The sequence below is a fragment of the Silene latifolia genome, chromosome 10, assembly GCF_048544455.1.
Source record: "Silene latifolia isolate original U9 population chromosome 10, ASM4854445v1, whole genome shotgun sequence".
Classification (NCBI taxonomy): domain Eukaryota; kingdom Viridiplantae; phylum Streptophyta; class Magnoliopsida; order Caryophyllales; family Caryophyllaceae; genus Silene; species Silene latifolia.
The window spans coordinates 76,669,947-76,742,035 of record NC_133535.1 but is presented as its reverse complement, the minus strand read 5'-3'; the positions used below and the strand labels follow the sequence as shown (position 1 = coordinate 76,742,035).

General features: G+C 41.3%; 2 non-coding genes across 2 annotated transcripts; one reads left to right on the top strand and one right to left on the bottom strand.

Annotated features, from left to right (window-relative positions):
- Positions 1-26,871: 26,871 nt before the first annotated feature.
- LOC141610240 (small nucleolar RNA R71) lies at positions 26,872-26,978 on the bottom strand. The gene has a single exon (XR_012528139.1). It is a non-coding gene; the product is annotated as a small nucleolar RNA R71 (small nucleolar RNA).
- A 22,421-nt stretch (positions 26,979-49,399) lies between these two features.
- LOC141609966 (small nucleolar RNA R71) lies at positions 49,400-49,506 on the top strand. The gene has a single exon (XR_012527864.1). It is a non-coding gene; the product is annotated as a small nucleolar RNA R71 (small nucleolar RNA).
- The last annotated feature ends 22,583 nt before the right edge of the window (positions 49,507-72,089 follow it).

Sequence of the window (72,089 nt, the reverse complement as noted above, 5' to 3'; positions counted from 1 at the left end):
TAAACCTTCAAAATAGCTTCACTAGTAGACAAATTTCACAAGAATGTAAGACGAATTTCAGTTTGGCGGCACTTTTAGGACGAAGTTTTAAGGCAAAATTTTGAGTAATAACCATCAAAATCCACTTTAAATATGATACCTATAACAAAAATCACTTAATTTTCCCCCTTTTACATAAAAAAGACAATCAAAAACCAAATTAAATTCTCAAATCCTAGAAATTTCGAGACATACAAACCCCCAATTTGATTCGATTTTTGCATAACTAACATCAATACCCAACAAATTAAAGCAAATAGATCATATTACAATAATGACAAGCAAGATTTTATGCATATAAACCGAATTTCTAGCAAATACCAACTATTATACATGCTTTTAATCAATTATAACATAAAAAGAGATGAATACTATTACCTTGAAAGATTGGTAAGCAAAGAGAACGAATTAAGCAAGGAAAATACAAGATTCAAGCACAAAATCACAAGGTTGAGAGCAACTTGAGAGAGATTAAGAGATTTAGGGTTTTGGTTGAATGAAGGAATAAGAAAAAAATAGAGAAGAGGGGTTATGAATCCCGCAATTCTCCGGGTACTGTTCACTTACTCGATCGAGTAAGTAGGTTACTCGATCGAGTGGCCTCTACTCGATCGAGTTGGTGCTACTCGATCGAGTTTCCGCTGGCAGATCCAACTTTCTCGATGTTATAACTTCCTAAATAGATCGAATGAGATCTACTCGATAGGGTACATACTCTTACTCGGTCGGGCAAGAATAAGAAGGGGGTCAAAAGTTACGGATTTGAGTAATGGTTCCTGCAAAACAACAACTCATGTCGATTCCAAAATAAATTTGGAAATCGTCACAGATTATTATATTCATTCACGACGTATTACCACTACACAAATGCAACGTATCGATCTAAGAAACATATCACTTCATTCAACACATTTTAGTTCATTGTATGACAAACATTACGAAACCAATTGACTACACTATTAGCTTTCTCATGCATACATTCAACACATTGTGTACTTCTAATCATACATCTTACACTTTTACTATCGTAGTCATTCATCTAACATTAAGCCATCGTTTATCCACTAAGTTTGATAATAATCTAATCATATCACCACAAATTATCAACTACATTACTCAACTTAACTACGCCATATCACGGAAGCATTCAACCATTCATCCATCACACTTACCAAATACTACTTTGACAAACGTTACAACTAATTCAAAATTTACTACTTACCATCATCACCACATACAAGACTCACAATACCTTTATAAACCAACACACATAATAGATGTAGAAAACACTATTATCATCACATCACACAACACTGTTACGTACTATAAACATTCCACCACTGCCACTACTTTCATACACATTTCTACTCAGCCAGTAACTTCTACAGTTCTCATCATAGCTAGATATACTAACTTTACTAGAGACTCCATCACAGATATTCCTAACATAACAGTTATACACACTAGGCTTGTAATACTACGGTTTTATGAGTCTCTGGGTACTCTATCGAGTGGGCCTACTCTGTCGAGTAAGGGTGTTTTGCGATTTAAAATAGTTTCTGACCTGTTGGGTACTCGATCGAGTAGCCTTGGTCCTCGATCGAGTAGGCGGCACTCGATCGAGTACGTTAGTTACTCGATCGAGTTGGCCGGTTTACGGGTAATGTTTTGTCGGGTTTTGTTAATAATGCGAATTAATATATAAACACTTCCGTCACTTTCGTCACTTTCATAATACGCTTTTACAAACCTAATTACTTTCAAAAGAGATTTCAACCTACGTACTTCGCATTCATCGCATTATTGTCAAATCCCGGAGCTTGGAAGGTCAGAATTCATCTTTCTTTACATCTTTGTGATCCTTGCGTCGAGGGTAAGATCTACTACCGAATTCGTTATATTTAATTATGTCTTGTTATACCCTAATTTTGGGAATTGGGGGATTTGTGTTAGTTTTGTGTGGTTTGTGATATATGTGATGTTATGTTAGGAGGAGGATTCGTAGAGGAGGCTTTTTGATAACAGTTGTTAAGATCGTCTGACTGTGTTGCTTTCCAGGTAGGGTTTCCCGACTCAGTATTAGTCACATGATGTGTTGGTGGTGTTTTGTGATTGTTGAATATTGTCATACGAGTATTGTGACGGTTGTTGGTTTTTATTGTTGATAGTAGTTGTGGTTGATTGTATCTGTCTGTGTTCTTTGGGGAGCGTCCCTGGCTGAGTGGAGTCACTTGCGGGAGTGGCTTCACGCCCATTATTTGCCTTCTGTGGAACCCGCCACAGAAGGGATGTGCACATTAATGGATTTGGGTTATTTGCTCAACGGAGATGAGCGGGGCTTAGGTGGGAACGGCTGCGGTCCCCCACTGGCGGGGAGGAGTAACCTGTTGCGATGGGTACTCTGGCAGGGCTACACACTTTAGTGTGTAGTCAGTATTGTGGAGTTGGTGATAGAGTTCGGAGTACATTTGTGCTGATTGAGCTGTGTTGTTTGCTGTGTTGTTGGATTATATAAATTGTGTGACCCCGTTTATTGTTTTAAAAACTGTGGTGATCCATTCGGGGATAATGAGCAGTTGTTGAGCAGGTATGAGTCGAGATACATGGGCTAGCTGGGATGTGTCACCTTCAGATAATAGAGTCTTCCGCTGTAGCATGAGTAGTTTGTCAGACATTTGATTTAGTTGATGAGATAGGTGTTTTGAGAACTTGTAATTCATATTTTGGGTATTTGGTTTGGATTGTATTTTATTCACTAAACTATTACTATTTAAATGTCGTTTCGTTATTGTCTTATGATTATCATTGCCTCGGGGAACCGAGATGGTAACATATTTATACCTGAGTGGTCCTGTTAAGGCACTTGGAGTATGGGGGTGTTACAAAATGGTATCAGAGCGACGATCCTGAAACCTATAACTAATGAATATAATGAACGTAGGGAGTCAATTAAAATGAACCCGGGGTAAAGGTTGTAGGAGCTAATGCAAAGGCTTGGGAGACATCCTAAAGTCGCGAACTCGCCCTACAATTTTGAACCGGTCACATGGGGGGGGGTATGTGTCAAGGTCGTATGTGGTGTTTGTCAGCTTATGTGAACGTAACGATGCATGTTGTGAATTGTTGAATGTTGGGAGTAGAAGATTGAAATTGTGATTGAAAATTTGGTGGAGTGTGTACACATGTTGGTTTGAATAAAGAAGCATGATGGTTGTTTATTATGTGGCATTTGATAACATAAAAAAGCTTGTTTTGTTGATTGTATGAGGAATTGTGTAGAATTACATGTTTAGTAGTATTACAATATTGAGTTTATAAAGTTTATTAGTACGTTGGTTTATGAGAGATAACATGCGGGTAGTATATACGAGTTAGCATGACTCGATCGAGTATGGGGTACTCGATCGAGTAGGTGAGGTACTCGATCGAGTAGGTCTGACTCGATCGAGTGGGTATTTTGACGTTTTTATAACCAGAATCGTGTTTTTGGGTACTCGATCGAGTACATAGAGCACTCGATCGAGTAGGGGGTCACTCGATCGAGTAGATGTGCTACTCGGTCGAGTATGTTAGAGATCAGAAGGTCTGTTTTGGGTCTGAAGTCGGGGCACTCGATCGAGTGGGTTCTGAGCAGGGTGTTTTCGTGTTTTGGGTTATAGTACGTATGTTTATATCTACCTTTTCTTATATAGTTTCAAGATGCCACCAAAGAAAACCGCTTTGTATGCGAGAGCTGAGAGCATGAACATCGACGATGTAGTTAAGATGTTGGAGCACCAAGATGCTCTTACGGAGGCGCTAAAGAGAGTGGGGTAAGATAAGGAGGTTGATCACTCTAAGATTAGTCTTTATATAGAGAGGTTTAATCCAAAGGAGTATAAGGGGACCGGAGAGCCAAATATTCTTGACAATTGGCATCGTGAGATGGAGAACATTCTGGATCTGGTACATTGTCCTGATGAGATGAAAGTAGAACAAGCTGCGTTCTACTTGAGGGAAGCGGCTGGTGAATGGTGGGATAAGGTGAAGGTGAGTGCTAGGGAGATGTACACGAAGCAGGGTCTACCAGCTATACCTTGGGAAGAGTTCCGGAGAGCTATGAGGAAAGAGTTTGTACCTGAGCATGTGAGGAGTAAGCTGAGGGAGGAGTTCGATGGGTTTAAGATGACATCTGACATGTCTGTAGCTGAGTACTATAGGCAGTTTAATGAGAAGTCTAGATATGCTGAGGACATGGGTTTGAGTGAGGAGAACCTAGCGCTGATATTTGAGAGGGGGTTGACACCCAGGATTATGGACAAGTTACTCGTGGGAGTCCTTACTAATGTTAAGGAAGCTCATGAGAGGTCTGGGAGAGCGGAGAGGTTGGTGGAGATGGCCAGAGAGAGAGGTAGTGAGAAAAGAAAGGCTGAGAGTGAAGAAGGTGGCCAATCTAATTACAAGAAAGGCAACCACAGTCAAGCTATAACGTTTTCTTCTGGTTCGGGGTTCAGTGCTGGGGCTTCCTTTGGGCGTGGCCGTGGGAGCGATAGTGGTAGTTGGGGGATGACTTGATTTGGCTGTGGCGGTGTAGGCCACAAGAGACATGAGTGCACGAGTTTACCGGGGGCTTTTCAGAGACCGGCTCAGGGGAGCTATTCTCAGGGACCGGCACAGAGTTATGCGAGCAACAGACCGGCTGGGTCATGGTCTAACCGGGGAGGCCAGAGCAACCAGGGTGGAGGTAACCGCAATGGCGGTAATTCTTATCAGAAACCAACTACGAACAACAACAATTAGGGGTCGGGTGCTAAGCCGACCACATCAGCCAGTACTGTCCAAGGAGGTGGACAGAAGTCCAGTGGAAGCTGTTTATGATGGACAAGAAAGCAGCTGAGGACGACGCACATGTTATCACTGGTACTTTTCTTGTTAACGGTATTCATACCTTTGTTTTGTTTGATTCGGGGGCGTCTCAGTCGTTTGTATCTTCGAGTCATGTTAAACGGTTGGGTTTGAGGGTATATGAGTCTGTAAGTGAGAAAGTTTTTATACCTTCGGGTGAGTCTGTATCATGTGGGAGGTTGTATAGGGATGTATCTATGATAGTTGGGCAAGTTGACCTACCTGTAGACTTGCTAAAGTTTTCTTTAGACGGTTTTGAGATGATAGTCGGGATGGATTGGTTGGGAAAGTACAAAGCTAAGATAGACTGTCATCAAAAGAAAGTGTCTTTGAGAGGTCCTAAGGGTGTTAGTGTGTCTTATCATGGGTTTGTGGTCAAACCCAAAGTTAAGTTGATTGCAGCTGTGACCTTGAAGTCCTATCTGAGGAAGGGATGCCCTTTGATCTTGTGCCATGTGAGAGATGACCGGATAGAGCGCCCGACAGTTGATCAGATACCAGTGGTGGGTGAGTTTTCAGATGTCTTTCTGGAGGAGATTCCGGGGTTGCCACCGAAGAGGGAGATAGATTTCACGGTTGAGTTGAAACCGGGGACGGGGCCAATCTCTAAGGCACTGTACCGGATGGGTCCTAAAGAGATGGAGGAGCTCAGGAAACAGTTAGATGAACTGATAGAGAAGGGATACATTAGACCTAGTGTATCACCGTTGTGAAGAAGAAAGATGGGAGCTTGAGGTTGTGCATAGACTACAGGGAGCTGGACCGGGTGACAGTAAAGAACAAGTATCCTTTGCCTAGGATAGATGACCTGTTTGATCAGTTGAGTGGTGCATCAGTCTTTTCCAAGATTGATTTGAGGTCAGGGTACCATCAGGTGAAGATTAGAGAGGTGGACATACCAAAGACAGCTTTCACGTCGAGGTATGGCTATTTTGAGTATTTGGTGATGCCTTTTGGGTTATCTAATGCACCAGCTGTGTTTATAGATTTGATGAACAGAATCTTCAGACAGTTTTTGGACAAGTTTGTGGTACTGTTTATCAATGACATCTTAGTCTATTCCAAGACTAAGGAGGAACATGAGGAGCATATGAGGATTGTGTTGCAGACCTTGAGGGAGCATGAGTTATATGCTAAGCTGTCCAAGTGTGAGTTCTGGTTAGAGAGAGTTGCTTTTTTGGGGCATGTAATCTCTAAGGATGGGGTAGCTGTGGATCCGGCAAAGATTGAGGTAGTGACAAAGTGGGAAGCACCAAAGAATGTTGCTGAGATCAAGAGTTTCTTGGGTTTAGCTAGATATTACAGACGGTTCGTGAAGGATTTCTCCAAGATTGCTAGACCTATGACAGCTTTGATGAGGAAAGAGAACAGGTTTCGTTGGGATGAGAGTTGTGAGACGGCGTTCCAAACATTAAAGGAGCTCTGACCACAGCTCCTATCTTAGCATTGCCTGAAGGGATTGAGAACTTTGAGGTGTATACAAATGCCTCAAAGAATGGGTTGGGATGTGTTGATGCAGAACGGTAAAGTGATTGCCTATGCTTCTAGGCAATTGAAGCCTTACGAGGAGAATTATCCTACACACGATCTAGAGTTGGGTGCAGTGGTGTTTGCTCTCAAGATTTGGAGACATTACCTTTATGGGGCGACCTTTAAGTTATTTTCTGATCACAAGAGTCTTAAGTATATCTTCACTCAATAGGAGTTGAATATGAGACAGGGGAGGTGGGTGGAGCTGATTGGCGATTATGACATGGATATTATCTACCATGAAGGGAAAGCCAATGTTGTTGCAGATGCTTTGAGTAGGAAGAGTGTACATTCTTTGTGTACAGCTGTATCTTTGATGAGGTTGAGAGATGAGGTGGGGAGGTTTGGGATACTTGTGATGCAGAGAGGGGATGTCATGGGAGATTTGACGGTGCAGCCTGATCTTTATGATGATATTCGAGGTAAACAGGTGTTCGATCCTAAGATGGTAGAGTGGAGAGCTGGAGTAGAGAAAGGGACAGTGTCCAGATTCTCTATTCATACAGATGGTAGTCTGAGGTTTGATGGGAGGTGGTGTGTCCCTAATGATGAGGAGCTGAAAAAGACAATCATGACAGAGGCACATTGTACACCATATTCAGTACATCCAGGTGGTGACAAGCTATATAAGGATTTAAAGAACACGTTCTGGTGGCCTGAGATGAAGAAAGAAACAGCTGAGTTTGTGGCCCGTTGTTTGACATGCCAGAGAGTCAAAGGGTAATAGCGACGACCACAAGGTAAGATTCAGTCTTTGGAGGTGCCTGAGTAGAAGTGGGAATCCATTTCTATGGATTTTATCATGGGTTTGCCGAAGAGTCAACAGGGTAACAACATGATATGGGTAATAGTGGATCGACTGACCAAGTCAGCTCATTTAGTGCCAATGAAAGATACATGGACTAAGGCAGAATTAGCTATGGCTTATCGGAAAAATGTGCTAAAGTTGCATGGAGTCCCTAAGGACATAGTATCTGACAGAGATGCGATATTTATCTCATGGTTTTGGAAAGAGTTGCAGGAATCTTTGGGCACAACATTGAAGATGAGTACAGTATTTCATCCTGCAACAGACGGTCAGACTGAGAGAACAATCAAGACTCTTGAGGATATGTTACGAGCTTGTGTGATGGACTTTGATGGTAGCTGGGAAAAGAGGCTGGATTTGATTGAGTTTTCTTACAACAACAGCTATCACTCTAGTATTGGCATGGCACTATTTGAGGCCTTATATGGGAGGAGATGTAGGAGTCCGATTTGTTGGGACGACAGTGCTGAGGTAGTGGTTCTAGGACCAGAGATGGTTGAGCAGATTAAGATGATCAGGGAAAGGATGAGAGCGGCTCAGGATAAGCAAAAGAGTTATGCAGATTTACATCGCCGGGATATAGAGTTTCAGGTTGGGGACAAGGTTCTTCTGAAAGTGTCTCCTATGCGTGGGGTTATGAGATTTGGGAAGAAAGGCAAGCTAAGTCAGAAGTTCATCGGGCCTTATGAGATCTTACAACGGGTTGGAGAGGTTACTTATCGTTTGGCTTTACCAGTTGTGTTGGAGAGGGTGCATAATGTGTTTCATGTATCTCAGCTGCGCAAGTATGTGAGTGATCCGTCACATGTGTTAGATGCAGAGAGCATAGAGCTAGATGAGTCCTTGTCCTATCATGAGGTACCTAAGCAGATTCTTGACTGGAAGGTTAGGAAGACTAGGAGTGGTGAGACAGTTTTGCTCAAAATCCATTGGTCTAATCACGAGACTGAGGAAGCTACATGGGAGGCAGAGGAGGCCATGAGAGAGCGTTACCCTTTCCTTTTTGATCAGGTATGTATGGTTACGGGGACGTAACCTTGTTTCTTTTAGGGGGGGTAGGAGATGATCGCAAAGAGTTTTTAAGAGTTTTTATACCCTTTTTCGTGTTGTGTCGGTATGTTGTTGTGGTTGAGTCGGGTTGGGTTTGGTTAATCACATGTTTTTATGTTGAGTTTTGTTTTGGTTGTTGTGTCGGGAGTGTAGTAGTGTGTCTTTATTTTGTTGTGGTTTGAACTTCGGGGACGAATTTCTTTTTAAGGAGGGAAGACTGTAATACTACGGTTTTATGAGTCTCTTGGTACTCTATCGAGTGGGCCTTACTCTGTCGAGTAAGGGTGTTTTGCGATTTAAAATAGTTTCTGACCTGTTGGGTACTCGATCGAGTAGCCTTGGTACTCGATCGAGTAGGTGCACTCGATCGAGTACGTCAGTTACTCGATCGAGTAGGCCGGTTTGCGGGTAATGTTTTGTCGGGTTTTGTTAATAATGCGAATTAATATATAAACACTTCCCTCACTTTCATAATACGCTTTTACAACTAATTACTTTCAAAAGAGATTTCAACATACGTACTTCGCATTCATCGCATTATTGACAAATCCCGGAGCTTGGAAGGTCGGAATTCATCTTTCTTTACATCTTTGCGATCCTTGCGTCGAGGGTAAGATCTACGTACCGAATTCGTTATATTTAATTAAGTTTTGTTAAATCCTAATTTTGGGAATTGGGGGATTTGTGTTAGTATTGTGTGGTTTGTGATATATGTGATGTTATGTTAGGAGGAGGATTCGTAGAGGAGGCTTTTTGATAACAACTGTTGAGATCGTCTGACTGTGTTGCTTTCCAGGTAGGGTTTCCCGACTTAGTATTAGTCACATGATGTGTTGGTGGTGTTTTATGATTGTTGAATATTGTCATACGAGTATTGTGACGGTTGTTGGTTTTGATTGTTGATAGTAGTTGTGGTTGATTGTATCTGTCTGTGTTCTTCGGGGAGCATCCCTGGCTGAGTGGAGTCACTTGCGGGAGTGACTTCACGCCCATTATTCACCTTCTGTGGAACCCACCACAGAAGGGATGTGCACATTAATGGACTTGGGTTATTCGCTCAACGGAGATGAGCGGGGCTTAGGTGGGAACGGCTGCGGTCCCCCACTGGCGGCGAGGAGTAACCTGTTGCGATGGGTACTCTGGCAGGGCTACACACTTTAGTGTGTAGTCAATATTGTGTAGTTGGTGATGGAGTTCGGATTACATCTGTGCTGATTGAGCTGTGTTGTTTGCTGTGTTGTTGGATTATATAAATTGTGTGATTAGTACTGACCCCATTTATTGTTTTAAAAACTGTGGTGATCCATTCGAGGATGGTGAGCAGTTGTTGAGCAGGTATGAGTCTCACCTTCAGATGATAGAGTCTTCCGCTGTAGCATGGGTAGTTTGTCAGACATTTGATTTAGTTGATGAGATAGTTGTTTTGAGAACTTGTAACCCGTATTTTGGGTATTTGGTTTGGATTGCATTTTATTCACTAAACTATTACTATTTAAATGTCGTTTCGTTATTGTCTTATGATTATCATTGCCTCGGGGAACCGAGATGGTAACATCTTTATACCTGAGTGGTCCTGGTAAGGCACTGATGGGTGATGTCGTCGGGTCACATCCAATCAAACACATTTATAATACTCAACAAATAACTAGTTAGCGTTAAGTTGAGGTCGATCCATGAGACGGCTTGCTTTGGGTTCTAAGTCTATCTATCTCAATTTATGCTAGTGTCTCAATTTGTTTGGGTTTGTAGTTGTGTCCTAGACTAATGCAAGCAATAAAGTGAAGCAAACAATGAACTAAGAAATGTAAACAAGTGACTAAAAGCACTAAAATGTCATGGGGTCAAAGGATACTAGCATGACACGTTCTAGGGTGTTTTACAAGTATTCTAACAAGCAAAGTCTTAAGAAGAAAAAGCATCTACTAGGGCCTATATACACTTGTCAAGCTTCCCAAGTAGACGGTTTCGCAAAATTTTTCTAACATGCAACTACATGCCATGATGCAACTAACATATAAATATCCTAATGCAAATGATTCTACCAACTAATATGCCATATAAACTAAATGCAAGTCCTAAGTTCACATTGTTTATACCGCATCAATCAAAATAAAGCCACATTGTCATTAACATAAAGAGGAAAAAGGAAATTGGAAAGATCATACCATGCGGTCTTCAATATCCTCATGTCTCGGATGTGGCATAGTCGATAAATGTGAAAAAGGATGAACAAACACAATATATACAAAACAATATATACAAGACTATACTACAAAGGAAATGAACATATTTTTGGATCTTTCAATTTTCAAAATTTTTATGGGTTTTGTTTTTATGAAATTAAAAGACATGTTTTTGTATTTTTCAAAATTTTTCAATTTTTATGTGTTTTTGGAATATAAATTCTCATTCCCCACTTTATTTTGGACATTGTCTTCAATGTACATGTAGAAGTGAGAATAAAAAGGAAATACATGTTTTTTGGATTTTTGATTTTTTGAAATAAAGTACAAATGCAATGATATGATATGAATGAATGCATGCTCTAACTAAATGCAATTCTATATGACATATATAACAAATGAATGCAATCTAAACTATACTATATGATGCATGATTTAAACTATGGTCACTTATGGTCAAACCTCCCCAAACCGATTTAAACACTATTTCTAGTGTAGAAAGAAATAGGTTTGGTCATGAGTGACTGTGCATGAATTCTAGTCTATATGCAACTAACTATATGAATTATGTGAGATATATTATAATGCACCTATACTATATAAACTAACTAATATAAATGCAATATTAAATATAATACAAATGCAAGCTAAATGTATATGTAACTAAATGCAAGTGTAAATGTAATGCAAAGTCAAAGAAAAGGGTATCTTACAAATGGTGGTTTGAGGGAGGACTCCACCAAACTCATTACTTGTTGCCATGATTATTGATGTTGTCCATGTTGCTTAATGTTCTCAATAATCGTTCAAAGGCTTGAGCACAATCCTCAAATAAGCATGAATACGGTTTGTTCCAATTCAATATGAAGTTTGGCCAAGGGAGCTTGTCATCCCTTCTCTTCTTCACCTTACCCTTAGCAATTGAGCCTTTGCAATGCTTTAAACCGATAAGCCCGTGATTCTTGTCAACACTAGGTATGAAGTATGGCATATTTTCATCCGGAGACTTCCACTTGCCACCTTCTCTTCTAAGTTCGTTGATGATGATATCACTTTGATTTGTCAATCCTTCCAAAGTAGAAGGAGAATTCTCATAACATTGATGACCGGATACCTTAGGAATTGATGTTGTGGGTGCCAAATTTCCACAAGCAAGTTCATTTGCAAGTTTGTTCTTGAGCTTCTCCACCAAGTACCCTTTATATGATGTGTTGACTTTTTGGAGAAGGTCCACCATATCATCTCCAACAATCATAGGTTCCATGGTGGGTGCGAAAAAGTCTTCATGGTCAATAGGAAAGAGACATTCATCTTCCTCATGGAAGCATACCTCAAACTTCTCAAGAATGGGGTCCTCAAGTGAGGCAATCTCACAACTCCATTCCTCTTCTTCAATGCAAGACACATATTCCGCATAAGCTTCTTCCATAGGCTTGTCATCATCGCTATCTCCATAAGAATCATAAATGGGGGCTTCATTCTTCTTCATTAATTCTTCCTCCACCATCTCAACATTCACATCAAAGGACACACCCTCATACTCACCAAGGTTAAGAGTATTTGGCTTACTCAACCTCATATCTTCTTCATCAAATATCACACTTTCATACTCACAAGAGCTCAAGGAGATTGGCTCTTCCTATTATTCATTTTCCATGTCAAAAGTTACTACTTCAAATTCACATTCATGATCAATGTCCAAAGAACGGTGGGGAGTGATTTCTTGGGATTCTTTCATTTGGGCAATTTGAATCTCCAATTCCTCACCTTGGGCAACAATGCCTTGAAGAACATTGTCCCTCTTTTGGCTTTCCTGTAGCATTTGTTTGAAGAAGTTTTGTTGATCTCCCATCATTTGAAGTATCATATTTTGAATGGGTTCATTTTCTTGTTGTGGGTAAGTGTGAAAGTGGTTGAATTGTGGCAATTGAAAGTCATTATGAAGTGGGTATTAAGTGGGTGGTTGTTGTGGATATTGGATGTGGTGATTTTGGTAGGAAAAATTGGGGTAGTGGTTAGGATTTTCATTGTACAAATAGTAAGGTAGGTTTGTGTTGACTTGCTTCTCAAACTCCCCATACCCATAGTCATACTCAAAAGATCCACCACATACTCCATATGTCAAGTCTTGAGCCATCATAGCTAAGACAAGGAAACAACTACAAGAATGGAAACTACACAAAAACGGTAAGAACAATCCTTGTGGAACAAGTCCCTCAAGATGAAAGCAAAATCAAAATAGACAAACAAGTAAGAACTTAATCACATAGCACCATCCCCGGCAACGGCGCCATTTTGATGGGTGATGTCGTCGGGTTACATCCAATCAAACACATTTATAATACTCAACAAACAACTAGTTAGCGGTAAGTCGAGGTCGATCCATGGGACGCTGTGCTTTGGGTTCTAAGTCTATCTATCTCAATTTATGCTAGTGTCACAATTTGTTTGGGTTTGTAGTTGTGTCCTAGACTAATGCAAGCAATAAAGTGAAGCAAACAATGAACTAAGAAATGTAAACAAGTGACTAAAAGCACTAGAATGTCATGGGGTCATAGGGGATTCATGGTGTTGATCATACAAACATGTTTACAAAGTTGCAAGCAATTAATGTTGTAAAGGAACCGAGTTGGTTTATGTCTTACGGTTCATAGGAAGAGCTGGGTCCCGGAGCCGAATCGATTAGATTGTACAACACCTACAAGTCGACTTAATTTCCTCCTATTCAACTTCTATGCATAGTCTAACAAGACTCGAGTTGGTTTATATCTTACAAGTCTTGTTGAGTAGATAAGAGATGGGTAAAAAAGCAAGTATTCATAGGCTTAGCATTTCATCAAACATAACATGTGCATAGGTTGACATAACAACAAGCAAGCAATTTAATTATGGAAACATATTAGAGTAAGCATGATTATTCCCATGTTGGTTTCCCCTAATTACCCATTAATCCTAGTTAAGAGACTACTCACTTATTATCATGGTGAACATTTCATTAATGGTGTCAATCATCATAACAAGTGTAAACATGATAAGAGAATGAGGAAATAAACTATAAAGAGTAAAGGGTAAAAGAATTATACCAAGCTTGAGATGATTCCAAATAATAAAGCAAAGAATTAAAGAAGAGAACTTGATTCATTGATGAAGAGTTGTCAATTCTCCAATAATAACCCAATAATCTTCAATTACCCAATAATAAACTTGAACAATAATTAAGGAAAGATTAATGTGTAATTTGTGGAAAGATTAAAGAGTCATCTATTCTAATCTACTCCTAATCTAATCTAAGAGGAATTTCTAATATGGGAATTTGATCTAATCTAAAACTTGATGCTTTGATTATTACAAATGGGGTATTTATAGTAGGGATTCATTAGGTTAAGCAAGGGTAAAATAGTAATTAACAATGCTAATTATTGAGTAGGGAAATGCTCCTCTCAAAGAAAGATGCTAGTCTCCTTTTTGCTAGCCTTTCAAAAATATGCGCATCTTTCATGGAGAAAGAAGAAAACGAAAGTTGCTGTAAGGGAATCCGAGCGGCCAAGGGGTCGGGACGCTCGGATTGTTGGAGCAGAGGACGAGCGGATTCAAGAACGGGATGCTCGGATAAAAAGAAGGGAAGACGAGCGGATTTGGAGGGTGGACGAGCGGATTCCTGTAGCAGACGAGTGGATTGGGTCTCGGGACGAGCGGATTGACGGACAGCTTCTTTGTTTGACCTCAGATTGTAAAACGGTCGTCATTTTCTCATCCGGACTCCTATTGGAGTGATTCAAAAGCCTAGATTACTTGTTTTTTCGACGCCGTTCCATCTAGAATATTTTCAGAGCCAAAGTAGCAACTCTTGGTTTGGGTTTCGAGCAATTTCTTCTTGTAATGCCTTCCGTCTCGTCATTCTTACTTTTAACCCTATGATCCTTCTATATACTCTTTATTCCTACATCCTTGGTCATCATTCTTGCCTCCTCTTCACACTAGTCCATCTAATATCGTCAAAAAGCTTTTAAATATGCATGAGAGATGGGAATTTCCGCCTAATTGTCTTCTTTCCTACAAAACATACGAAATGCCTAGAAAAGCAAAATAGAAAGCATTTGACAGATAAAATGGCTATGGAATGTTATAATAGTATTCAAAATGGGTTCAATTAAGGGACTAAATGTGCGCAAATAATTTTCACATCAAATATACCCAAACCGAACCTTTACTCGTCCCAAGTAAAGAGGTGACAAAAACTAGGACCCTTATTCAAACTAACATACTAATATAGCCGATTTGAGACAATTAGCGGGTCTCACTCCGCCCCTTTAACTCACAACAAGACAACCATCAGGTAGGATGTCTTCTTGCAAGGCAAGGTGGATCTTGCCAAAATGGCGACACATCCAAACATTAAAGCACACAAAATCAAGTAATGGATGCATCTACAAAAGAATAGCCACTTTCCTCATCTAAGTGACGGAAATTATCTACAAGGGAAGCAATATAAGGGTACACACTCCATTATAGATACAATTTCTTCAAACTACTAAGCCTAGAAGGATACCAATAAATCACCTCCAAGTTGTGTCAAGTTAGGGTACCTTTGTCCTCAATCGTTAAATGCTTTTGTCAAGAGTAGACTCCCTATATATGGTGTTAGAAACACTGGAGGATCGCGGAATTCCTCCTCTTGCCTAGACAAGAAGAAGGGTCGTCCCCTCTCTACCATGCACAAAAATGGATACGATGGATAAAGAGATCAGTAGTATTTGAGTTTCATTTGGGAGTTTGCTTTTGTTGTTGTTCTTCCCCCCATATTCTTGTGGCAATTGACATTTGAGAACACTTTCTTTTGCCATTTCTTTTGATTTTTGGCAATTCAATACTTGACAACTTTTCAACTTTTTGCATTTTCTTTTGAACATTTTCAAAGTCACCCCAATTAGTAACGAGGGTGCCTTATATTTGAATAGGAGTTTTCATTTTTGTTACTCCTCTTTTCTTTTGATGCATTCTGCAAACTTTCTTTCACTTTTCATTTCATTTCTTGAACTCAAATTTGAACAATTTTTGTGCCCATTCCCTTTGATGACAAAAATGTATGGTAGAACATGGATGAATGATGGTTGCATGGTTTCAAGGGTCACCTTGGAATAAATGGTGGCCAAGGAGTTATCACACCACAAGGTACTCTTGACTAGGCCTTAATCCATGGGTCAAAGGATACTAGCATGACACATCCTAGGGTGTTTTACAAGTATTCTAACAAGCAAAGTCTTAAGAAGAAAAAGCATCTACTAGGGCCTATATACACTTGTCAAGCTTCCCAAATAGACGGTTTCACAAAAATTTTCTAACATGCAAACTACATGCCATGATGGAACTAACATATATACATCCTAATGCAATCCTAAATTCACATTGTTTATACCGCATCAATCAAAATAAAGCAACATTGTCATTAACATAAAGAGGAAAAAGGAAATTGGAAAGATCATACCATGCGGTCTTCAATATCCTCATGTCTCGGATTATCATTTATTACAGGTTCCAAAATCGTCGCTCTGATACCACTTTGTAACACCCCCATATACCAAGGAGCCTTAATAAGACCTTCCCTAGCATATAAGGGCGTTACCAACTCGGTTGCCCGAGGACAATAATAATCAAACGTCGATAAAAGAGCAATTAAGTTATATTACATGTGATTAACAAAACTACTGATACAAAAGATACAACTCGAAACCACTATCAGCTAGATGAACTACTTCTGCCATGACTTGTGATAGACTCATCCTGCCAAGCACCCAGCTATCCTCCAGATCACAACCTGCTAAGACCGATTGCTCACCATAAGGGATCACGACAGACACAGTAGAAACAAACAACAAGATAAAACCACACAAGGTCAGTAACTGAGGAAATACACCAACAACCACACACACAACGCAAGTACACAAAACATACACACACCACATCTCCAATCAATCACCGTCACCGACTGTCCACTGGACCAGCCCTGCCAGTGGGGGACCGCAGCCGTTCCCACCTAAGTCCCGCTCATCAAAATAAGCGACAAACCCTTGTCCCTTAATAAGCACATCCCCTCCTGTGACGGGTTCCACGGAGGGCGAACTACGGGCGTGAAGCCACTCCCGCAAGTGACTCCACTCAGCCGAGGACACACCTCGAGAACCATAAACAAACAATCACAATCAACTGCACCACAACAACGTTAATCAAAGCAACACAACACCAACCAATTACCATAATCAATCAATCATACCGATACTACATCAGCCAAACCACATCAAGACACTCTAGACAAACAACAGTACTGAGTAGGCGAACCTACCTTTAGCGCACCGCAGCGATTCCACGTCCGATCACATGATACCAATCAACCAAGCAATACATCTAAACAACAGTACAACCATCTATCACTGTCACTACAACCCTAACTGAAATAACAATGACGATGATGATGACGATAACATACCTATGCATAGCAATCTGGTGTCAAGACCGCTACCCGACTCAAGCAACCCATTCTTACGGTGTAAGCATCGTCAAAAACCTCAAAGGAATGAACTATGGTGTAGTGAAGAAGAAGAGACGACATCTAGGTTTAGGGAAGAGAAGCGGAAATGATTTGAGGTTTCACGAAACACGATTTATAATTCCCCGCTGCAAACCCGTTACTCGATCGAGTAACTAACTTACTCGATCGAGTGACCCCTACTCGATCGAGCTCCCAAGCTACTCGATCGAGTAGCTTCGACTAGATCGAGTACCATACACTCAGAGCTTATCATGTCACAAGACACCCCTCTTGGGGTTTCCCAAGGTCAAGATCGGTATCTAAGGTCGGTCAACGGGTCCCTAAAAGGACGGGTATTACACAGAGAGCCTAATTAGGCGCAAGTCAGATGACGACCTAAAGGGGCGTCTCCTGGTTTTAAAATGCTTATGAAATTTTTTGTGAAATTATTTGTACAAGTGGGTGTCAAAATCCGTTTTGTCGAAAAGGTCGTTACGACCGCTTTTGTGCTGATATGAAGAACGGGACTCAGAATAATTATCATTATGTTGACAATATTCGACGCCAGGTTCAGTTTTACAAGCTTGACATGGATAGTTTTGTGAAAAAGGATGAAAATGTTTGTTATGAACTAGTTATGTTAAGTTCATTGCTTTGTAAATAAACTGTAAAAAAGCGCTTGATATGAACTAACGATATTAAGTTCATTGCTTTGTAAGTAGACTAAGTTTATCATCGTACTCGGGTTAAACCGACATGGTATGTAGAACCAAAGAATATTATTTGTATATGACTAATATTGTTTTTGTAAATGTAAACAAATGAATAAAAGGCTTTAAAATATCCTTTAAAATGTAATTAACCAAACATTATCACCGAGTCATGGTTAAACCATCATGGCATGAAGAGCCAAGGGAGAGTACAATATATGGTTAAAAATGCATGTTGTATAAAGGATTTGAAATATTTGAAATGGAAAAAACCGATTACAAATAATGAATGAAAATGAAGGAATGATGAACTCAAACTCATTTGAGTTCTGACCTGGGGTGTCATAAGAGACGCGAGCCACCTAGTTGTGACTAGGGGATTTTGGTTCAGATTAAAACTCAGTTTTGGCTCGATCAATCCGTATTTTGGACTATGTTATGCATGCTTTAGCATGTTAAGGTCATAAAAAGGATAAAAAGTTCATGAGAGAAGAGGATTAATTACACCCTCATACTTACATGCTAGGTTGCTTGACGAGAAATCGACAAACTGTGAAAACTTGTGAGTCGGAAAACTCGATTTAACACCGTTTTGTAAATCATGGAGTGTTGCTTTGCTGTAGTAATGGTGTAGTTGGTCGAAGTGGTAAGTCAAGTGATTTAATGCACTATGACGGTACCAAACAATGTGTATGACTCGTATTTTCAATCGGTAGGTCGAAAATAAGTGTCGTTTGTTGACTCGGGAAGTGGAGGTCTAGAATTTAAAGGGAGAAAAGAGGGGGCGGATGCTCGCGCGCCTTCAAAATGGTGGCATTTGAGGAGTGTTTATAGAGGATTGTGTGGTTGTAACACCCCCATACACCAAGATGCCTTACCAAGACCACCTAGCGCATGAGAAGGGTACCATCTCGGTTACCTGAGGCATAGTAATCAAAGTAGACCATCCAGAAACTAACTTTAAGTAATTAAGTTTAAAGTGATTACATCAAAACCAAAACTGAGAAGTAAGATACAACTATTCCAAATGAAAAACAAACTAAGTAACAATTGTTATGATACAACAGCAGAAGTCCACGACTCTGACACGTGGTGACTCCATCCCCAGCTAATCCCGCGTGCATCCAAGATATACCTGCTAGACAACTGCTTACCATCCCCGAATGGATCACCACAGTTTTCAAAATATTTAAACGAGGTCAGTTACAACATAAACAATAGTCATTCCTATTCTCTATGTGGATGTGGGCCCACCTGCGTATGCCCGGCTCAATCTGTGGACAATGGCAGCGGTCTTTTGAAAGCCACGCTTGGTGGCGTAAAAATGCTTTCGACCGGATCGTTTTAGATCGGTCGGTTTCATCTCGGTAAAGGTCTCGAAACGATTAGAGATGTTCGGAGTCGCCACTAAGCATTTGTGGGATGCTTGGACCCATTCAAATCCACTTTATACCTCGGTCAAATGAAGCACAAAGCAGGGTTTGACATAGGTACTAAAGATAAGGAATCGTCCCTCTTTAGCATCCTATCTCTAGAATGACTCTCGTACGCCGTGGATAAGGTCGTCCACTATCCAAAGTTTCTGAGTAAGAGGTGAAGATACGTATTGGGAAGCCCTTTAATCAGACACCCAATCCCGCCCGGGGTAGCGGCCTCTACTGATCGATCTTGGTTGGTTGAATGCAAAAGTTGATAAAACGGCTTAAATGCTTGAATGCGCATCCAATTATTTAAACCTAACATGTGAGAGCTTTCTAAGTCGGTTGATTTAATCCAAGTATCAAGTATAAGATGTCGAGTTGGATTAATGGTTGATTTGCATGCAAGACGGAAATTAAACATCCATTTACCGAATTAGGTGCATAACGTGATCCATTTAATAAGGCATTTTGCAAATATGATTTTGAACGAGTAAATAGTCATCTGATCCTCCTTTATCCGGGCTAATCTGAGTCGGGATCGTCCTAGACTAATACTGGAAGGGAACAAGCCCTGTACCAGACGGCTATATGAGGCGCGAGCCAGCCGGCGGTGTAAAGGGGCCTCCCCTGGTTCTGAAAATGAGAAAGAAGGGCCTGTTTAGGCGCGAGTCAACCAACGGTTGTATGCCGTGTTCTGACTATTCGAAAAACGTTATAAAACGTATAAAAAATGGGTATTTGAACCCGGTTTGATTTGAAAGGGTCGTTTAGACCGCATTTGTTGATTTGAAGAACTAGACTCGAATAATCATCATGATTTTGATAATATTCGGTGTCGGGTTCGATTTGACAAACTTGACATGAATAGTTTTGAAAATAATTATGAACTAATTGTTTTAAGTTCATTTGAATGTAATTAGTCGATACTCATCATCGTACCCGGGTTGAAATCCGGCATGGTGTGTAGAACCAAGGATGACTTTGTGTTGGTGACTAATATGTCTATTTTGAAAATGTAAAGAAATAAAATAAAAGGCTTTAAAATACCTTTTAAATGTCACTAACCAAATATTATCACCGCAACACGGATTTAACCGTTATGGTATGAGGAACCAAGGGTGAAAAATGTTTTATGGTTAAAACAAATAAAATGAAACAAAAAGGGTTCGAAAATATTTGAAATGGTAAAAACCGATTACAAATATGAAAATGAATTAAAGGGAAATGACGATAACAAACACGGTTGATCTCTGACCTGGACACCCCATTTAGGCGCGGGTAAGCCTGCAACCTAAGGGGCTTCTGTCTCATGCCAAAAGTCAGTTTCGTTTATTTCATGTTTTGGTTCATGTTATGCACGTTTTAGCATGTTATAGTCATGAAACAAATGAAAACATAATAAAAGAGGATTTTTACACCCTCATACTTACATGTTTGGTTATGGCGAGTGACCGACGTAAGTGTAACAACTCGTTTGGTCGGAAAAGACTCGGTTTAAAACCGTTTTGGTAAGTAAAAAGAGTATTTAAGATTAGTGACGGTGTAGTGCTCGAAGTGGTCGGTCAAGTGATTTAATGCACGATGACGGTACCAAACAATGTGTAAGGCTTGTATTTACGATCGGTAGGTTGTAAACACGCGTCGGATTGTGACTTGAGAAGTCGAGTCGAGAATTTTACGGGAGAAAAGAGGGGGCGGACACTCGCGTAAGTCTCAAATGGGGGGCATTTGAGGGGTATTTATAGGAGAATGAGTGGTTGTGTGAGTTTTGAGCGACGTGGCCACCTGGGCTGCTCAAAGAGGCGCGAGCCACGTCGCGGGTCTTTGAGGTGAGTTGTCGCTTTCACACAAACGCAATCATATTTTGTTCTATCCTTGGTTTTGTAGTCATATGTTTGGTACTTGACTAAACATAAATCCGGGAAAACCTAAGGTAGAAGGTTTGAAATGTTTTGTTTTTGGTGGTTGACTCGGTTTGACTCGTTATTGGAGTCGGGATTTGATTTTCTGAGTCGGTTTTTGGTCCGGTGTTGGTTTTGACTCTAGTTAGTGTCATTGCGACCCCGTCGTCGTGCATTAAACACTCCAGGTATTTTTGAAATGTTTTGAAATATTTTATTTTCGAAATCGTTTTAAGTTTTTCGACGTAAAGTTGTACACAAACTGTCGATCAAACGCCGCGATTCCAAAACATGTTATAGTCCGATAATCATCGGGTGTTTGTTGGAATCTCAGCAGATACTGGGTATCAACAGAGCCCTCACTTTGACTGAGGCTTGGACAGGGCGAAAGTCAAAGTAGAGCCCCCATGTCAATCGAAGATTACAACCTGGAGACCCAAGCGATGTCGAGGCGGCTCGAAAGGATTCGGGCCGAGGACCTGCCGTCTGGAAGGGCGACGCCAAGGCAACTCGAGGGTACGAGCCAAGGACCTGTCGTCGGGAACAGTTTAGAGTTTGTCGACTATCCGTGCGGGTCGTTTAAAGTCCGTTAGACTACGTACAAAAGCTCGCCAGCCATAAGAAGGAGTATACCTGAGGCATCTTCGGATATGTCCTTGCATGTTTGCGGACAAAGGCTCGCCAGTTGCGATACGGAAATGTACCCGAGGCATCTTCGGGATGTGTCCTTGAGTGTTTGCGGACAAAGGCTCGCCAGCCATGATAAGGAAATGTACCCGAGGCATCTTCGGGATGCGTCCTTGAGTGTTTGCGAACAAAGGCTCGCCGGCCATGATAAGGAAATTTACTCGAGGCGTCTTGGGGATGTGTCCGAGGCATCTTCGGGATGTGTCCTTGAGTGTGTAGACACCTTATTTCTGCACCTCCCGCAAACCACCCGATGATGATTAGGCCGCATGTTTGGTACGTGGAACGATTTGTGACAGATCGTAAGTTTATCGTCAAGTGATTGCTCAAACACTAATGTCTACCTCTTACTTGTCATCTACGCGCCGATACGGTCGTTTTGACAGTAATTAGAGTACATTTGGAGTCCGGGCCTAAAACCGTCTTCATTTTCTGACAGCCGCTAAATCCCGAGTCAGAATGTTTTGGAATGTTCCAGATATTTCTATTCCATATTTTATAAATATTTCATAATCTTTTATTCTTTGGTAAACAATTTCCTGTAATATTCATACAAAATATTAAGGAAAACCAAATTATTCCGTCCTTCCATAACTTAAAGACAGAAATCTTTCTTCCGCATGAGGAAACCACTTGGGAACAGACGCAGCAGGTGCTGCGCCTCTTCCAAGAGACGCAGTGACTGCTGCGCCTCTTCCCAGGTCCTTTTCCGCGTTTTTCTCGTATCTTTTTCATATCTTTCCGAGATTCACTTCCACAGTCTCTCCGAAAACCCTATTCCTTCACGTGATTAGTATAAATAGGAGCCTTTGCTCCTCATATTTCTCACGCGAGTGTCCGCCCTTCTCTTCTCCCTTTGCATTCTAGACATTTGTTATTACTTTTTGGCGTCTACGTGCTTGAACATTCGACCACGTAAGCTCGGATCCTTCTGAGTACCAGCCTCGTTTGCATGACCGACCAATTTGACCAACTCCACAATAATCAACTTAATTAATCTAATCGTTTTCCTCTTACGAGGGCACTTTCGTCTACATTCGAGTCGAGCATCACTAATCGATAGCTTAGTTCTTCTCCTTTCGTCAAACATGTAAGTCTGAGGGTGTAAATCTCTCTTTTATTTATTGTTATTTACTTTTAGTATCATCATTAATGTAAGGTTTATGTCGAAAACACCTTGTTAAAACCGATTTCTAAAACCGTGCTTTGAAACCCTTTTTACAGATTTCCAGAAGACAAACCGTCGAGAAAGGACGCAACAAGCTGCGCCTCCTCTTGAAGGAGCGCGAGTTCCGCCGCGCCTCTTCGTGAGGCTGCCGCAGTTCCTGCTTCCTTTCTTCTTCCTTCGTCCTCTGTAATTCGTCAGTCTTTGTTTGTTTTCGTTTGATTCTTTGGTACAATCATAATAACTTCACCTGTATATTATTGTTCATTCATTAACACGTTTAATTCATCATTAAATCCGACTTAAATCCCTTATACTCTCATATTTGCGGGTTTTCGTCATTAAACTCAATCCGGGTTGTAGGAATTCGATTTGTTCAAATCGGATTTCTGGAATTCGATCTTTTATATATCTTCATCTGTCTTTTGTCGTTTTCGTCATCAATTTGTCATTAATTCGTTATGTTTAACCTATTTTGATCACCTATGTCACTAATCAATCGTTCATTCATGTAATTAATTCGTTTAACACCGTCTCATCCATGTTTTATTGCTTTTATGACCATTAATCACATGTAAATAATGTATTAATCACTTCCATCCGAGTCAAATATCATAATCCAACCATTAAAATCACTGATTTACATTAACGATTTGCATTTCCGGCTTCACAGCCAGAACTCACCCTTGGAATAGACGCAGCATCTGCTGCGCCTCTTCCAAAGGGCGCAGTCCTGCTGCGCCTGTTCCAGGATGATTTCTGTCTCTGAACCTCCGTTGTTGCTTGACCTAGTTTAATTAGTTTACGTATAATTGACTATTATCCGTATTATCACCTACTGATCTGTTCGTTAATTCTTTCTTTTATTCTTTTTTCTTAAACTATCCGTTTTAAAGGTGTTTTCGACATAGATCAATGAACCCGATGTAATCATTGTAATTTTTCTTTATTGTAATTTTCTTTATCGTATTCATCATCGTATTTTGTATCAATTGTATGTTTTCACATGTAATTGAGCATTAAATCCTACTTTGACCCAATTGTATGTTAAATTAATTGTTAGCCGACTTAGTCTAATCTTCATATGCTAGGATTAAAACTTGGATGTTGCATTGCATGCATATAATCGACGATATATCGAGTATAGATGATGTCCCTAATCATTAGTAGAGGCCGCTATCGAGGCGGGCGGGATTAGGTGTTCGATCAAAAGAGCTTCCTAATACGTACCCTCACCCCTTACTCTAGATCTCTGTGAATATCCGTGTTCATTGGCATCCACGAGAGTCATTCTAGACATAGAATGCTAAGGGTAACGATTGCTTAGTGTTCATGTCTCTACTTTGTGTCTTGACATGACACGAGGTATTCGAACGGTTCCAATTTCCCATAAAACTTGGTGGCGACTCCACAAAATGCAAACGCTTGTTCTCTCTCCCAAGCGCCCCCGTGGGTGCCATTGTCCACAGTTTGGTGAATCCGCTGGAGATAATACACTTACGTGTAGCCAAGGGTGAAACTTGAACAAGGTTAGGGAATAGTTTGTACAAGACAATTGTCGGTTTTCATAACTCGGTGATGTGACCATAATTAGAGCATATTTAGTCCCCGAATTAGCCTTGTTCCCATGCTTTTTAGTGCATATTTGGGTCATTTATTGTCTTTAGTCCTTTGTTTTGCATTTTCTTTGAGGATTTGTGTCCTTGGTAGGAAAGGAGTGCAAACCTTGCATTTTCATGGCAAAACGAGACTAAATTGTTTGAATTCAATGACCAAGAGTCAAGGAGAGACAAGATTAGAAGGCCTTTGTACATACTATAGTAGATGGGCAATGATGAGAAGAGATCCTTGCATCCCCGAGGAAATCCCCAAGGATTTTATGAAGAAAAGGGAAGAAAAGAAGAAGAAAGCACGCTGCATGACAATCTGTGCGTCTTCCCAAGAAGACGCCCGTCCACCAAGCCACAATCCATGCGTCTTCCTTACAAGACGCCCGGGCAGCAACCCCAGAAGACGCCCGTCTTCTCCCAAAGACGCCCGAGCAGCAACTCACGAATCCGGCCGTCCCATGCCTAAGACGCACGGATTCCAAACAGCACAACTTCGTTTCTTCAAGCTTCAAGAAAGATGCCCATCCTTCCGAAAATACTGCCGTTTTCCTAACTAGGGACTTAATCGTCATTTAAGCCCTTAGTTAACCCTAATTCCTACACCTAATCCCCACTATAAATACCCTATTAGTCTAATTAGAAGAGCATGTTCTTCTTAGCAATCTCTGGTATAGTTAATATCAATAAAATCTCTCTTTAATATTGTATCCAACAATTAATCAAGTTTTAATACAAGTTTTATTTCCTTAATCTCTCTTTTGTTCATCCTTTATTTTGGGTAATTAAAGATTATTTGGGCTATTATTGGGAGATTGACAACCTCTCAATCAAGCATCAAGTACTTCTTTTATTCTTTGCTTTGTTAATGGAATCATTAGTAGGTATAATTCTCTTAATCCCTTTTTAATTATTGCTAATTACTTTCATTTGTTCATCATGTTTCACTTTGTTGGTATGATTGACAACCTTGCTAGCATGTTCAACATGATAATGAGTGAGTAGTTCCATAGCTAGGGTTAATGGGTAATTAGGGGAAACCAACATGGGGGATGATTCATGCTTAAATTAATATGCTTTCATGGTTTATTTGCTTGCTTGTTATGATCTCAACTCATGCACATGTTATGTTTGATGAAATGCGAGCCTATGAATCCTTGCATTTTTTACCCATCACCTATCTTTTCAATGAGACTTGTAAGACATAAACCAACTCGAGTCTCATTAGACCATGCATGTTGTTGAGTAGGGAAGACTAAGTCGACTTGTAGGTGTTGTACAATCTAATCGATTCGGCTCCGGGACCCAAACGTTCCTAGGATTGTAAGATATAACCCAACCCAATCCATCACAACAATAATTGCTTGCTTATAATTTGGGAACATGTTTGTATGATCAATTCCCATGAATCCCCTATGACCCCATGATACCCTAATGCTTTTTATCAATTGTTTACAACACTTTTTAATTCATCTTGCTTGTTTACTTTTATTGCTATTTAGTTTAGTGACCTTCTACATCAACCCAAATTGTGACATCCCTAAAACACCACTAGTTGCAATAGAAATCTCATCTCAATTACCATCCCTTGGGATCCAACCTTTACTTACCTCTTTACTAATTGTAGAGTTGTTTGTGAAGCTATAAATTGTGTTTTGGTCTAGGTGCTCCTAACGACAAGTTACCGAAAAGATTCACTCCGACCAAAAATGGCGCCGTTGCCGGGGACGGTGTTAACTTGATTTAGATTTTCTTATATTGTTATTAGTTGTGTCTTTCTTTGCATGTCTAGAAGGTCACAAGGTGACTTGTTAACCTTTGATCGTGAAATTGAAAGAACTTTGACAACCAATAGAAGACTTGCTAGGAGAAATTTGAGAGGTATTGGTGAGGTTGTAGATATTCAACCAACTATTGAGTTCATCAACCCTTTTGCAAGAGAAGGTGAGGAGAACCCAACACAAAATACAACACAAAATCAACCCACAATGCCTAAGTTTTCATCACATTCCGTACCCACCGAGGAGAATCTACCCAATGGTACTCCCACACCACAACATCTAACCGAAAATTTCATTGCCAAATCCGCATTTATCCAATTAGTCGAAAGAAGCCAATTTGGGGGGATGCCTAGTGAAGACCCTCACTCTCATATGGAGGCTTTTTGCGATTATTGTGATGCGATTTCTCAAACCGGTGTAACTCAAGACCAAATTCTATGGGTCTTATTTCCTTTTTCCCTAATTGGCACCGCGAAAAAATAGTTGAAGAGCCTTGATAAGGCCACTCTCGGAATTGATTCTTGGAAGAAGTTGGCTCTAGCTTTCTACAAAAAGTTCTACTCATCGGAAAAGGCTAACATGCTAAGAGCTCAAATTACGGGTTTTAAGCAAAGGGATAAAGAATCTTTGTATGAAGCTTGGGAGCTGTTCAAAGGGATTTGTCGCTCATGTCCTCACCATCGACTTAGCGAGTGGTTCTTGGTACAACAATATTGGAATGGTCTATATGAAGATTCAAGGAACATTCTCAACATGGGATCAAATAGAATGTTCACCGAAGTTGATGACAATCAAACTTGGAACAAAACTGAGGAAATGGCAGTCCATAACTCACAATATAGTAGACCTCGCAAGGCTACTAGAGGAGGAAAGCATGAAGTGGACTCCGTTACTCAATTGGGTGCTCAACTTAGTGCTCACATTGATACCATCAATTTGAAGTTTGAAAAGGCTATGGCTAGACTTGAAGAAGCCTCAAAATCACCAAAGCATCATGTTAATGCCATGACGGCATCTTCATCAATCCCAAGTGGGATATGTGAGAATTGTGGAACTTTGGGACATGACCCAAGTGAATGTAGGGGAACAAATTAACAAGTGAATGCTTTCCAAGCATACAAGAGTGGTACCCCTTATTCCAACTATTACAATGAAAACACCAAAATTCCATCCAAATCTCTCATACAAAAGCCAAAATGTTCAAAACCCTCAAACAACATACACCCCACCTCCCATGAGAAACTAAAATCAAAGACCCTTTTACAACCAAAACCAAGGTTACCAAAATCAATCTCCATACAATCAACAAAATGACCAAGGATTTGATGTTCAAAAAGCGGTCCTTCAAATGCAAAAGAATTAACAAGAGTTTTTAACTCAAATGCAAAAGGATAGTCAAGCAAAGGAAACCACCATCAACAACATCCTAGCTCACACCAAAATGTTGGAAACCCAATTGACTCAACTAGCATCTTCAAGCTCACAAAGACAAAAGGGGAAATTACCACCTCAAAGTAATCCCCCAAGACATGAAACAGTTAGTGCCATTCACTTGAGAAGTGGTACAAGATATGAAGCACCGAAGAAGCAAGTTGAGGATAAAGTTGTGGAAGCTAGTGACAAGGAAGAAATTGTGCAAAACTCCAAGGATGGAGAACCATCAAAAGAAGAAATCTCATCGAAAAATGAAGACAAGGTCAAGGAGAAGGAGCCCATTATGATAAGACTTCCTTTTCCAAGTCGTCAAGCCAAGCCCAAATTTGATGACCAACTTGGAAAATTTATGGAAATTGTGAAGAATTTGGAAGTCTCAATTCCTTTCACGGAATTAATCAATCACGTGCCGGCCTATGCGAAATACATGAAAGACATCCTCACAAAGAAGAAGTCGATCCGGAAGCTTGAGACTATCGCTTTCACCAAGGTGAGTAGTGCAATACTTCAAGGGAGTTCACCTCCAAAGCTCAAGGATCCAGGAAGCTTCTCAATACCGTGTACCATTGGCGACACCACGATCAACAAAGACTTATGTGATCTACGGGCTAGTGTGAGTGTTATGCCGTACTCGGTGAGTAAAAGGTTGGGGATGGGAGAGCTTAAATGCACCAATATCACACTCCAAATGGCCGATAGATTGACGAAGACACCATTAGGGATATGGGAAGCTCTTCCCGTACGAATTGGGAAATTTTTCATCGCGGTGGACTTTGTCATTGTTGATATGGAAGAAGACTCCAACATTCCAATCATTCTAGGAAGACCTTTCTTACACACCGCGGGTGCGGTGATTGATGTGAAACATGGAGAGCTCACTCTAGAAGTGGGAGATGAGAGTATAACTTTCAATCTTGACAAGACCATGAGAGCTCCCCGTTTGCATGAACCATGTTTTATGATTGATCATTATAGCCGGAAGGATGATAGGAAGAACTCGGAACTCCAATGGAAGAAGAGAATTGAAGATGCTCCATTCAAAGAGCAAGTGAGTTATAACAAATAGAGCTTGCAAAGCTCACCAAAGTCAAGCAATGAAGAAGATGGCCCCATTGGCCAAAACGAGATAATGGGAGAGTGTCTCTATCAAATCAAGAGATCTTTAGTGATCAAGTAGATGAAGTTTGTGGTCTTTGGGACGATGAGTTTGAAGGGATTTTCAATCCCTATATTGGTAATGCTATCGATCAAGACCGACAACAAGGGCAAAGATCTATTGAAGATCTTTATCATGACAATGAACAAGCTTTTGATTACTTCTTCAAGGTGTTGAGCAACATCAACAACACCTTGGACATGCCCCCATGACATCTCACTAAGGATGAGAGTTTGGTGGAGTCCTCCCTAAACCACCATTTGTAAATATTTCTAACTCCTAACTCGCATTTTAATTCTCATATTGCATTTTTTGTCATTTTTGGATTTTCATGCCTTGATCAAGATAATTATCATGTTTGAGAGAAGTGAGGGAGGGACCAATGATTTCAATTAATGCGTAGTGCTTTAGCTTAGTGTGGGGATAGCAATTGCCTAGGCTATCCATGCCTTAGTAGTGCCCCCACAATGAAGAACACGAGATTTTGAAGAATGAAAAAATGACAAGAGATATGCAAGTACACGGATGGAACTGAATCCGGATAAAAGGGGTAGAATCCGAGCGTTTTCAAGAGAACCCGCCCGTCTTCAGGCAACCCGGGCGTCTTGGTCAGAATCCGCCCGTCCTTCATGAGCTGAATTTTTGAAATTTTGGGACTGTTAGCAAATCCGGCCGTCCTGCAAAGGAATCCGCCCGTCCTTAAAAAGACGCCCATCTTGCAAGAAAAGACGCCCGTCTTTTTGGCTGAGAAAAACAAGAAAATGCCTGGAAAGGAATCCGCCCGTCTTCACTGAAAGATGCCCGTCCCGCAGCGGAACAATTCGAGCGTCTTTGCTCAAAGCGGCCCGTCTTTAGGCGAGAATTTTCAAGCCCAGAACAGACAGAATCCGTGCGTCCCGAAGGAAAGCCGCCCGTCTTCCCCCTGCATTTCAAAATTTTCGGGTCTTTTATAAACCCTCTCCCACATTCATTTCTTCATTCCTTCATTCAAAACACTACCCATAAACCCCAATACTCAAAACCCTCATCCTCTCCATCACAAAAACAAGATTTCCTCAGCCACATTCATTAAAATCAAATCAAAACATCCTTCTACCAAAAATTAATCACTCCTATTTCAACAAAAATCAAACCAAGCACCAAAATCTTCAACCTTTGAGTCGATTTTTGAATTTATAAAGGCAAAGCCTTTCATCTTATAATCGATTTGGGTACACTTGAAAATTGAAGATTTTCACTCTTTTCTTGGTCCAAGCATCAATGGCAAGGACAAAAGGAGCAACAAAGGCACCAAAGGCAAAGACACTCTCAACAAGACAAAAGAGTCTTCAAGAAAAGAAAGCCTCATTGGCTATGGTGGTAGCTAGCTCAAACTTGGAAGTGCAACAAGAACAACCTCCCTTGGAAGCAACAACATCCACTACTCCGGAAATTGCTCAACTTTCGAACTATCCGGAGGTAATTTTCATTTCCAAATCCCATAGGGAAACTTTTGCCAAGTTTGCTAGAAAATCCTTTCTATCCACCAAGTTTATTTGTGAAGATGCCTTAGATAAGTTGGGTGTCCTTGAGCAAACTAGAGCCTTCTTTAAAGCCATGGGGTTGGAAAAATTGTTTGCAACAAAAGAATTGACATACCCCTCCCTTACCTTAGAATTCTTGAGTTCTTTGAAAGTTACAAAGGTAGAGACCATGGAAAACATCGAGTTCCACCTAGCTAATGTTAGTAGGCGCATCTCCTTCGAGGAAATGAGTAAAGCTTTGGGTCTTGATGATTCACATAGTTATTTCAAGAATGTTGGCAAGTATGACCCCGCTACTCTTTGGGAGGCGATTTCCGGAAGGAAATTTGAGAACTATCATGCTAGTCGCGCTCTATTAGTCCACCATCCGGGCATTAGAGTGTGGCACAAGGTCATAGGGAACACCATCATTGCAAGAAAAGACACCAACCACTTTACCAAGCTCGATTTTGTTCTTCTTGAGTCGGCCTTAAACATTGGAAGGGAATTCACCAAGCCTTTCAACTCTCTAAGGCTTTTGGTGGATAGATGGCTAAATGTTGATTGTGGGAAGCAAGGCACTACCGTTATTGTGAATGGAGGTCTAGTCACTCTTTTGGCTAAATACTTTGATCCAAACTTCAAAAAGGATAACAAGTATGTGGCGAAAAAGGGTGGTCATCTCATTGATATTGATACTATGATAAACAAATACAAGTAACCCTCTTGACACCAAGTATGGGTGGCTCACTAGTGAGGCTAGATCTTTTACTTTGCCTTCGAAGATTTTTCGTTTAAGTGTCCATCGGACCAACTATCTCCTTCCCCTCTCAAAAGAAGCCGAATACATTATCCGACAACAAAGGGATGAAATTGAAATGCCCTCTTCTTCCATTGTCACACCACCCTATCCTTTCAAGTACCAAGAGTTCAAACCCAAAGGTGTTGAAGCAAGCAAAGATTACATGACTCTTCTTATGCAAGAGATGCACAAGCAAGCTTTTAAGGATCGGGAAGATGCTTACTTAGCCCAATATCCACCCCTCCTTCATTTAGCTAGGAAAGGACTCCTTGATCCTTCATGCCCTTTGCCTAGTTGGGCGGATAGGGAAGTCTTCTTTCCGAGTGCATCTAGGGATGAGAGTCCGGGTGACGATGAGGTTGTCGGTGATGCGGTTGATGATATCATTGATGAAGAGGCTAGTGAAGAAGAAGAAGAGGATGATGAACAAAGTGAACAAGAAAGTGAAGAGGGAAGTGGTGATGAGTCCACTTCTATTGAGGAAGATGATGATAGTGATGATATGATGGAAGATTAGCAAGCTTTGGAGGCTCCTACCCTCTTGAGGTTTGTCTACTTCTTTGTTTTATTTATTTATCTTGATCATGATTGGAGTAGTCCTAGCAACATAGAGGACTAACACCTCGGCCCCATTGAGGTGTTCTTATTTCATTTTTCCCACTTTTGAAAATCCAAAATGACAAATTTAGTTTCATGCATTGCATTGTGTGTGCATGAACTACACCCAACCTTATGACATTAGCAATAATGTCTAACTCGGTTTGGGGAAGTACATACATACACAACGGGAGGTAATCTAAATTATCCTCTCCGTCATAAACAAAAAACCATGCATCATGTAGTGTAGATTAGTGTAGCTTGCATTTAGTGTTGAATTCATGCATCATGCTTGCATGATTTCCCATCATTTTGACCATTGAGGACAATGCCCATATTAGTGTGGGGATGGGGAATTCTAACTTAACTTCTATTCAAAAATCCAAAAAAATTGAAAATTTCAAAAAAACCATAAAAAATGTGAAAAATTGAAAAACCAAAAACATGTTCATTTCCTTTGTAGTGTAGTCGTGTATATATTATTGTATATATTGTGTTTTTTTTACCCTTGTTCACATTGATCGACTACGCCACATCCGAGACATGAGGATATTGAAGACCGCATGGTATGATCTTTCCAATCTCCTTTTTTCCTCTTTATGTTAATGACTATGTGGCTTTCTTTTGATTTATGCGGTACAACAATGTGAACTTAGGACTTGCATTTAGTTTATATGCCATATTAGTTGGTAGAATCATTTCCAATAGGATGTTTATATGTTAGTTGCATCATGGCATGTAGTTGCATGTTAGAAAATTTTGTGAAACCGTCTACTTGGGAAGCTTGACAAGTGTATATAGGCCCTAGTAGATGCTTTTTCTTCTTAAGACTTTGCTTGTTAGAATACTTGTAAAACACCCTAGGATGTATCATGCTAGTATCCTTTGACCCATGGTTTAAGGCCTAGTCAAGAGTACCTTGTGGTGTGATAACTCCTTGGCTACCGTTTATTCCAAGGTGACCCTTGAAACCATGCATCCATCCATCCATCATCCATGTTCTACCATATTTTTGTCATCAAAAGGAATGGGCACAAAAAGAAATCAATTTGAGTTCAATGAAATGAAAAGTGAAAGAAAGTTTGCAAAAATGCATCAAATGAAAAGAGGAGCAAAAATAGAACTCCTAAAGCTTCAAATATAAGCCACCCTCACTACATATGGGGTGACTTTGAAAATGTTCAAAAGAAATGCAAAGAAAGTTGTCAAGTGTTAGAATGCCAAAAATCAAAAGAAACGGCAAGAAAGTGTTCTCAAATGTTATATGCTACATGAAATTGGGGGGAAAAACAAAAATGAAAGCAAACTCCCAAAGTGACACTCAAATATCTATCGATCCCTTTATCCATCGTATCCATTTTTGTGCACCGTAGAGAGGGGACGACCCTTCTTCTTGTCTAGGCAAGAGGGGGAATTCCGCGATCCTCCAGTGTTTCTAACACCATAACGAGTCTATTCTTGACAAAAGCATTTAACGATTGAGGACAAAGGTACCCTAGCTTGACACAATTTGGAGGTGATTTATTGGTATCCTTCTAGGCTTCGTAGTTTGAAGAAATTGCATCCATGAAGGAGTGTGTACCCTTGAATTGCTTCCCTTGTAGATAATTTCCGCCACTTAGATGAGTAAAGTGGCTATTCTTTTGTAGATGCATCCATTATTTGATTTTGTGTGCATAATGTTTGGATGTGTCGCCATTTTGGCAAGTCCCACCTTGCTTTGCAAGAAGGCATCCTACCTCATTGTTGTCGTGTTGTGAGTTGAAGGGGCGGAGTGAGACCCGCTAATTGTCTCATATCGGCTATGTTATTAGGTTATTTTAAAATAATGGTCCTAGTCTTTGTCACCTCTTTACTCGGGACGAGCAAAGGTTCGGTTTGGGGATATTTGATGTGACCATAATTAGAGCATATTTAGTCCCCGAATTAGCTTTGTTCCCATGCTTTTTAGTGCATATTTGGGTCATTTATTGTCTTTAGTCCTTTGTTTTGCATTTTCTTTGAGGATTTGTGTCCTTGGTAGGAAAGGAGTACAAACCTTGCATTTTCATGGCAAAACGAGACTAAATTGATTGAATTCAATGACCAAGCATCAAGGAGAGACAAGATTAGAAGGCCTTTGTACATACTATAGTAGATGGGCAATGATGAGAAGAGATCCTTACATCCCCGAGGAAATCCCCAAGGATTTTATGAAGAAAAGGGAATAAAAGAAGAAGAAAGCACGCTGCATGACAATCCGTGCGTCTTCCCAAGAAGACGCCCGTCCACCAAGCCACAATCCGTGCGTCTTCCTTAAAAGACGCCCAGGCAGCAATCCCAGAAGACGCCCGTCTTCTCCCAAAGACGCCCGAGCAGCAACTCACGAATCCGGCCGTCCCGTGCCTAAGACGCACGGATTCCAAGACAGCACAACTTCGTTTCTTCAAGCTTCAAGAAAAATGCCCATCCTTCCGAAAATACCGGCGTTTCCCTAAGTAGGGACTTAATCGTCATTTAAGCCCTTAGTTAACCCTAATTCCTACACCTAATCCCCACTATAAATACCCCATTAGTGTAATTAGAAGAGCATATTCTTCTTAGCAGTCTCTAGTATAGTTAATATCAATAAAATCTCTCTTTAATATTGTAATCAACAATTAATCAAGTTTTAATACATGTTTTATTTCCTTAATCTCTCTTTAGTTCATCCTTTATTTTGGGTAATTGAAGATTATTTGGGTTATTATTGGGAGATTGACAACCTCTCAATCAAGCATCAAGTACTTCTTTTATTCTTTGCTTTGTTATTGGAATCATTAGTAGGTATAATTCTCTTAATCCCTTTTTAATTATTGCTAATTACTTTCATTTGTTCATCATGTTTCACTTTGTTGGTATGATTGATAACCTTGCTAGCATGTTCAACATGATAATGAGTGAGTAGTTCCATAGCTAGGGTTAATGGGTAATTAGGGGAAACCAACATGGGGGATGATTCATGCTTAAATTAATATGCTTTCATGGTTTATTTGCTTGCTTGTTATGATCTCAACTCATGCACATGTTATGTTTGATGAAATGCGAGCCTATGAAAATTTTTTACGAGTATATTTGATTTTTGATTTTTGAGGTCAACACTCTAATTTGTGAGTGCTTGAATTTTTGAGGAAAACTGATGTCGTTCTATCAATTTTCGATTTTATTGCGAAAAAGCGAAAAATTTTCGGAATTTCGACTGACATGGATACGATCTGTCACGGATCGCGGCGACTAGCCCTTCCCCCCTTAAAAAAAGAAAGAAAAATCTGTATGTTTAAAGCAGCCTTATGGAAACCGTGTCGGATTTCGTAAAACGCGAAAACAAGGAAATGTGAGTGTGAGGAAACACAAAAATGTCCTGGATCATCCCGAAGAGGCGCGAGCTTCCTGGCGGGAGGTTTGAGGTGTCAGGAGAAAACACAAGTTGAAAGAGACAAGTCAACAACGGGAATCCTGCGGAAGCCTCAAAGAGGCGCGAGCAGCCTGGCGATGGAAGCCGGCTCTCCCCTTTTTCTGAAAAACGCGCTGATCATTTTGTATAAATAGCAACGTTTGTGCTTCATTATTTCATCATCCAAAACACAAAAGCATCTCTACAAAACTTCTTCTACTTCTTCCACAAAATATTTCATGGATGCTTTTGAGAACGCATTGCGACAATGGTGCCGGGATTTGTCGCCTCCCGAAAAGTATCAACTCATTTGCATGGGAGTTGGTCAATTATTGGTGCTCCGTCAAGTCAAGATGCAACCTTCATTTCTCGAGGCATGTTCACGGTTTTGGGATTCGAAACACCATGTTTTCGTTTTCCCGAAAGGTGAAATTTGCCCTCTTGCAGAAGAAGTTGGAGCCATTGGTGGGTGGCCGGGTTGTGTTCCGGTGCTTCCTCCGACTCGGTTGTGCTACAAGGAGAAATTCCATTCCATGTTGGGCTTGTCAACAACTCAAATCAACTTTCTTCTTGCTCCACATGGTGTGGATATGTTTGCTCTTATCAACAACTTTTCAAACCGATTAGATGCTAATGTCTCGGAGGTGGCTAGGAGAAGGGCTCTTGCCTTTTGTCTTGTCCATGTGTACCTCTTTGTTGATGTTTTGAAAAAGGAGGGACCCAAATGTTATGGTAGCATGACCCTTATTCATGTGGTTGAGCAAATGGAGCATGGTAGAGATCCGTTATGGTTGGTGCTTGGAGAGATTGTCCAAGCTTTGGACAAGGAAGGCTCTTGTGGAGAAGCTCCCTCTTTTGGGTCCCCAAGGATCCTTCAAGTGTGGCTATTGGAGAGGCTAAGGTATGTAGAGCCTCCGGTTGATTCTTTTTCTTACTCCTTCCGCCATCTTACCATGAGGAAGAAGTTTTACTCGGATAGTTTTGCTTCTACCGAGGCTTATTGGGCCGCGAGATTGGCCGAGGAGGGTGGTCCTCACATTCGTTGGGTTGTGCCTTGGTGGCATTTGAGGTCCTTCGCGGGGTTGCCCGCTTCAGGTGTTAGTCCTCGTTCTTTGATGGTGGTGGGTTTGAAAGTTGTTTTATTCATTTATCCCGAAAGGCTCATGAGGCAAATGTGGCGTCAACAAAAGGTGCCCGCTCAAGATACCCATGTTCAAGAGAATGTTTTCCGGAACTCCAAGCTTGTGGAGGTCTTCAAAAGGTGGTGGGCCACTCGGCCGCTTTGGGAGGTACCAAACCCCGTTGCCACGACATGGGTGACTCCCGCTTATGTCAAATGGTCACGTGCTCCGTCCTTAGAAGAGAGATCTAAATTTCGTAAGGACGAGGTTGTCGACTTGAAGTATCGAGAGGGTGGCAAGGCCAACCGTGCCTTCTTTGAGTAGTATGTTGATGGAGCTACCCCCGATGTGATGAGACCACCAAAGAGAAGAAGCTCGGGTCCTAAGAGTATGGTGAGTCGTGCATTGGCTCGTTTTGGGTCGAACATGGGGTCTTGTGCTAGACCGGAGGCCGTCGCCGTCTTAGATCCATTGAGGATCCGTTCCGAGGAGGAAATCCATGCTAGGCGGGCCAACAAGAAGAACAAGGGGAAGATGTACTCCGAAGGAAAAGGCAAGGGTAAAATGGAAGATTGAAAACCTCCATTTCCCGTTTTATTATTATGTTGTATTAGTGTTATAAGTTTTTATTATGTTGTACTAGCTAGTTTTGTGTGTTTTGTGCTAGTTTTATTATGTCAGGTGTTTTAGTCGACACCTTAGATTTGACAAGTTGTAGACTCGTCGAGCTTTATTTGCTGTTAAAATTGTAATCCCTCCCATTATTAATTAAATAAGAGGATTTCTTGTGTCGGAAATTGTGAACGCTTGTTTCTTCCATCCATTTGGTAAAGGCAATTCAATTTGAATCGTCCTAAACATTTGCACTTGGGAAAGTGGTATTTTGTGAGAAGGGAGAAAGGCTTATTTTTTTGTATTTTTGGGGGAAAGGGGAGTGGTTTCCCTTTCTTTTTTGATGGGGATGTTGTTTTGTATGTGGGTGATGTATTTTTTTTTATTATGGGGATGGTTGTATCCTTCTTGTGTAAGAAAGGACTGCCTACGTATTCACCCGAAGAGGTGAAATCAAACCGTGATCGTAGTTCGAAATGTTTTGTAAATTTGATTGGGTTTTGTGGTTGTATCCCTCATGCATAAGAGGGACTGCCTACGTATCACCAGAAGAGGTGAAATCAAACCATGCTCGTAGTTCAGGGAGTTTTTTTTTGTTTTAGTGCAAATGGATGTTGCCTTTGACAGATCAGAGGACATTCTAAACGGGCAAGGTGCCTCAGCTTAGACTCGATAAAACATGCAATTTCAAATCAGAACACGTTGAGGAACTTGACTTGAAAAGGGATTGACGTGGTTGCTAGTTGTAAAACTAGGCTAGGTCGTTGGTTGCTACGGTTCAAGGGTAGTATTTCTTGAGTTGGTCTAGGTTGGTCGGGTTTGTAAAGTCCTCCCCATCTAGGTCACTCAGTCTCACTGCGCCCCCCGAAAGTATTTTCTTGACCAGGTATGGCCCGACCTAATTGGGTTTGAATTTTCCCCTCGGATCGACGGGTAACGGTGCTCGAACTGAATTGAGGACCAAGTCGCCCTCCTGGATGTTCCTGGGTTTGACATTCTTATTGAACGCCCGTTGTATACGTCGTTGGTATAGCTGGACGTTGCGCAAGGCATTGAGTCGCCGCTCGTCTAGAAGAGTGAGTTTCTCGTACCTTTGACGGGTCCATTCCGCCTCAGGTACTTGACTCTCCAGTAGGATGCGTAGAGAAGGAACCTCTAACTCTACCGGTTGAACCACCTCTATACCGTACGCTAGGTAGAAGGGTGTGGCGCCCGTCGGTGTTCGAATGGAGGTTCGGTATCCCCAGAGTGCGAATGTGAGTTTGCTCCGCCAATCGGGGTAGTTGTCTTACATTTTCTTGATAATGGTGACAAGAGTCTTATTAGCTGCCTCCACCGCTCCGTTGGTTTGGTGACGGTAGGAGGATGATCAATGTCGCTTGATCTTGTATTTGTCCAGCAAAGCTTGAGTTTCCGCCCGGAAATGAGAGCCTTGATCGCTGACGATTTCATGGGGTACCCCATATCTGCAGATGATGTTGTTTTGACTGAACTTGGCCACTTGTTTGGCGGTCAAGACTGCATATGACTGTGCTTCCACCCACTTGGTGAAGTAGTCGATGGTGACGAGGACAAAGTAGTGCCCCTTGGTGCCTACCGGGTTGACTTTCCCGATGATGTCGATGCCCCAGGATGAGAAAGGCCAGGGTGAGGTCATGATGTATAAAAGGGATGGTGGTATGTGTTGTATGTTGGCGAAGATTTGGCAATTGTGGCAATGTTTGACGTAGTTACGGCAATCAGCTTCCATGGGGGTCCAGTAGTAACCTAGCCGCATGATTTTCTGGGTTAGCATCATTGCGCTCATGTGAGGGCCACATTCTCCGTCGTGAACCTCTCCCATGACTTTTCTAGCTTTGTGATGGTCAATGCAAAGGAGGAGAATTCCTTGGGGTGTTCTTTTGTATAGTTGGTCTTGGTTCATCACGAATTGTGATGCAAGCAAATGGATGGCTCTTTGTCCTCTTTGATCAGAGTTGGGAGGGAATTCGTTTTTGATTTTGTAGTTGAGGATGGCTTGGTAACAAGGTTCATCATGGCTTTCCTCGTTGTTGATGATGGCGCAAATGTGAGCTGGCTTGCTCCTTCTCTCGACACATAGGTGCATTGATGTCATGTCGTCAGGTATGTTGACGAGTGCGGCAAGCTTTGCCAGGGCATCAGCAAATTGGTTTTCCTCTCGTGGCAAGTGGAAGTAGTCAATTTGGTCGAAGAAGTCGACCTCTTGATTGATCTTTGCTCGGTAGGGAGCTAAGCTATCAGATCGGATTTTCCATGATCCGGACACCTGATTGATGATGAGCGAGGAATCGCCGTGGACCCTCAATCTCTTGATGCCAAGTGTGATGGCTGCTTGTAAGCCGATGAGGCATGCTTCATATTCAGCGGCATTGTTCGTGACGGCGAAGTCTAGTTTGACCGAGATTGGAACATGTTTTCCCTCTGGTGATATTACAAGGATTCCTACCCCGAAGCCTCTCAGATTAGATACACCGTCAAAGTATAGGTCCCATGCGTCAGAATCAGCACAAAGGATGTCTTCGTCAGGAAGTGACCATGTGTCGGTCGTTGGATCCTCGTTGACGAGATTCTCTGCTAGGAAATCGGCAACTGCTCTTCCCTTGATAACCTTGAGGGGTAAAAACTTGAGATCGAACTCGAACAGCATGAGTGGACCCTAGACAGCCTTCCGTTTAGTATTGTATTTGACCGGCTCCATCTTGGAGTAGATGTGGACTGGTAGCTGAGCATGTAATGCCGCAGCTTCTTTGTTGACCATACTAGGGCAAGGCATGTCTTCTCCAATTGGGTATACCTCGTCTCGTACTCGATGAACTTTTTGCTGATGTAGTAGATGGCTCGTTCTTCGCCGTCGACTGTTTGTGCCAGCATAGCTCCCATGGTTGTGTTTGTGACAGTCAGGTATAGGGATAGAGGAATCCCTGGTTGAGGTGGTATGAGGACAGGAGGTTTGGATAGGATTTCCTTAATCCTGTCGAAGGCCTTTTGACAGTCGTCGTCCCAATCGGTGTGATCGGAGGCACGAAGTTTATTGAATATTGGTTCACAAATCATAGTGAGCTTGGCAATGAAGCGGCTGATGTATTGGACCTGACCGAGAAATTCTCGAATCTCCTCGTTCCTAGGCCGAGGCATTTGTTGAAGGGCTTTGATTTTGGTTGGGTCAATCGCAATGCCTCTTTTGCTGACGACATGTCCCAAGAGTTTTTCGGAGGTGACCTTGAATGCACACTTCTGAGGATTTAGTCTCATGTTATATTTTCGCAGACGAGCGAAGAATTTTCGAAGGGCGCTGATGTGGCCGTCCCGTTCTCTTGACTTGACAATCATGTCATCGACATACACCTCTACCTCCTTGTACATCATATCATGTAGGGGAGTAGTAGCGGTTCTTTGATAGGTAGCCCCGACGTTGATGAGATCGAAAGGCATGACCGTGTAGCAATATGTACCCCACTGTGTAGTGAATGTTGTCTTGTGCATGTCTTCCTCAGCCATTTTAATCTGGTTGTACCCAACATATCCGTCCATGAATGATAGGAGAGCATGTTCGGCAGTGTTCTCCACCAGAATGTCAACATGTGGCAAAGGGAAGTCGTCCTTAGGACTCGCCTTGTTTAGATCCCTGAGGTCGACGCAAACCCGAATTCTTCCGTCTTTCTTTGGTACGGGCACAATGTTGGCCACCCAATCAGAGTATTCAGACACTTTGATGAACCCAGCCTTGAACTGTTTGTCCACTTCTTCCTTGATTTTCAGGGCCCATTCAGGACGCATCCGGCGTAGCTTCTGTTTCACGGGTTTAGCTCCGGGTTTAATGGGTATCCGGTGCTCTGCAATTTCTCTGTCAATCCCAGGCATATCTTTGTAGGTCCAGGCGAACGGGTCGGACTATCGGATGCTACATTCTATTTTTCGGAACAATTGTCGTTGGAAGCACCTAGACCAAAACACAATTTATAACTTCACAAACAACTCTACAATTAGTAAAGAGGCAAGTAAAGGTCAGATCCCAAGGGACGGGAAATGAAATGAGATTTCTATTGAAACTAGTGGTGTCTTAGGGGTGTCACAATTTGGGTTGATGTAGAAGGTCACTAAACTAAATAGCAATGAAAGTAAATAAGCAAGATGAATTGAAAGGATTGTAAACAATTGATAAAAAGCACTAGGGTGTCATGGGGTCATAGGGGATTCATGGGAATTGATCATACAAACATGTTCTCAAATTATAAGCAAGCAATTATTATTGTGATGGATTGAGTTGGGTTATATCTTACAATCCTAGGAAAGTTTGGGTCCCGGAGCCGAATCGATTAGATTGTACAACACCTACAAGTCGACTTAGTCTTCCCTACTCAACAACATGCATGGTCTAATGAGACTCGAGTTGGTTTATGTCTTACAAGTCTCATTGAAAAGATAGGTGATGGGTAAAAAATGCAAGGATTCATAGGCTTAGCATTTCATCAAACATAACATGTGCATGAGTTGCGATCAAAACAAGCAAGCAAATAAACCATGAAAGCATATTAATTTAAGCATGAATCATTCCCCATGTTGGTTTCCCCTAATTACCCATTAACCCTAGCTATGGAACTACTCACTCATTATCATGTTTAACATGCTAGCAAGGTTGTCAATCATACCAACAAAGTGAAACATGATGAACAAATGAAAGTAATTAGCAATAATTAAAAAGGGATTAAGAGAATTATACCTACTAATGATTCCAATAATAAAGAAAAGAATAATAGAATTACTTGATGCTTGATTGAGAGGTTGTCAATCTCCCAATAATAACCCAAATAATCTTCAATTACCAAAAATAAAGGATGAACAAAAGAGAGATTAAGGAAATAAAACTTGTATTAAAACTTGATTAATTGTTGATTACAAAACTAAAGAGAGATTTGATTGATATTAACTACTCTAAGAATTGATAAGAAGAACATGCTCTTCTAATTAGACTAATGGGGTATTTATAGTGGAAATTAGGTGGATGCATTAGGGTTAACTAAGGGGTTAAATGACGATTAAGTCCCCAATTAGGGAAACGCCGGTATTTTCTGAAGGAAGGGCATATTTCTTGAAGCTTGAAGAAACGGATTTGTGCTGTCTTGGAATCCGTGCGTCTTAGGCACGGGACGGCCGGATTCAGGAGTCTCTGCCCGGGCGTCTTTGAGAGAAGACGGGCGTCTTCTAGGTGCTGCTGCCCGGGCATCTTTGATGGAAGACGCACGGATTGTGGTCCTGGGGACGGGCGTCTTCAGCGGATGACGGGCGGATTGTCATGCAGCGTACTTTCTTCTTCTTTTCTTCCCTTTTCTTCATAAAATCCTTGGGGATTTCCTTTGGGATGCAAGGATCTTTCCTCATCATTGCCCAACTACTATAATATGTACAAAGGCCTTCTAATCTTGTCTCTCCTTGATGCTTGGTCATTGGATTTAATCAATTTATACTCATTTTGCCATTTTAATGCAAGGTTTGCACTCCTTTCCTACCAAGGACACAAAACCTCAAAGAATATGCAAAACAAAGAACTAAAGACAATAAATGACCCAAATATGCACTAAAAAGCATGGGAACAAGGCTAATTCGGGGACTAAATGTGCGCTAATTATGCTCACATCAAATATCCCCAAACCGAACCTTTGCTCGTCCCGAGTAAAGAGGTGACAAAGACTAGGACCATTATTTAAACTAACCTAATAACATAGCCGATATGAGACAATTAGCGGGTCTCACTCCGCCCCTTCAACTCACAACAAGACAATCATGAGGTAGGATGCCTTCTTGCAAGGCAAGGTGGGTCTTGTCAAAATGGCGACACATCCAAACATTAAGCACACAAAATCAAATAATGGATGCATCTACAAAAGGAATAGCCACTTCCTCATCAAGTGGCGGAGGCAACTAAAAGAAAACAAATTTAAGGGCATATATTCCGTCACAAATACTAGTTCAACAAATTACTAAGGCTAAGAGGATGGCACTAAATCACCTCCAAATGGTGTTAAACTAGACTACTTTGGTCCTAAATTTCCAAATACTTTCGTCAAGAGCTATCGGATGGTTATGGAATGATGATCCCCATGATGCTAGTAGCATATGACATGACAAGTCTCGAGTTCTCTACAAAAGTAAAGGTCATGGATCGTCCCAAACTCGACAAAGTGGCTTGACAAAAGGGCTTTTTGGGAATGAAATGCTCAAATCTTTATAAACAAGGGTGGATATGACTAGTATTCAAAATTTGACCTCATTCAACTTTCACATTTCAAAAATTAGAGATGGGGTTTGTCCCTTCCGTGCTAACGTCCTTTGCTTTCGCCAATCGCTTATTAGGCAACCGTTTAACCTCTAGACAATAGCTTTTCGGGGTGATAGTCACTCTGTCTCTGGGCGGTTGAATTCACAACCGTGTGGGGGCCCAATTCAATGGATCCCTCTCCAAAGCACATCGAAGTGGTACGCCTCCATCAAAGTAACTAAAATTCTCAATATTTCAACATTTCATAACATTTGAGGTTTCCTTGGCAATAAAACGTTTCCACATACAAAATCTTTGAAATGAGCACTTCAAACTTATTGATAGAAAGTATTTTTGGGTTGCCGTACCACAAGGTCAATCAAGGCCACCTAGACAAGTTAACCAAGTCCACATCGCATCACGGGGTTGGATAGGTGACTCACATGCAAACCCTTGACTAGGCTTTGGGTCATGGGTCAAAAGACACTAGTATGACACTATCTAGGGTGTTTTACAACCATTCTAGTAGGCGAAGTCTTAAGTTGAAAAAGTATTTGTAATGGCTTAGTTGCTCTTGTCAAAGTTCTCAATTAGGCAATTTTCAAAATATTTTATCTAAATGCAACTAAATGCCATGATGCAACTATTATATACATCCTAATGCAAGTGTTTCTACCAACTAATATGACATATAAACTAAATGCAAGTCCTAAGTTCACATAGTTATACCGCATCGATCAAAATAAAGCCACATAGTCATTAACATAAAGAGGAAAAAGGAGATTGGAAAGATCATACCATGCGGTCTTCAATATCCTTATGTCTCGGATGTGGCGTAGTCGATCAATGTGAACAAGGATAGAACAAACACAATATATACAATATATATACTTAACTACACTACAAAGAAAAAGAACTTATTTTTGGTTTTTCAAATTTCAAATTTTTATGGTTTTTCGAAATTTTTCAATTTTTTTGGATTTTTTAATAAAAGTTAAGTTAGAATTCCCCATCCCCACACTAATATGGGCATTGTCCTCAATGGCCAAAATGATGGGAAATTATGCAAACATGATGCATGATTTCTACACTAAATGCAAGCTACACTAATCTATACTTCATGATGCATGGTTTTTGTTTCTGACGGAGAGGATAATTTAGATTACCTCCCGTTGTGTATGTATGTACTTCCCCAAACCGAGTTAGACATTATTGCTAATGTCCTAAGGTTGGGTGTAGTTCATGCACACACTATGCAATGCATGAAACTAAACTTGTCATTTTGGATTTTTAAAAGTGGGAACAATAAAATGAGAACACCTCAATGGGGCCGAGGTGTTAGTCCTCTATGGTGCTAGGACTACTCCAACAATGATCAAGATTAATAAAATAAAACAAAGAGAGAAGTAGACAAACCACAAGAGGGTAGGAGCCTCCAAAGCTTGCTAATCATCCATCATATCATCACTATCATCATTTTCCTCACTAGATGTGGAATCATCAACACTTCCCTCTTCACTTTGTTGTTCACCTTGCTCATCATCCTCTTCTCCTTCTTCACTAGCCTCTTCATCCATGTTATCATCAACAACCACATCAACCGCATCACCAACAACCTCATCATCACCCGGAATACCCCTAGATGCACTCGGAAAGAAGACCTCCCTATCCTCCCAACTAGGCAAAGGACATGAAGGGTCAAGTAGTCCTTGCCTAGCTAAGTGAAGGAGGGGTGGATATTGGGCTAAGTAAGCATCTTCCCGGTCCTTGAAGGGTTGCTTGTGCATCTCTTGCATAAGAAGAGTCACATAATCTTTGCTTGCTTCAACACCTTCGGGCTTGAACTCTTGGTACTTGAAAGGATAGGGTGGTGTGACAATGGAAGAGGAGGGTATTTCAATTTCACCCTTTTGTTGTCGGATAATGTATTCGGCCTCTTTTTAAAGGGGAAGGATATAGTTGGTCCGGTGGACACTTAAACGACAAATATTTGAAGGCAAAGTAAAAGATCTAGCCTCACTAGTGAGCCACCCATACTTGGTGTCAAGAGGGTTATGAGAGACCCACTTGTACTTGTTTATCATAGTATCAATATCAATGAGATGACCACCCTTCTTTGCCTCATACTTGCTATCCTTGTTGAAGTTAGGATCAAAGTATTTAGCCAAAAGAGTGACTAGACCTCCATTCACAATAACGGTAGTGCCTTGCTTCCCACAATCAACATTTAGCCATCTATCCACCAAAAGTCTTAGAGAGTTGAAAGGCTTGGTGAATTCCCTTCCAATGTTCAAGGCCGACTCAAGAAGAACAAAATCGAGTTTAGTGAAATGGTTGGTGTCTTTTCTTGCAATGATGGTGTTCCCTACAACCTTGTGCCACACTCTAATGCCCGGATGGTGGACTAATAGAGCGCGACTAGCATGAAAGCTCTCAAATTTCCTTCCGGAAATCGCCTCCCAAAGAGGGTCGGGGTCATATTTGCCAACATTGTTGAAATAACTCGGTGAATCACTAAGACCCAAAGCTTTACCCATTTCCTCAAAGGAGATGCACCTACTAACATTAGCTAGGCGAAACTCGATGGTTTCCATAGTCTCAACCTTGTTAACTATCAAAGAACTCAAAAATGTTAAGGTAAGGGAGGGGTATGTCAATTCTTTTGTTTTAAACAATTTCTCCAACCCCATGGCTTTAAAGAAGGCTCTAGTTTGCTCAAGGACACCCAACTTATCTAAGGCATCTTCACAAATAAACTTGGTGGATAGAAATGATTTTCTAGCAAACTTGGCAAAAGTGTCCCTATGGGATTTGGAAATGAAAATTACCTCCGGATAATTCGAAAGTTCAGCAATTTCCGGAGTAGTAGATGTTGTTGCTTCCATGGGAGGTTGTTGTTGTTGCACCTCCAAGTTTGGGCTAGCTACCACCATAGCCAATGCTTTCTTTGCTTGAAGACTCTTTTGTCTTGATGAGAGTGCCTTTGCCTTTGGTGCCTTTGCCTTTGTTGCTCCATTTGTCTTTGCCATTGATGAATAAACCAAGAAGAGTGAAAAATCTTCAATTTCTAGTGCACCCAAATCGAATTAAAGATGAAAGGCTTTGCCTTTATGAATTCAAAAATCGACTCAAAGGTTGAAGATTTTGTGCTTGGTTTTGATTTTTGTTGAAAAAGGAGTGATTAATTTGTTGTTAAAAGGATGTTTTGATTTTATTTTGGTGAATGTTGTTGAGGAATCTTGTTTTTGTAATGGAGAGGATGAGGGTTTTGGAGTTATGGGGTTTATGGGTAGTGTTTTGAACGAAGGAATGAGGAAATGAATGTGGGATGGGGTTTATAATAAACCCGAAAAATTTGAAATGCAGGGGGAAGACGGGCGGCTTTCCTTCGGGACGCCCGAATTCTGCCTGTTCTGGGTTGGGAAATTCTCGCCTAAAGACGGGCGGATTGCAGCAAAGATGGGCAGATTTGAAAATACGGGATGTGCATCTTTCAGAGAAGACGGGCGGATTCCTTTCCAAGGATTTTTCTCGTTTTTTCTTAGCCAAAAGACGGGCGTCTTCCTTTCAGGACGGGCGTCTTTACGAACACGGGCGGATTCTACTGCAGGACGCCCGGATTCGTTAGCAGTCACAAAATTTCAGAAATTCAGCTCAGAGGGATGGGCGTCTTCTGCCCAATATGCCCGGATTGTCTGAAGACGGGCGGATTCTCTTGAAACCGCTCGGGTTCTACCCCTTTTACCCGGATTCCGTTCCATCCGTGTACCTTGCATATCCCTTGTCATTTTTCATTCTTCAAAATCACGTGTTCTTCATTGTGGGGGCACTACTAAGTCATGAATAGCCTAGGCAATTGCTATCCCCACACTAAGCTAAAGCACTACACATTAATTGAAATTATTAGTCCCTCCCTTACTTCTCTCAAACATGATAATTATCTTGATCAAGGCATAAAAAATCCAAAAAGGACAAAAATGCAAATTAAGAATTAAAATGCGAGTTAGGGAGTTAGAAATATTTACAAATGGTGGTTTAGGGAGGACTCCACCAAACTCTCATTCTTGATGAGATGTCAAAGGGGCATGCCCAAGGTGTTGTTGATGTTGCTCAACACCTTGAAAAAGTAATTAAAAGCTTGTTCATTGTCGTGATAAAGTTCTTCAATGGATCTTTGCCCTTGTTGTCGGTCTTGATCGATAGCATTACCAATGTAGGGATTGAAAATCCCTTCAAACTCGTCGTCCCAAAGACCACAAACTTCATCCACTTGATCACTAAAGATCTCTTGAGTTGATAGAGACAACTCTCCCATTATCTTGTTTTGGCCAATGAGGCCATCCTCTTCTTCGTTGCTTGACTTTGGTGAGCTTTGCAAGCTCTCCTTGTTACAATTCACTTGCTCTTTGAATGGAGAATCTTCAATTTTCTTCTTCCATTGAAGTTCCGACTTCTTCCTATCATCCTTCCGGCTATAATGATCGACCATAAAACATGGTTCATGTAAATGGGGAGCTCTCACAGTCTTGTCAAGATTGAAAGTTATACTCTCATCTCCCACTTCTAGAGTGAGCTCTCCATGTTTCACATCAATCACCGCACCCGCGGTGTGTAAGAAAGGTCTTCCTAGAATGATTGGAATTTTGGAATCTTCTTCCATATCAACGATGACAAAGTCCACCGGGATGAAAAATTTCCCAATTCGTACGGGAACATCTTCCCATATCCCTAATGGTGTCTTCGTCGATCTATCGGCCATTTGGAGTGTGATATTGGTGCATTTAAGCTCTCCCATCCCCAATCTTTTACTCACCGAGTACGGCATAACACTCACACTAGCCCCTAGATCACATAAGGCTTTGTTGATCGTGGTGTCGCCAATGTTACACGGTATTGAGAAGCTTCCCGGATCCTTGAGTTTTGGAGGTGAACTCCCTTGAATTATTGCACTACTCACCTTAGTGAAGGCGATAGTCTCAAGCTTCCGGATCGACTTCTTCTTTGTGAGGATGTCTTTCATGTATTTCGCATAGGCCGGCACGTGATTGATTAATTCCGTGAAAGGAATTGAGACTTCTAAATTCTTCACAATTTCCATAAACTTTCCAAGTTGGTCATCAAATTTGGGATTGGCTTGACGACTTGGAAAAGGAAGTCTAATCACAATGGGCTCCTTCTCCTTGACCTTGTCTTCAATTTTCTTTGAAATTTCTTCTTTTGATGATTCTCCATCTTTGGAGTTTTGCACAATTTCTTCCTTATCACTAGCTTCCACAACTTCATCCTCAACTTGCTTCTTCGGTGCTTCATACCTTGTACGACTTCTCAAGTGAATGGCACTAACCGTTTCATGTCTTGAAGGATTACTTTGAGGTGGTAATTGCCCCTTTTGTCTTTGTGAGCTTGAAGATGCTAGTTGAGTTAATTGGGTTTCCAACATTTTGGTGTGAGCTAGGATGTTGTTGATGGCGGTTTCCTTTGCTTGACTATCTTTTTGTATTTGAGTGAAAAATTCTTGTTGATTCTTTTGCATTTGAAGGACCGCTTTTTGAACATCAAAACCTTGGTCATTTTGTTGATAGTATGGATTTTGAATTTGGTAACCTTGGTTTTGGTTGTAAAAGGGTCTTTGATTTTGGTTTCTCATGGGAGGTGGGGTGTATGTTGTTTGAGGGTTTTGAACATTTTGGCTTTTGTATCAGAGATTTGAATGGAATTTGGTGTTTTCATTGTAATAGTTGGAATAAGGGGTACCACTCTTGTATGCTTGGAAAGCATTCACTTGTTCATTTGTTCCCCTACATTCACTTGAGTCATGTCCCAAAATTCCACAATTCTCACATATCCCACTTGGGATTGATGAGGATGCCGTCATGGCATTAAAATTATGCTTTGGTGATTTTGAGGCTTCTTCAAGTCTAGCCATAGCTTTTTCAAACTTCAAATTGATTGTGTCAATGTGAGCACTAAGTTGAGCACCCAATTGAGTAACGGAGTCCAATTCATGCTTTCCTCCTCTAGTAGCCTTGCGAGGTCTACTATATTGTGCGTTATGGACCGCCATTTCCTCAATTTTGTTCCAAGTTTGATTGTCATCAAGTTCGGTGAACATTCCATTTGATCCCATGTTGAGAATGTTCCTTGAATCTTCATATAGGCCGTTCCAAAATTGTTGTACCAAGAACCACTCGCTAAGTCCATGGTGAGGACATGAGCGACAAATTCCCTTGAACCGCTCCCAAGCTTCATACAAAGATTCTTCATCCCTTTGCTTAAAACCCGTAATTTGAGCTCTTAGCATGTTAGTCTTTTCCGGTGGGTAGAATTTTTCGTAGAAAGCTAGAGCCAACTTTTTCCAAGAATCAATTCCGAGAGTGGCCTTATCAAGGCCCTTCAACCATTGTTTCGTGGTGCCAATTAGAGAAAAAGGAAATAAGACCCATCGAATTTGGTCTTGAGTTACACCGGTTTGAGAAATCGGATCACAATAGTCACAAAAGGTCTCCATATGAGAATGAGGGTCTTCACTAGGCATCCCCCCAAATTGGCTCCTTTCGACTAATTGGATGAATGCGGATTTGGCAATGAAATTTCCGGTTAGATGTTGTGGTGTGGGAGTACCATTGGGTAGGTTCTCCTTGGTGGGTACGGAATGTGATGAAAACATAGGCATTGTGGGTTGATTTTGTGTTGTATTTTGTGTTGGGTTCTCCTCACCTTCTCTTGCAAAAGGGTTGATGAACTCAATAATTGGTTGAATATCTACAACCTCACTAATACCTCTCAAATTTCTCCTAGCAAGTCTTCTATTGGTTGTCAAAGTTCTTTCAATTTCACGATCAAAAGGTAACAAATCCCCTTGTGACCTTCTAGACATGCAAAATATCAAACAACTCGAAAAAAATTAGAACAAACCTTGAAAAGTTTTACTTCCTCAAGGCAAAGAAAGACACAACTAATAACAATATAAGAAAATCTAAATCAAGATAACACCATCCCCGGCAACGGCGCCATTTTTGGTCGGACTATCGGATGCTATATTCTATTTTTCGGAACAATTGTCGTTGGAAGCATCTAGACCAAAACACAATTTATAACTTCACAAACAACTCTACAATTAGTAAAGAGGCAAGTAAAGGTCGGATCCCAAGGGGCGGGAATTGAAATGAGATTTCTATTGAAACTAGTGGTGTCTTAGGGGTGTCACAATTTGGGTTGATGTAGAAGGTCACTAAACTAAATAGCAATGAAAGTAAATAAGCAAGATGAATTGAAAGGATTGTAAACAATTGTTAAAAAGCACTAGGGTGTCATGGGGTCATAGGGGATTCATGAGAATTGATCATACAAACATGTTCTCAAATTATAAGCAGGCAATTATTGTTGTGATGGATTGAGTTGGGTTATATCTTACAATCCAAAGAAAGTTTGGGTCTCGGAGCCGAATCGATTAGATTGTACAACACCTACAAGTCGACTTAGTCTTCCCTACTCAACAACATGCATGGTCTAATGAGACTCGAGTTGGTTTATGTCTTACAAGTCTCATTGAAAAGATAGGTGATGGGTAAAAAGTGCAAGGATTCATAGGCTTAGCATTTCATCAAACATAACATGTGCATGAGTTGAGATCAAAACAAGCAAGCAAATAAACCATGAAAGCATATTAATTTAAGCATGAATAATTCCCCATGTTGGTTTCCCCTAATTACCCATTAACTCTAGCTATGGAACTACTCACTCATTATCATGTTGAACATGCTAGCAAGGTTGTCAATCATACCAACAAAGTGAAACATGATGAACAAATGAAAGTAATTAGCAATACTTAAAAAGGGATTAAGAGAATTATACCTACTAATGATTCCAATAATAAAGCAAAGAATAATAGAAGTACTTGATGCTTGATTGAGAGGTTGTCAATCTCCCAATACTAACCCAAATAATCTTCAATTACCAAAAATAAAGGAAGAACAAAAGAGAGATTAAGGAAATAAAACTTGTATTAAAACTTGATTAATTGTTGATTACAAAACTAAAGAGAGATTTGATTGATATTAACTACTCTAAGAATTGATAAGAAGAACATGCTCTTCTAATTAGACTAATGGGGTATTTATAGTGGAAATTAGTTGGATGCATTAGGGTTTACTAAGGGCTTAAATGACGATTAAGTCCCTACTTAGGGAAACGCCGGTATTTTCTGAAGGAAGGGCATCTTTTTTGAAGCTTGAAGAAATGGATTTGCGCTGTCTTGGAATCTGTGCGTCTTAGGCACGGGACGGCCAGATTCAGGAGTCTCTGCCCGGGCGTCTTTGAGAGAAGACGGGCGTCTTTTAGGTGCTGCTGCCCGGGCGTCTTTGATGGAAGACACACGGATATTGGTCCTGGGGACGGGCGTCTTTAGGGGAAGACGGGCGGATTTTCATGCAACGTACTTTCTTCTTCTTTTCTTCCCTTTTCTTCATAAAATCCTTGGTAATTTCCTTTGGGATGCAAGGATCTTTCCTCATCCTTGCCCAACTACTATAATATGTACAAAGGCCTTCTAATCTTGTCTCTCCTTGATGCTTGGTCATTGGATTTAATCAATTTAGTCTCATTTTGCCATGAAAATGCAAGGTTTGCACTCCTTTCCTACCAAGGACACAAAACCTCAAAGAATATGCAAAACAAAGAACTAAAGACAATAAATGACCCAAATATGCACTAAAAAGCATGGGAACAAGGCTAATTCGGGGAATAAATGTACGCTAATTATGGTCACATCACGAACACGTCCTTGTATCCGTGGAGGAGGTCAATGAACTGTTGTCTTTCCAAGGGGTCTAGGGTTATCCCTATCCTAAGTTCTTGAGGTATGTTGTTGGTTCCTACGTTAATAGGTTCGGTCTCCTCAATGATGGGGGTTCTGGTTTCCCGTTTGTTAAGTTCTTTGGCTAGGTGAGGTGGGTAGTCACTCAAGTCAAATTCCTCATAGTCATTCAGAATTGCATTGCAGTTAAATTGAGACGAGTCATAAGCAAACTTAGCGTTCATTAAGTTGACACGAGCGAAAAGCTCGGAGAGGACAGACATTTCGTGTTCAGTCAGAGGTGACACAGCAGAGGAGGCGGCCCCTGGAACAGGCTCCAGGTTGTCACCTTTCATGGGAGTGGGGGTGACCCTAGTAGACTCGGCCTCTGAATCAGCCACGACGTTGTGATAAAACAGTGGGAAGGGGACCTTGACTGGGACATTAGGAGTTATGACAGACTCTGACTCCGACTTAGACTAGGACTCAGATCTTTCTTCACTTCCTTCCTTGAACATATGGCCTTCTCCAGTTGCGATCTTGAGAATGCGGCCTTGGCGATCGGTCCACTTGACGATCTTCCTCTAGCCTTGTGTAGCTTTCTCCGGGTTAGTGTCGGAGATTAAGGCGGTTGGGTCAAATTGATTGTCCTTCAGGGCGATGTTGATAATGTCCTCATAGTTGAGGTGTTTGATGTTATCTTCCCCAAAGAGGAGTGTGACAGGTTGTCCATTGAGGCATGACGACGGCTTAGACTCGGTTGATGCAGCTTCGATGTTGTCGGGGATGAAGTATAAATCCTGGAAGTCTTCCACTCCCGGATACCTAGCCTTGGCCACAGAGTCATAGATCTGCTCTTGAAAGCCATGGTAGAGATCAGACTCTCCCTCGGGGACAAAGTATCCGTTGAGAGTCAGATGATAAGGACGGAGGATAACTCCGTGCTTCTTGCATTTTCGGACTAGGAGGTTCATCTACTGGATATCTTCATCGGTACGCTCATATCCCAGTCCGAAGGGAATGTTGGGAACCTTAGCCTGTTTCAAGGGAGGCAAGGTATCTTTCAGTGGATTGAGGGGTAAGCCCGGGAAGTAACCCTGGCGCATCATGATACGGTTGACTGTGAGGTTAGCAAAGGGGTCACAATCAAAGGGCGTTGATTCATCAATTATGGCGTTCACGGCTTGGAAACCCCACATTTTATTGTCATCCTCCTCAATGTCTTGGGAGGATATTCCCTTTCTCATGACAACTTTGATCGGGGAAGCAGGAATTGTGATTGTTTTCCCGTTGAAGGGGACCCTGACTTTCTGGTGGAGAGTAGAGGTAACCGCCTTGATGGCGTGGATCCAGGGATGTCCCAGGAGCATATTGAAAGAGGCGTCGATGTCGACCACCTGAAAACTGGTTTGCCTTTCCAGTGGTCCGTTTGCGACAGTCAAATTGATAAGTCCTACGACTTTGCGACGAGTGCCGTCATAGGCGCGTACTCCTTGGTTTGTCGGGACCAAATCATCTTCCTTAATACCCTGCTTGTGAGCAGTCTTAAGAGGGATGACATTCACCGCGGATCCGTCATCTACGAGGACCATGGGTACATTTTTCTTGAGGCATTGTACAGTAATGTACAGGGCCAGGTTATGATTGGCTCCGAATGGAGGGATATCCTCGTCAGAGAAGACAACTGGGTTGTTCAGATCAGGGGCGTCCCTCGTCATATGTGCCACTATTTCTTCTGGGGAAGAGGTGGAGGGCACGGTTAATTTTCCCAAGGCCTGTAGCAAAGCCTGTCGATGTTCAAAAGACGTTGCAATTAGTTGCCAGATTGAGATTTCGGCTTTTGCTTTCTGAAACTGTTTGAGGATCAAATTTTCAGGAGCCTTTGGTTGAGTGTCTACTTCCGGGACGACTTGGTCATTCGTTGTTGGAACGACCGTTGTATTATTCGGGTTCTGATATGGGCGTCCGGACCGGGTGAGGTGTCTGATCTCTTTCGCCCGTTTCTCTTTCTCTGGGATAAGGTAGACATCTTCAACGTCGTCTCTCCAGATGCCGTTGATTTCAGGATCTCGAAGGCACCTTGGAGGGGTATTCTTTGGTGGGTAATTTTTGTGAGGAATATTTTTGTGGAGGTGATTTTTGTGAGGGTGATTTTTATGAGGGTAGTTATTGTGAGGGTAGTTATTGTGAGGATGATTTTCGTGAGGTGCATGCCAGAATGGTCGCGGGAGCAATCCGTCCTGGCGTGGGTAGTTTTGGGTGCTCGGGGGACTTTCCCTTGGGTGTGGTAGTGGAGGATTGAAGATAAGTCGACGGTAGGCATCGTCAAGTCGGGTGATCCTTTCAGAAAGACTGGCTATGGCTTTCTCGGCCTGTTGAAACATAGTGAGCATAGTGGCAGCACTAAACACGAATACCCCGTCCGAGGGATCTTTCTCCAAGGCATTCATCTCGTCATCAACTGGCAGGATTAGGTGAGAGCAGTCCAGAGTTGGCTCATCGTTGGAGATGGCGTGGATTCCCAGAGGGTTTGTTTTGTTATTCGGCTTAGTTGGCGGGGATAAAGGCAAATCTCCTTTTTGAATCATGTCTTGGATGATGTGTTTGAGTTTGAGGCAGGTTTCAGTATCATGCCCCTTCCCTTGATGGTACTGACAATAGGCATTGGGGTTCCAGAAGCGGGATTTCTTAGCATCGGTCGGATCCGGGGTGGATCCGATTGGTTGCAACCTTCCCTGGTCCATGAGCCTCTTTAGAGCACTTGCATAAGTTGACCCTATATTAGTGAACACTCTCTGGGGGTGCTCAGGTCTCTTAGCAGATGGTTCAATGAGGTTGACTTCATCGATCTTGTTCGTTTGGCCGTAATAGCGAGATCCGGTTGACGTGGATCCTTGGTAGCCTCTACCAGTAGTCTTGGCCAAGACACCCTTCCGGAGGTCATCTTCAATGCGTGTCCCCAGAATTTGCAGATCCTGGAAGGTCTTAATATTTTGATATCTCAGTAAGTTGGCATAAACCGGGCGGAGATTGTTGACGAACTTTTCCACCAAAGTTGATTCACTCGGCTTACTGACCAATTGAGTACTCACCCTCCTCCAACGGGTTAAGAACTCGGTGAACCCCTCCTTGTCGTTCTGGGTTAGCACCTCGAGAGTACGAGTATTGGCCTGGATTTCGACATTGTCGGCATATTGTTTGGCAAACTCAACTGCGACCTCATCCCAATTAGTAAGGTTTTTCGGATCAAGGGAGTAGTACCATTGTCGAGGGATCGGTTCCAAGGAGGAGGGGAAGATCCGGGTTAAAAGTTTATGTTTGACTCCTTTGATGGCCATGTATTCTTTGAAAGCACGGATATGATTGAGCGGGTCCTCCACTCCTTTGAACTTAGGTACATCAGTTAGGCTGAAGTTGTCAGGTAATTGATCCCCAACAGGTTCGAACCTTCGGTTGTTCTCAAGATGGATATTGTTGCCCCGGGCTAGGAGTAATTCTTCCAAGAGCTTTAGCCTCTTCTCAGTTTCAGTCAGAGGTGGAGTATTATGTTCCCCAGTTTCCTTATTCTCCAGGGCATCGATACGGGTCTCGACGCGATCCAGGGTGACCTTAAGAGCGGTGAGCAGGCTGGCTAGCTGATTAGTCGTAACATCTCTGTTGTTATCATTGTTGTTGGATGAGGCTGAAGACGGGGCCATGGCTCTGAGGCAGAAAAACAGCTCACATTACAACTCAATTCGACATGGTTCAAAGACTGAACGCAGACAACTCAAAGGGCAAGACAAAGATCAGACTCGACAAGACGAGGGTGACCGTGTGTGGTTCATCGGTGCTGACTCGATTTATGATGCGACGGTGTTGACCGAACCTTTAACACGAGTCCAACATGACGGCGCGACGCCATTGGACGGGTCTCGTGGTGAGATGACTCATAATAAAGACCCATAAGTACGTTTTCTTCGACTCGATAGAAACGAGGCGGAAATGGAATGGTGGACTAAAGCATTCGAAAATAGAAATTTTCAAAAAGATTCATTTGTCGCTTTATAGACGGCTTCCAAAGATAGAGATCTCTGCAAGTCGGTTAATTGAAAGAGTTGTCTTAAGTTTATTTGCAAAAGACGGTTTTGAGTTTGAATCGGCTCGGGAAACAGTGTATTGTCTCCCAAGGCGGTTTTTTTTTTAAATTCAAAATTGTATGTTTTGAAAATCGGGCTTGAAATGTTTGAAGAGGTCTCGGGGACGGTGCATGGTCCTCGGGATCTCGAAAGTGTCTTGATAAAAGGGTGTGCGCTTTTCTCGGGTTTTGAAAGAGCCATTGTCGGTGCGAAACGGGTTAAAATCCGTGTCTAGACGCGGCGATTATAACGGCGTGAAAATGTGATTTAAAATGGTTGTAGAAAACCGTGTTTGAAAATTGTTATTACGACGGCCTAGAAAGGCGTGTTGAAATGGTTATAAAAACCGAGTTTGAAAATTTTCATTACGACAGCCTAGAAAGGCGTGTTGAAATGGTTATAAAAACCGGGTTTGAAAATCGTCATTACGACGGCCTAGAAACGCATGTTGAAATGGTTATAAAAACCGGGTTTGAAAATCATCATTACGACGGCCTAGAATGGCGTGTTCGAAATGGTTATAAAAACCGGGTTTGAAAATCGTCATTACGACGGCCTAGAAAGGCGTGTAACGGTCGACGAAAGACCGAGTTTTGAAACGGCCATTATAACGGCGCAAAAAGGTGATTTTGAAATTTGAAAATGACACGGAAGGACTTATGATCAAGTCGCACATAAGCACTCACAGTTCATTATATTATGCATTATGCTGACACGGGTTTTGGCTTAGAAGGTTGGGTTACACACCAAGCAATCAAACCCCAATTTGCGAGAGGGATACCCGAGCCTCGTGCTCGAAAGTAATGAAAGCTCTTTGACGAAACAGAAATGTGTAACGTCAACGGTATGCTTGACTCAATCAGGATTCTGAACGCGGGGATGAGAAAACTCACGCCGACGAGACGAGCCAATTGGTCGAAAAGGGTTAGGTTGTGGGCCCGGACAAGGAACCCGACCGTGACCGTAATATCAATTAATGCATTCCAACCAAGACCTCGTTCGAGTCTCACCATCCAGGGATCACAAAGACGTAAGTGTCCTAGTTTTCCCCAGTGGAGTCGCCAATCTGTGGACGTGGGCCCACCTGCGTATTTCCGGCTCGATCTGTGGACAATGGCAGCGGTCTTTTGAAAGCCACGCTCGGCGGCGTAAAAATGCTTTCGACCGGTTCGTTTTAGATCGGTCGGTTTCGTCTCGGTAAGGGTGTCAAAACGATTAGAAATGTTCGGAGTCGCCACCAAGCATTTGTGGGATGCTTGGAACCCGTTCGAATCCACTTTATACCTCGGTCAAAAGAAGCACAAAGCAGGGTTTGACATAGGTACTAAAGATAAGGAACCGTCCCTCTTTAGCATCCTATCTCTAGAATGACTCTTGTACGCCCTGGATAAGGTCGTCCACTATCCAAAGTTTCTGAGTAAGAGATGAAGGTACGTATTGGGAAGCCCTTTAATCAGACACCCAATCCCGCTCGCGGTAGCGGCCTCTACTGATCGATCTTGGTTGGTCAAAAGTTGATAAAATGGCTTAAATGAATGAAAGCGCATCCAATGATTTAAACCTAACATGTGAGAGCTTTCTAAGTTTGTTGATTTAATCCAAGTATCAAGTATAAGATGTCGAGTTGGATTAATGGTTGATTTTCATGCAAGACGGAAATTAAACATCCATTTACCGTATTAGGTTTATGGTGCATAACGTGATCCATTTAATAAGGCATTGCAAATATGATTTTGAACGAGTAAATAGTCATCTGATCCTCTTATATCCGGGCTAATCGGAGTCGGGATCGTCCTAGACTAATACTGGAAGGGAACAAGCTCTGTACCAGACGGCTATATGAGGCACGAGCCAGCCGGCGGTGTAAAGAGGCCTCCCCTGGTTCTGAAAATGAGAAAGAAGGGCCTGTTTAGGCGCTAGTCAACCAACGGTTGTATGCCGTGTTCTGACTATTCGAAAAACGTTATAAAACGTATAAAAAAATTGGTATTTGAACCCGGTTTGATTTGAAAGGGTTGTTTAGACCGCATTTGTTGATTTGAAGAACTAGACTTGAATAATCATCATGATTTTGATAATATTCGGTGTCAGGTTCGATTTGACAAAATTGATATGAATAGTTTTGAAAATAATTATGAACTAATTGTTTTAAGTTCATTTGAATGTAACTAGTCGATACTCATCATTGTACCCGGGTTGAAATCCGGCATGGTATGTAGAACCAAGGATGACTTTGTGTTGGTGACTAACATGTCTATTTTGAAAATGTAAAGAAATAAAATAAAAGGCTTTAAAATACCTTTTAAATGTCATTAACAAAATATTATCACCGAAACACGGATTTAACCGTCATGGTATGAGGAACCAAGGGTGAAAAATGTTTTATGGTTGAAACAAATAAAATGAAACAAAAAGGGTTCGAAAATATTTGAAATGGTAAAAACCAATTACACATATGAAAATGAATTAAAGGGAAATGACCAGAACAAACACGGTTGATCTCTGACCTGGACAACCCATTTAGGCGCGGGTAAGCCTGCAACCTAAGGGGCTTCTGTCTCAGGCCAAAAATCAGTTTTGGCTCGTTTATTTCATGTTTTGGTTCATGTTATGCATGTTTTAGCATGTTATAGTCATGAAACAAATGAAAACATAATAAAAGTGGATTTTTACACCCTCATACTTACATGTTTGGTTATGGCGAGTGACCGAAGTAAGTGTAACAACTCGTTTGGTCGGAAAAGACTCGGTTTAAAACTGTTTTGGTAAGTAAAAAGAGTGTTTTAAGATTAGTGACGGTGTAGTGGTCGAAGTGGCCGGTCAAGTGATTTAATGCACGATGACGGTACCAAACAATGTGTAAGGCTTGTATTTACGATCGGTAGGTCATAAACACGCGTCGGATTGTGACTTAAGAAGTCGAGTCGAGAATTTTAAGGAGAAAAGAGGGGGCGGACACTCGCGTAATCTCAAATAGGGGGCATTTGAGGGGTATTTATTGGAGAATGAGTGGTTGTGTGAGTTTTGAGCGACATGGCCACCTGGGCTGCTCAAAGAGGCGCGAGCCACGTCGCGGGTCTTTGAGGTGAGTTATCGCTTTCACACAAACGCAATCATGATTTGTTCTATCTTAGGTTTTGTAGTCATATGTTTGGTACTTGACCAAACATAAATACGGGAAAACTTAAGGTAGAAGGTTTGAAATGTTTTGTTTTTGGTGGTTGACTCGGTTTGACTTCTTGTTGGAGTCGGGATTTAATTTTTTGAGTCGGTTTTTGGTCCGGTGTCGGTTTTGACTCTAGTTAGTGGCATTGCCACCCCGTCGTCGTGCATTAAACACTCCAGGTATTTTTGAAATGTTTTGAAATGTTTTATTTTCGAAATCGTTTTAAGTTTTCCGACGTAAAGTTGTACACAAACTGTTGATCAAACGCCGCGATTCCAAAACATGTTATAGTCCGATAATCATCGGGTGTTTGTTGGAGTCTCAGCAGATATTGGGTATCTAAACTATATTTTCTTCCCTATTTCCTAAAACGGATTATTCAGGTTTTCTTCCCCTTTCTTATTTTGGAAAACTTTTACTATTATTTTATTCATCCCTCTCTCCTATCACCAACCTCACCGAACACTTTTACTCATATTTTATTAATTTCATTAATGTTTTGGCCCCACAATTCTTTATTTAACTCCTAATTATTCATCTCTCTCCTATCATTAAACCCCACCCAACACTTTTACTCTTATTTTATTCCCCTCCTTAATATCCATGCCCACTAACAAAGGGAAGAAAATATAGAATTGAAGAGAGTATAAGACAATACAACAGACCGTTACACAAACACAATCCTCCAACACCGTCACATCACCAATCATCTGACTACACACTAATGTCTGTAGTCCTGCCAGAATATCCATCTCAACAGATATTCTACATCGCCAGTGGGGGAGCGTAGTCGTTCCCACCTAAGCCCCTCTCTTCTCCATCGAGCGAATAACCCATGTTCCTTAATGTGTACATCCCCATTGTGACGCGAACCACAAGGAGCAAATCAAGGGCATGAAGCCACTCTCGCAAGTGACTCCACTCAGTCGAGGTTGCACCTCGTGAACCACAGACAAACAACAACCAATCACAATACCAATATAATCAATGCCAAAAACCAATTACGATATAATCACCATGCCAATCAACCAAACAAACATCTTATAACATTTATCCAATAACTGAGTAGGGAAACCCTACCTGGAATGAAATCACCAATATCAATCACAAGCAGCGGATCAAAAGCGTTCCTCTATGAAATCACCACCTATAACCGAATTATCATACAATTACAATTTATAGCATCAACAATCCCAATAACCCCCAAATCACCCAATTAGAATTTAAAGAATAATAATCAAATGACTTAAAAATAGTACCAAGATCTTACCCACAATACGACGATCTCAACGGTATAAAGAACTTCAAAATCGTTCAACTCAAGCCCTTAGATTTGATAGCAATGCGAGAAGAGAACTGATGTTGTTTGTTATCTTTTGTAAAAAGTTTAGAAATAAGAGTAAAAGGTAAAAGAACTAACGAATTTACTTTATATAACTTTTCATGCGTTGCCATCAAACCCGGCCAAAAACTCGTATAACCCGACATACTCGATCGAGTAACTAAGGTACTCGATCGAGTACCGCCAACTTAATCGAGTTGCCCTCACTCGATCGAGTACCCATCAGGCAGAACGTACACCAGAAAGCAAAACTAATTTACTTGATAGAGTAAGCCCTACTCGATAGAGTACCCAACAGCTCATACATCTGAGGTATTACAGTGGTTGTACGCTTTTTGGGTGACGTAACCACCTAGGCTGCTTGAAGAGGCGCAAGCATGTTCGCGGGTCTTTAAGTTGTCTTGTCACAATCACGTATTTGGATTTGTGGTTTGTTCTATCCTAGGTTATGTAGGACATAATTGTTGTGCTTGACCATCAAGTATACCGTGTATACTTAGCATGGAAGGTTTGTGATGTTTTTTTTACTCGATTTGACATGTTTTTGGAGTCAGGATTTGAATTTTGAGTCGGTTTTTGGTCCGGTGACGGTTTTGACTCTAGTTAGTGAAAATGTTTTGAAAATGTTTTATTTTCGAAATTGTTTTTAAATTTTTCGACGCGTAGTTTATATAGACCGTCGATCAAACGTAGCGATTATTAAGCATGTTCTACTCCTATAATCATCGGGTCCTATAATCATTGGGTGTTTGTTGGGGTTCAACAAATACTGGGTATCTACTGAGCCCCAATTTTGATTAAGGCTTGGACAGGGCAAAAGTCAAAAGTACAGCCCCCAGTTGAATTGAAGATTACAACCCGGAGACTGAAGCTACATCGTGTGGGGTAATATCCGTATAAGACAATTTAAATTTAGGACTATAACGTAAATTTAACATGTGAAATATGGTCATAAACGAAATACAACAATGAAACGATAAAGATAAAGAATCAACCTCGGGTCCTTTGATGCACGGCGTAAAGAACAGAAATCAACAGAGATTCCCTCCTAATTGTTGCACCCAAGACCGTCCGAGAAATGCCCTTGTGCTAGAACGTGTTCTCCGATTGCCTTGCAATATTGGGAGAACTTGATGTGAGTTTTTCTCGAGATGTGAGATCTCGGTTTCAGAGAAAGCTTAATCTCCAAAACCCTAATTTCTGTGTAAATGAAATTGTCTAGGTCAAAAGGAGAGGGAGTCTCTCCTTTTGTTTGGTTCGGCCAGCCGTGGGTTTGCATGGGGAAGTGGGCTTCCACTTCCTCTTAATTTTAACTCATGGTACGACCTGAAATGCGCTAAATGTATATGACACGGTTTCATCATAAATTGTCATCGGTTATCGGATATTAAAGCATCAACTAATTATAACACGGATCAGTTGAATCATTAATACGTGTCCGACAAAGACAATATTGTATAATTATATTCAATATACATTAATCAAATATAAATCGTTTATATTTAATTTTACGAATTAACTGCTTAATTCGCCTTAGCCATTATTATTTAATCCGTATTAAATAACATATCTCAACATCACATTTTGACTAAATATTAGTCAAATAACTCAGACTAACTGGTTAGTCAATATTGGCATCTACATGTTTGTATTTTCATCGTCACGTCTCTCAAACGTATCCTATAGGTGTGACTTTTAGGGACCAGTTGATCACCGCCATCTGTATGACAATAACGTCAAACTTATCTAGCAAGCCAACCGTTATTGATAAACGTGGATCAACTGATAATAATACCAAAAGTATGCCCTTTGATCCTTTTAGAGGTTTATAAGTCCTTGCACTAACTGTTAAGGACACCAACCCCAACAAGCTCCCACTTGTCCGTACAAGTGTATGTGCAATGACGTTATCCGCACTAACTGGAGGACACAAGCTCCAACAAACTCCCACTTGTCCGTACAAGTGTATGTGCGATAACCGATTCTCATATTCATTTAAAATTTCTCCCACTCAATGTAAAACAATTTGCAGATCCGGATCCACAAAGGTCGTATTTTACAATCGATCTGTATCTAGAGTGGTTTCCCCGACTAGAGAGTAACTTAACCGATAAAACGAATCCGTATCCGAGCATGGCCATGCATTTCGATTCTGACTCCTCGAGTGGCCCCGAGAAATATCGAGTACACGATAAAGGCTGAATATTTCCTTCAACTTGACTCCTTCCGATCTAAGCACAACATGAAATGACCCAGAAAAAATCTACTTGGCCCCCTGTTACGGATGACCGTGAGAAAGAAACCAAAGTCACCCAAAATCTGCCTTAGTCTCAAGAGACAGTCGATAGTCAAAAGAATCGACTCTTAGGATCACCATGGAAGTCCTATCCACGACCGGGCACCGAATGTTATAAAACATTTAGGACTCCACGTCGATGTCACAATTGTGTCCTACGAAATATCCGTATAAATCGCCTCTGTGATTGGTCAGTCAACCGGTTGACTTATGGCTCGTTGAACCCACCATCAACCAACGTCACAAAATAATTGCCAGAGTTATCAGCTCATGTGGGCAATTAAGGACTGAAAAATATAATGTTCGTTCAGTTCACTTTGTGGTGTTCAAAAATTGTCGTACAATTCCACATAAAAAACAAAATATATAAATATCAAAACGATGATGTCGTATAGAGTACAAACGAGAATGAATATAATCCATAAAAGAGTACTATAACTTAGGAACACGTTTAATTCCCATGGAATTAACATGCCCTTCATGCTTATCTTGTCGTAATGGTTTAGTGAGAGGATCTGCTATGTTATCATCTGTAGCAATCTTTTCTATCACTACTTCCTTTTGCTCCACGTAATCTCGGATTAGATGAGCTTTCCGTTGTACATGTCTAGACTTGTTGCTAGACTTTGGCTCCTTAGCTTGGAAGATGGCACCACTATTGTCGCAATAGATGGTGATCGGGTCATTCGAACTAGGCACTACAGATAGCCCATGTAAGAATTGACGCATCCATATCGCTTCCTTTGTAGCTTCAGACGCGGCATAGTACTCGGACTCGGTCGTAGAATCTCTGTAACAGTTTGTTTCGAACTCTTCCGGTGATGCAGCGCCATTAAGAGTAAAAACGAATCCAGATCGAGATTTCGAGTCATCTCGATCCGTTTGGAAGCTAGCATCTGCGAATCGGTTGCGCATAGATTTTGTTCGCCTCCATAAGTCAATGCCCAATCTTTAGTCCTCCGTAGGTACTTAAGAATGTTCTTGATGACCCAGCCAATGTGGTTCACCTGGATCTTTGTTGGAATCGAATTGTCATACTCAATGCATATGCCACGTCCGGACGTGTGCATATCATGGCATACATGATAGATCCTATTGCCGAGGCATAAGGTATCCGTGTCATGCGCTCTTTCTCTTCCGGTGTCTCTGGTGACTGAGACTTGCTCAAATGCACCCCTGGAGCCATGGGAAGAAACCCCTTCTTGGAGTTAGTCATGCTGAATCTCTCTAGGACTTTGTCTATGTAAGACTCCTGACTAAGAGATAACATCCGTCGTGATCTATCTCGATAGATACGGATGCCTAGAATTCTTTGCGCCTCTCCCAGATCTTTCATCTGGAAATGGTTTTTCAACCATACTTTCACCGAAGTTAAGAGAGGTATGTCATTCCCAATCAGGAGTATGTCGTCAACATACAATATTAGGAAAACAATCTTGCTCCCACTCGACTTGATATATAAACATGGTTCCTCGACCGATCGAGTAAATCCATTTTCTTTAATCACTTGGTCGAAGCGATGATTCCAACTCCGAGATGCTTGCTTAAGTCCATAAATGGAACGCTTAAGTTTGCATACTTTCTTAGGATGTTGTGGATTGATGAAACCTTCGGGTTGTACCATGTACAACTCTTCCTCCAAAAAGCCGTTTAAGAAGGCGGTTTTCACATCCATTTGCCAAATTTCATAGTCATGAAACGCGGCGATCGCTAAGATAATCCGAATGGAACGCAAAGATGACTACGGGTGCAAAAATTTCATCGTAGTGCAAACCTGGCACTTGGGTGAAACCTTTAGCAACTAGTCGTGCTTTATAGATATCTTGTTGACCTTCCACAGAATGCTTTATCTTGTAAAGCCATTTGCATTGAAGGGGACGAACCTTAGCAGGTAAGTCAACAAGATCCCATACGTTGTTCTCATACATAGAGTCCATCTCGGATTGCATGGCCTCAAGCCATAGCTTTGAGTCGGAACTAGTCATGGCACCTTTATAGGTTGCGGGTTCACTACTCGTTAAGAGTAGAACGTCATCTATGTCATGTTCCTCGACCATACCAATGTATCTGTCTGGAGGAATAGAGACTCTTCCCGACCTCCTAGGTTCCTCAGGAATATTAACCGCAGCCGGGATTGAAGGGATTGGTTCCTCCAATGGTTGCTCGGTATTTGGTTCTGTTGGAGCTTGTGTCCTCCAGTTAGTGCGGATAACGTCATTGCACATACACTTGTACGGACAAGTGGGAGCTTGTTGGGGTTGGTGTCCTTAACAGTTAGTGCAAGGACTTATAAATCTCTAAAAGGATCAAAGGGCATACTTTTTGTATCATAATCAGTTGATCCACGTTTATCAATAACGGTTGGCTTGCTAGATAAGTTTGACGTTATTGTCATACAGATGGCGGTGATCAACTGGTCCCTAAAAGTCACACCTATAGGATACGTTTGAGAGATGTGACGGTATGAATATACAGTCATGTAGATGCCAAATTTGACTAACCAGTTAGTCCGAGTTATTTGACTAGTAATTAGTCTAATATGTGATGTTGAGATATTTTATTTAATACGGATTAAATAAAATTGGCTAAGGCAAATTAAGCAATTAATTTGTAAAATTGAATATAAGCGTTTTATGTTTAATTAAATGTATATTGAATATAATTATACAATACTGTTTTGTCGGACATGTATTAATAATTCAACTAACCCGTATTATTAGTTGATGCCTTAATTTCCGATAACCGATAACAGTTTATAATGAAACCGCGTCATATACACTTAGCGAATTATGGACCGGATCACGAGTTTAAGTGAAGAGGAAATGAAAAGCCCATTTCTCTCCTCTCACTCGGTTTGGCCGAGGCTTACATAGACAAAAGGGGAGTTTTCTCCTCTTGTCTAACCTAACAATTCATTTGCTAAAATTTTAGGGTTTTGGGAATTGTGCCTCCCGAATTCCGGATCTCTCATCCAACACAAACTCACAAAACAATCCCCTCAATATTGCAAGGCAATTAGGGGATTCTCTCTAGCACAAGGGCATATCTCGGACAATCTTGGGTGCATCATTTAGGAGGAGGTCTATCTTGATCTCTCATTGCCTTTTGCACTAGGACCGGAGGTTATTTCTATTGCTTAATCGTTTCATTGTGTTTTTCGTTTCATGACCAAATTCTGCCGTAGTCTCAAGAGACAGTCGATAGTCAAAAGAATCGACTCTTAGGATCACCATGGGTCCTATCCACGACCGGGCAGCGAATGTTATAAAACATTTAGGACTCCACGTTGATGTCACAATGGTGTCCTACGAAATATCCGTATAAATCGCCTCTGTGATTGGTCAGTCAACCGGTTGACTTATGGCTCGTTGAACCCACCATCAACCAACGTCACAAAATAATTGCCAGAGTTATCAGCTCATGTGGGCAATTAAGGACTGAAAAATATAATGTTCGTTCAGTTCACTTTGTGGTGTTCAAAATTTGTCGTACAAATCCACATGAAAAACAAAATATATATAAAATATCAAAAACGATGATGTTGTATAGAGTACAAAAGCGAATGAATCTAATCCATAAAAGAGTACTACAACTTAGGAACACGTTTAATTCTCATGGAATTAACATGCCCTTCATGCTTATCTTGTCGTAATGCTTTAGTGAGAGGATCTGCTATGTTATCATCGGTAGCAATCTTGTCTATCACTACTTCCTTTTGCTCCACGTAATCTCGGATTAGATGAGCTTTCCGTTGTACATGTCTAGACTTGTTGCTAGACTTAGGCTCCTTAGCTTGGAAGATGGCACCACTATTATCGCAATAGATGGTGATCGGGTCATTCGAACTAGGCACTACAGATAGCCCATGTAAGAATTGACGCATCCATATCGCTTCCTTTGTAGCTTCAGACGCGGCATAGTACTCGGACTCGGTCGTAGAATCTGCTTGTACAGCTTTTTGTTTGAACTCTTCCTGATGCAGCGCCATTAAGAGTAAAAACGAATCCAGACTGAGATTTCGAGTCATCTCGATCCGTTTGGAAGCTAGCATCTGCGTAACCGGTTGCGCATAGCTTTTGAGGGCCTCCATAAGTCAATGCCCAATCTTTAGTCCTCCGTAGGTACTTAAGAATGTTCTTGTGACCAGCCAATGTGATTCACTGGATCTTTGTTGGAATCGACTTGTCATACTCAATGCATATGCCACGTCCGGACGTGTGCATATCATGGCATACATGATTGATCCTATAGCGAGGCATAAGGAATCCGTGTCATGCGCTCTTTCTCTTCCGGTGTCTCTGGTGCCCGAGACTTGCTCAAATGCACCCCTGGAGACATAGGAAGGAACCCCTTCTTGGAGTTAGTCATGCTGAATCTCTCTAGGACTTTGTCTATGTAAGACTCCTGACTGAGAGATAGCAACCGTCGTGATCTATCTCGATAGATACGGATGCCCAGAATTCTTTGTGCCTCTCCCAGATTTTTCATCTGGAAATGGTTTTTCAACCATACTTTCACCGAAGTTAAGAGAGGTATGTCATTCCCAATCAGGAGTATGTCGTCAACATACAATATTAGAAAGACAATCTTGCTCCCACTCGACTTGATATATAGACATGGTTCCTCGACCGATCGAGTAAATCCATTCTCTTTTATCACTTGGTCGAAGCGAGGATTCCAACTCCTTGATGCTTGCTTAAGTCCATAAATGGAACGCTTAAGCTTGCACACTTTCTTAGGATGTGCTGGATCGATGAAACCTTCGGGTTGTACCATGTACAACTCTTCCTCCAAAAAACCGTTTAAGAAGGCGGTTTTCACATCCATTTGCCAAATTTCATAGTCATGAAAAGCGGCAATCGCTAAGATAATCCGAATGGAACGCAGCATGACTACGGGTGCAAAATTCTCATCGTAGTGCAAACCTGGCACTTGGGTGAAACCTTTAGCAACTAGTCGTGCTTTGTAGATATCTTGTTGACCTTCCACAGAATGCTTTATCTTGTAAAGCCATTTGCATTGAAGGGGACGAACCTTAGCAGGTAAGTCAATAAGATCCCACACGTTGTTCTCATACATGGAGTCCATCTCGGATTGCATGGCCTCAAGCCATAGCTTTGAGTCAGAACTGGTCATGGCACCTTTATAGGTTGCGGGTTCACTACTCGTTAAGAGTAGAATGTCATCTATGTCATGTTCCTCGACCATACCAATGTATCGTCCGGAGGAATAGAGACTCTTCCCGACCTTCTAGGTTCCTCAGAATGTTAACGCAGCCGGGATTGAAGGAATAGGTTCCTCCAATAGTTGCTCGGTATTTGGTTCTGGAATCTCCGACAGGTCGAAGGTTCTATCACTCTTTGCATTCTCGAGAAATTCCTTCTCTAAGAATGTCGCACTAGCCGCAACAAAAACACGTTGTTCGGTTGGCGAATAGAAGTAATGACCAAGTGTTCCTTTAGGATAACCTATAAAGTATGTCTTGACCGATCGCGGGCCGAGCTTATCCTCGTGTCTCCACTTGACATAAGCCTCGCAGCCCCAAACCCGTATAAAGGACAAGTTAGGGACCGTTCCCTTCCATAGTTCATATGGAGTCTTGTCATGAGCTTTAGACGGACTTCGGTTAAGTATTAGAGCGGTGACAAAGAGCATAACCCCATAATGAATCGGGTAAAACCGTGTGACTCATCATGGATCGAACCATATCAAGTAGTGTTCGATTTCTCCGTTCGGACACACCATTCAATTGAGGTGTTCCAGGTGGAGTTAACTGTAGGGCAATCCCACAGTCTTTAAGGTGTTGATCAAACCCGTGAGAAAGATACTCGCCACCACGATCTGAACGCAGTGTTTTAATCTTTCTACCCAATAGGTTTTGTACCCTATTTTGGTATTCCTTGAATTTCTCAAAGGATTCACTTTTGTGCTTCATTAAGTAGACATAGCCATATCTACTTAAATCATCCGTGAAAGTGATGAAATACCTATAGCCTTCTCGTGCGGTGATTGACATAGGGCCACATACATCCGTGTGTATGAGTCCTAATAGGTCAGCAGCGCGCATTCCAACACCTTTGAAGGAAATACGAGTCATCTTACCGATGAGACATGATTCACACGTGCCAAATGATTGAAAATCAAAGGCCGAGATAGCTCCATTTTTAATGAGCTGTTTTACGCGTTTCTCATTAATGTGTCCCATACGGCAGTGCCATAGATATGTTTGATCTTTGTCACCAACCTTTAACTTTTTATTCATTACGTGTAATATTTCGGTCGTCTGATCTAAAACATAAATTCCGTTCATGGAGACTGCCTTGCCATAAATCATATCGTGTAAAGAGAAAATGCAAGCATTATTTTCTATTACAAATGAAAAACCAAGTTTGTCAAGTGCGTAAACCGAAATAATGTTTTTCGAAAGACTAGGAACATAATAGCAGTCATATAATGACAACTCAAATCCGCTAGGAAGCTGGATCACATATGTCCCCTTTGAGATAGCAGCCACTCTTGCTCCATTCCCAACACGCAGGTCCACCTCACCCTTTACGAGGGGTTCGATGTTTCGGAGCCCCTGCACATGATTACACAGATGAGAACCACAACCAGTATCAAGTACCCAAGTTCCGTAACTTGCGTGGTTAATCTCAATCATATGAATAAAAGTAGAAGAGAGAGAAGACATACCAACAGGTTTAACACGACCTGCCTTTAAGTCCTCATGATAAACAGGACATGTACGCCTCCAATGCCCAGTCTTGTGGCAATGATGGCACTCCATGTTTTCATTCTTGCTCTTTGTCGTGCCTGATGAGGTGCTCGACTCACCAGGCCCACTCTTACCCGAACCCGACTTCTTGAACTTCGGTTTACCTCGCTAGGTTTGCCCGAGCTTTTCCCTTACCTTTCCCTTTGTTGGACACAACGAGAACATCTTGTTTCACGCTCCCACTGAGCTTCATGTCCTTCTCGGCCCGTACGAGAAGGGAGTGCGATTCATGTGGGGTTTTCTTCAAATCATTTATATAGTAATTCGCTCTAAATTGCGAAAAACCATCGTGGAGTGAATGAAGCATGCGGTCGATAACAATGTTCTCGCTAATGTTACAATCAAAGGTCTCCGTTTTCTCGACATTCTCAATCATGCTTTGAGAATGTGTGGGCTAACAGTTGGCCCTTTGGAGTCTCGCATCAAAGAAGCGAGTGGTATGCTCATAGGTCACGATTCTCGGTGCTTTCGAGAATTCCTTGGTGAGCGTGGTGAAAATCTTGTTTGCACCATGGGCTATGAAGCGTTTCGGCAAATTGGATTCCATTGCAAAAATGAGTACGTTTTTAATCGCACCCGCTTCCATGCAGAAATCATTAAACTTGGTGATTTCAAAGCGGCTCTAGCCGTGGGACTGGGTTTGCCGGGAGGGGCTCTAATAGATATTTGAGCTTCCCGTCGCCAGCGGGCGGCATTCCGTAATGCCGCCTCCCGGTCCCCGAAGTTGGATCCATCATTCTTGATCGAGTAGACCGATTCATCCGATTCATGAAGATCCGAAGCCAGGACTCACGGTCCAATGTGGCACTTGGCATTGGGTTATCGGTAGGACCACCATTTGTTATTTGCGGTTTAAATATACGTGATCTACACCGAAAAAGAAAGAAAAACAAAAACGAAATAAGCAACTCATCAAGGTGATTTAAGTCTATTTAAAATTCATTTTAACATGTAGACTCAATGCACTTGCATAATTGATCTCCCTCAAGAATGATACAAGTGATCCCAAGACTCAATTTCTGTAAATTGATAAGCCAACTGTTTAGCTAATTCTTCCGGAAGAACTCTTGGTCGATAGATTTCCATAAATCCTATCTATAGTCCACCATAGTCACAGGATCGTACGAGTGACCATAGTGTTGAGATAAAATAGGTCAATCGGTTCCAACTTACCCGACGTAGAAGGGGTCATATTATGCCTACCGACGAAGAAGGGACTCATTGGAGTTTGACCTATAAAGACCGTTCTCAATTTTGGTTTATACGAGGAAGATCCCATCAACTTAATTATAATTCATTTTAAGTGAACGAATAACTAGCGTCTGCGTGAATGAATTAATTTAGGTGATGGCTTAGCATGATCGTGTGACATGAGAATGTCAATGAAAACTAACTCGAGACCTCTATATGTGTCAGTTTCATGTAATTATTAGGTGGTTTGGTTTTTAGGCGGAATATGATGCATACTATCGTTACAATAAAAAAAAAAATGAATGCGATACGTAAATAAAAATTCCTAGTGTGGCCTATCCTAGTAAAAAGAACAAAATACAACTTTGGAATCCACCGTTGGACCCGAAAGCTTGTCTTGGTGTTCCATCTTTGTCCATGTAGCGGGAGTGAGCATCCGGTCTCCATCTTTAGTCTTCTCAAAAATTACAATTAAAATTTACAAATATAAACCTATTTACATTCTAAATAAAAACTGTAATTAAAAGAAATAAAATGGAGATACGAGATCTCAAAATACAACCAAGACCGTGTTCCATCATAACGGTAACACGTTCTACTAAGGCCACACTAAGTTACAACCGTTTGCAAAATAATTAAATACGTAATTAAAAGGCATTCAAAACATTCAAAATATAAACAAGAACGATAAATTAAAATGCATCAACTAAAATTAAATTTATTCGTGACATAATTCCGTAATTATGTTAAATTTTTATCCAAACCACCAAAGATAATTAAAATTACATGACAAAACCGCTTTAGTCAAGTTAATTTTAATCCGAGATAATCCGTTACAATAAATCATGTTAAAGTAACTTTATTTTACGTGGGTGAACCGTTTCACTAACAAGCGAGAGCATAAAAACCGTTTTATGCATTAAAAAGGGCCGAAAAAAAAAACAGAATTTTTTTTTTTTTTTTCTTTTGTACTGCTGTACGTGAACAGTACCAGTGCCCAAATTTTTTTTTTTTTTTTTTTTTTTTTTTAAATGCTGTAAAAATAACGAGAGCATCAAAAATCCCAAAAAAAAATTTACACGGCTCAAAAACGTGAGCAACAAAGGATCAAAACAAAACGGTTTGATAAAACACAATTGTAATCTTAATCTAATCCGTATAGAAATCAAACTACAATTGTTAATCTTCAACATATTGCAATA